General features: G+C 34.5%; 4 protein-coding genes across 8 annotated transcripts; 2 read left to right on the top strand and 2 right to left on the bottom strand.

Moving 5' to 3' along the window:
• The first annotated feature begins 16390 nt into the window (after positions 1–16390).
• Positions 16391–22796, top strand: DCP1 (decapping 1). Its single transcript, XM_039027230.2, has 8 exons — positions 16391–16887; positions 17124–17164; positions 17301–17350; positions 17884–18028; positions 19603–19659; positions 20338–20461; positions 21792–22268; positions 22473–22796. Exons 1-8 carry the CDS (start codon positions 16729–16731, stop codon positions 22527–22529), a joined length of 1110 nt encoding a protein of 369 aa, XP_038883158.1. The 5' UTR covers positions 16391–16728; the 3' UTR covers positions 22530–22796.
• Positions 22797–30545: 7749 nt separating this feature from the next.
• LOC120073128 (LETM1-like protein) lies at positions 30546–51070 on the top strand. Of its 3 annotated transcripts, none has more exons than XR_016528397.1 (20): positions 30546–30965; positions 32111–32591; positions 33365–33456; positions 36709–36873; positions 36954–37347; positions 38164–38282; positions 38364–38436; positions 38552–38772; positions 38880–38924; positions 40225–40321; positions 44503–44694; positions 45236–45339; positions 45476–45548; positions 46263–46409; positions 47200–47325; positions 48581–48751; positions 49578–49637; positions 49735–49903; positions 50007–50104; positions 50197–50595. XR_016528397.1 is itself a non-coding variant. In XM_039025763.2 (19 exons), exons 1-18 carry the CDS (start codon positions 30925–30927, stop codon positions 49852–49854), a joined length of 2721 nt encoding a protein of 906 aa, XP_038881691.2. In that variant the 5' UTR covers positions 30638–30924; the 3' UTR covers positions 49855–49903; positions 50007–50188. The 3 variants fall into 3 exon arrangements, 1 of the variants encoding a protein (XP_038881691.2); XR_016528398.1 differs by lacking the exon at positions 50197–50595 and adding an exon at positions 51052–51070 and having other exon boundaries at positions 30638–30965; XM_039025763.2 differs by lacking the exon at positions 50197–50595 and having other exon boundaries at positions 30638–30965; positions 50007–50188.
• TBL8 (TRICHOME BIREFRINGENCE-LIKE 8) lies at positions 49939–53074 on the bottom strand. Its single transcript, XM_039025764.2, has 4 exons — positions 52562–53074; positions 51022–51411; positions 50360–50518; positions 49939–50263 (listed from the first exon to the last, which is right to left on the bottom strand). Exons 1-4 carry the CDS (start codon positions 52990–52992, stop codon positions 49939–49941), a joined length of 1305 nt encoding a protein of 434 aa, XP_038881692.2. The 5' UTR covers positions 52993–53074.
• Positions 53075–60869: 7795 nt separating this feature from the next.
• Positions 60870–67863, bottom strand: LOC120072605 (bric-a-brac protein). Of its 3 annotated transcripts, none has more exons than XM_039025002.2 (2): positions 67607–67861; positions 60870–61353 (listed from the first exon to the last, which is right to left on the bottom strand). In XM_039025002.2, the coding sequence occupies exon 1, from the start codon at positions 67812–67814 to the stop codon at positions 67626–67628; it is 189 nt and encodes a 62-aa protein (XP_038880930.1). In that variant the 5' UTR covers positions 67815–67861; the 3' UTR covers positions 60870–61353; positions 67607–67625. The 3 variants fall into 3 exon arrangements, with proteins under 3 accessions (XP_038880930.1, XP_038880929.1, XP_090167872.1); XM_039025001.2 differs by lacking the exon at positions 60870–61353 and adding an exon at positions 65739–65878; XM_090311746.1 differs by lacking the exon at positions 60870–61353 and adding an exon at positions 67190–67320 and having other exon boundaries at positions 67607–67863.
• Positions 67864–72089: the final 4226 nt, after the last annotated feature.

The following is a 72089-nucleotide window of genomic DNA, read 5'->3' as shown; positions in this document are numbered from 1 at the left end:
AATTTTTGCCAGCCGAAAAGTTTGCGTACAAAAATTGGGCCCCAAGGCACACCTGTCGGGTCCGATAGCCGTTTGGTGCACCAAACAAGCTCCATTTCCAAAACCGTCTGGCGCACGACTTTTTCTCATCGTTCTGAACCTCTGGGTCAAATTTCAAATTTTCTCCTGCCGAAAAGTTCACGCACAAAAATTGAGCCCCGAGGCACCCCCGCCAGACCCGATAGCAGTATCGAGCACCAAACGAGCTTCGTTGCCAAAACCGTCTGGCGCACGGCTTTTTCTCATCGTTTTGAACATTGGGTCCGTTTTCAAATTTTCGCACACCGGAAAGTTCGCGCACAAATGTTGGGCCTCGGGGCACCCTTGCCAGGCCCGATAGCCGTTTGGGGCATCAAACGAGCTTCGTTCCCAAAATCGTTTGGCACACAACTTTTTCACATCGTTCTGAACATCTGAGCTCATTTTCAAATTTTCGACCGCCGGAAAGTTCGCACACAAAAATTGGGCCCCAGGGCACCCTCGTTGGGCCCGATAGCCGTTTGGGACACCAAACGAGCTCCCTTTTAAAAACCGTCTGGCGAACGACTTTTTCTGATCGTTCTGAACCTCTAGGTCTGTTTTCAAATTTTTGCTCGCCAGAAAGTTCGCGCATAAAAATTGGGCCACGAGGCACCCCCGCACCGATAGCCGTTTGAGGCACCAAACGAGCTACATTCCAAAAACCGTCTAGCGCACGACTTTTTCTCATCGTTCTGAACCCCTGGGACCATTTTCAAAATTTCGTCCGACGGAAAGTTCGTGCAAAAAAATTAGGCCTCGGGGCACCCCGCAGGGTTTGATAACCGTTTGGGGGCATCAAACGAGCTTCGTTCCCAAAATCGTCTAGCGCACGACTTTTTCTCATCGTTCTGAACCCCTGGGTTCGTTTTAAAATTTTTGCCCGCCAGAAAGTTTGGGGACAAAAATTGGGCCCTGGGCACCCCCGCCGAGCCCGGTAGCCATTTGGGGCATCAAACGAGCTCGTTCCCAAAATTTTCTAGCGCATGCTTTTTCTCATCTTTCTAAACTCTTGGGTTTGTTTTCAAAATTTTAGCCCGCCGGAAAGTTCGCGCAAAAAAATTGGGCCTCAAGGCACCCACGCCCAGCCCAATAGCCATTTAGGGTACTAAACGAGCTCCGTTCCCAAAAACATCCGGCGCATGACTTTTCTCATCATTCTAAACCCCTGGGTCCGTTTTCAAATTTTTGTCCGCCAGAAAGTTCGCGCCAAAAGTTGGGCCTCAGGGCACCCCGTCTGGCACACAGCTTTTTCTCATCCTTCTAAACCCCTGGGTCCGTTTTAAAATTTTTGCCCGCCGTAAATTTCGTGCACAAAAGTTGGGCCCTGGGGCACCCTCGTCGGGCCCAATAGCCGTTCGAAGAACCAAATGAGTTTCGTTCCCAAAACCGTCTGGTGCACGACTTTTTCTCATCATTATAAACCCTTGGGTCTGTTTTCAAATTTTCGTCCGCCAGAAGATTCGTATAGTAAAATTGGGCCCCGAGGCACCCCCACCGTGCACAATAGTCATTTGAGGCACCAAAAGAGCTCTGTTCTCAAAACCATCCGGTGCACGGCTTTTTCTCATCATTCTGAACCCTTGGGTTCGTTTTCAAATTTGCGCCTGCCAGAACGTTCGCACATAAAAATTGGGCCCTAGGGAACCGCCGCCGGACCCGATAACCGTTTGGGGCACCAAACAAGCTCTGTTCCCAAATCATCTGGCGCACGGCTTTTTCTCATCGTTCTAAATGCCTGGGTCTGTTTTCAAATTTTCACCCGCCAGAAAGTTTGCGCACAAAAATTGGGCTCCGGGGCACCCCCGTCTGGCCCGATAGCCGTTTGGGCACCAATCGAGCTCCGTTCCTAATACCGTCTGGCACACAATTTTTTCTCATCGTTCTAAACCCCTGGGTCTGTTTTCAAATTTTCGCCCGCCGAAAAGTTTGCGCACAAAAACTGGGCCTTGGGCGCCCACGTCGGGCCCGATAGCCGTTTGGGGCACCAAACGAGCTCCGCTCCTAAAACCCGTATGGCACATGGCTTTTTCACATCATTCTGAACCCCTAGGTCTTTTTCAAATTCTCGCATGCCGGAAAGTTCTCGCATAAAAATTGGGCCACGGGGCACCCCAGCAAGGTCCAATAACCGTTTGGGGCACCAAATGAGCTTCGTTCCCAAAACCGTCTGGCGCACGACTTTTTCTCATCATTCTGAACCCCTGGATCCAGTTTCAAATTTTCACTTGTCGGAAAATTCACGCAAAAAAATCGGCCCCGGGCACCCCCGTCGGGCCCGATTTCCGTTTGCGGCACCAAACAAGCTTCATTCCCAAAATCGTCTGGCGCACGAATTTTTCTCATCGTTCTGAACCCCTGGGTCTATTTTCCAATTTTCACTCGCCAAAAAGTTCGTACACAAAAATTGGGCCTTTGACTCCCCCGCCGGGCTCGATAGCATTTGGGTACCAAATGAGCTTCGTTCCCAAAACTGTCTAACGCACAGATTTTTCTCACCGTTCTGAACCCTTGGGTCTGTTTTCAAACTTTCGCCCACCGGAAAGTTCGCACACAAAAATTGGGCCCCAAGACACACTCGTCGGCCCCAATAGCCATTTGAGCACCAAACGAGCTTCGTTCCCAATATTGTCTGGCGCACGACGTTTTCCTATCGTTCTAAACTACTAGGTACATTTTCAAATTTTTGCCCGCCGGAAAGTTTGCGCATAAAAATTGGGCCTGAGGCACTCTCGTCGGGCCCGATAGCCATTTGGGGCACTAAATGAGCTCCGTTCCTAAAATCATCTTACGTTCAGCTTAATCTCATCGTTCTGATCCCCTGGGTCCGTTTTCAAATTTTCACCCGTCAGAAAGTTCACGCACAAAAATTGGGCTCGAGGCACCCTCGTCGGGCCCGATAGCCGTTTCGGACACCAAACAAGCTTCATTCCCAAAATCGTCTGGCGCACGACTTTTACTCATCGTTTTGAACCTCTGGGTCCGTTTTCCAATTTTCACTCGCTGAAAAGTTCGTACACAAAAATTGGGCCATGGGCTCTCCCGACCGGCCCAATAGCAGTTTGGGGTACCAAACGAGCTCCATTCCTAATATCGTCTGGCGCACAGATTTTTCTTATCGTTCTGAACTCTTGGATACGTTTTCAAATTTTCGCCCGTCGGAAAGTTTGCGCATAAATATTGGGCCTGGGGCACCCTCGCTAGGCCTGATAGCCGTTTGGGGCACTAAACGAGCTCCGTTCCCAAAATTGTCTGGCGCTTAGCTTAATCTCATCATTCTGAACCCCTGGGTTCGTTTTCAAATTTTCGTTCGCCGGAAAGTTCGTTCACAAAATATGGGCCCAGGGCACCCGCACCAGGTGAATAGCTATTTAGGGCACCAAACGAGCTCTGTTACCAAAACTATCTACCGCACAACTTTATCTCATCATTCAGAACCCCTGGGTTCGTTTTCAAATTTTTGCCCGTCGGAAAGTTCGCACACAAAAATTGGGCCCCAGGCACCCTGCCGAGTCCGATAAGCATTTGGAGCATGAAACGAGCTCCATTCCCAAAACTGTCTTACGCTCAGCTTTTTCTCATCGTTCTGAACCCCTTGACCCATTTTCAAATTTTCGCCTGCCGGAAAGTTCACACACAAAAATTGGGCCCTAGCACCTCCTCCGGGCCCATAGTCGTTTGGGATAACAAACGAGCTTCGTTCCCAAAATCGTTTGGCCCATGGATTTTTCTCATCGTTTTGAACCCTTGGGTCCATTTTCCAATTTTCGTCCGTTGAAAAGTTTGCGCACAAAAATTGGACCCCGGGCACCCCACCGAGCCCAATAGTCGTTTGGAGCACCAAACGAGCTCTATTCCTAAAATTGTCTGTTGCACTGCTTTTTGTCATCTTTCTGAACCCTTGGGTCTGTTTTCAAATTTTCGCCTACCGAAAAGTTCGCGCACAAAAATTGGGCCTTGAGGCATCCTCACTGAATCCGATAGCCATTTGGCGAACGATTTCAAGATATACTTTTGAAAAACCTTTGAAATCTCGATTTCCAGCTGCAAATTCCTCCAAATCTTTGTGCAAACCACCACAAAATCTTCCCTACCATTCTCTCGGTGCTCTAGATTAAGCTGTGAGACTCAAAATAAGCTGGAATCAAAGGGAATTTGGAGACTGCTCACAGCAGCAACCTTAAGGAATAACACCTTATTCACACAAATTTTCAACTAAAATTCTATCAGTTGCCTTTTTCAAAAATCACTCCAATCTCTTCAATATATTGCAGACCATCATGCAAAGAGATTTGTTGCATGAGATGCAACTCATGCAAGAAGTAAATGAAGCTTGAAGATAATGGGTTGTTAGTGAGCGACTTGAAGATGGAGTTGGAAAATTCAATTTTCCTTTTTGTATTTTTCCATTTCCAAAATCTGAAATTGATTTTAAGATCACATTTGATTTAAAAATAAAAAATTATTAATTTTACAAATTAATTTCATAAATGAATTTTCTAATAAAATTAATAAATAATTATTTAAACAATTTAAATAATTCTAATTACTTTAATATCCAATATTAAATTAGTTTTACACAAATTCATCTTCATATATTTAAATCATTGTTCTGAACCCCTGCGTCCGTTTTCAAATTTTCTCCTGTCGGAAAGTTCGCGCACAAAAATTGGGCCTCGGGGCACCCCCGCCGGGCCCGATAGCCATTTGGGGCACCAAACGAGCTCCGTTCCCAAAACCGTCTAGTGCACGAATTTTTCTCATTGTTCTGAACCCCTTGATCCGTTTTCATATTTTCGCCCACCCTCTCATTGATCAGAGATGGATCTAGTTATAGTTGGACTATGACTAATTGTTCATTAGAGGGATTAATGGTACTTAGTTAAATGTAACTACATGGGTAAAATGGTAATTTGACCTAGCTGTACGTACGAGTAATTTGTGAAGGGTCAACGTACTGTTGATTGGTTATATCCAATGGACATAGAATTATATATAAATTGTGAAGAGTGCAACTATCAGTATTTAGTGGAGTGGCTAATAATTAATGAATGTTGATTAATTTGATTAAAGAATTTAATCAATTAATCTTGTATCATTGGAGCTTCAATCTGTAGATCCATAAGGTCTCATTGTTAACTCAATAAGGACTAATGAGAATCAATATAATTTTGGTTTAATTTGAATTATTCAAATGATTAAAATGAATTAATTGTATGAGATATAATTTATTCAATGTATGTTGATACATTATATAGTTTAATGAGAGAGATAAGTATTTGAATATGATTCAAGTATTTATTATATAAATGAGATTCATATAAAAAAATCATGTATTAAAATTAATGTGAATATGATTCATATTAAATGTATATAGTTTTGTGAGAGAATTAATATTAGAATGTGATTCAAATATTAATTATTTTATAGGAATGTGATTCATATAAAATCTGTAGATTAAAATTAATAAAAATATGATTCATATTATAGGTTATGAAAGAATATAAACTATAGCTTATATTATATGTGATATAATAAACTATATGTGATATGTTATATGGGATATAACATATAGTTTGGATTTAATTATGTTAAATGGTTTAATATAAATTAATTTTGAGTTTTGAATTCAAAATTAATAACTTCCCAAAGGAGTTATTTAACTCCATTCTTTCAATTAAGCGAGAGGCGAAGGAGTTAAAAGAGGTTGAAGCCGTTTGGTATTTTTTAACGTGAAAAATAGTGTAAAAAGAGAAGTTGATTCTCTCTGCAAAAAACTCCTCCCTCTATAACATTTTCTCTCAACCAATAACACTGTCTTTTTCCCTTACCAAAAAACAATAGAATGAATGATCTCTTACCGAAGAGTTCCATAAGCACGTTTGGATCGCTCCGATCTCATAATGATCGAAATACAACAATATATACTCAAACGCACAATTATGCAAACAAATCTTAATTAACGGCATGTTATGAACAAGGTATAACAAGGGAGAAAGTGTTATACCTGTTCAAGACAATCTTCAATCTTTGGAACTCAATGTAGCGAAACCCTCCACCCGATCAACCAACGTCCAATAGCAGCGTCTACTACAGCAGCATGAACACGAATGCCGCAGGGACGACATGTCAACCCCGTACTTCATTTTTCCTACATAAGTGAGTAACAAGCGTGTTAAGTAAAATTATGAAATGAGGTAAAGAAAGTAGGCAGATGGAGAAAGAAAATTCTAGGTGTTAGAAATACTTAGTCAAGGGTGAGTTTTAGATAATATAATAAGAGAAAATTGGCTAAGTATGGAAGCAAAGTGTAGGCATGCGTTAATGGAGAAGTGTGGACGCATGGGGTTGCGTGTGTAGTAACCAAGGCTTGTAAAGGTTAGGTGTTAAAGGTTAGGTGTTGAAGCAAGAATAAACTATGCGTTGGTACTAAGGATGAACGCATGGGTTAAAAGGCATGATGCGTTGATAGGCTTGCGGCAGCCTCAAGTGTGTGCGAGCAAAGGCGTTGGACAATCGTGTAGCAAATGAATAGCACTATACGATTGGGTATGCGATCGTCTAGTAAATGAACAGTACTACATGATGAGGAAGGCGTTCGTGTAGTAATTGCGCGAAGTTGAACGGTGCACTAGACGATACGAAGGATCTCGTTAAACGATAGCGCTAAACGATGAGGCATTGGCACTACACGATCGACATCAACGCTAGACGATGAGCTACATGACAAGCACTAGACGATAGACATTGGGCGCTAGACGATGGACGTTGGGTGCTAAACGATAGACATTTAGCCTAGACGATGGACGTTGGGTGCTAGACGATAGACATTAGACACTAGACGATGGACGTTGGGTGCTAGATGATAGACGTTGGGCGCTAGACGATAGGCGCTGAGCGTTAGACGATGGAGTATACGATGTATGCAAGGCGTTGAAACTCGATGCACACTAAATTTATAATATGAGGCGAAGGCCTAACGTGGGTTATGAAGGAAGGGAAGAAAAAATAAATTAATTGAAGAAACTCACTAATTGGAATTGGGCCGGAAGCACTAAGTGTTGGATTAGGTGGCGGTTTGACCATTGAACAAAGGAGGCGGCAGGAAGTATAAAAGGAAAATAAACTTCAAAAGCTAGGTTTTTGCAAACGAATTGAGCAAATTAAGTGAGATCAATGCCATTTGAAAACTGAGAGAACCTATATTTTGGGTTGTTTTACTAGAGAAAAATCTCATGGGGAGAAGAACAAAAAGTGAAGAATTTGCAAAAAGGGCAGATTCTCGGATTAATCAGGGCTCGAAATGAAGATTGGAAGCTAGAAGCCAAATTACAAGGAATTTGAGGCCGATATTTTAAGATAAGAAAGTTAACTCAATTCTAAAAAAATCTGTAGAAGAAAGTTTATTAAAAAGAGTTTTGTATTTTGAGTTATGAATTTTTGAAATTGAAACAGGGAATCAGTGCATAAACAGGCAGCTGCTTGGGAAGAATAAGTAAGCAGCTCACCATAGTGAGCAAGAGCGAGCGAGAGATAAGAAAATGAGAGAGAGCGAGAATGAGTTAAGAAAGTCACAAATATCGCTGGGAAGTCACAAATCTCACTGGAAAGACACAATCTCGCTGGAAATGATAAATCTTGCTGATGAGGATGATCTTGCTCATGATGATCATCTTACAAGTAATGTTGTTTTGTTGGTGAAAGTTCCATTAGTAAGCGAGCTACCTGAAGCATTTTGCTAAGAATTATAAGGAATTTAACCAAGGATTATGTCCTTTCAAGCCAAGAGGAGCTAGAAGAGGCATATAAACCGTTAAGAGCCCCGACAAGCAGTGAGTGACTCTAAATGCTTTAAATGTTTTAAGTAAATTGTTAATGCTTATGAATGTCCAACAATGTATGTTTACTGAAAACTATTTATGACAACTATTCTCAAATAGTTACCAGGCAACGCATCTCACATTAATGTTATGTTTATGCTATACTTTTCAATGAACAAGAGGATGTGTTAGTATAGAAAGCTTTTGGGCAACTAAGTCATTAAGAGATAAGAATAAGTGAGTTCAGTGTGAGTAGCTCAGTATTGAAGCTCAATCTTAGAATTTGAACAGCTCAGTACTGAAGAACTAGATGAGAAGATACTGAAGCTTAGTCCTAGGTTTGAATAGCTCAGTACTGAAGGACTAGATGAGAAGGTATTGAAGCTTTGTCCTAGAATTTGAATAACTCGATACTGAAGGACATTGAGAAGGTATCCGAGCAGCTCAATACTGAAGTACATGGAGAAGGTATATGAGGAACCTAAGGTATGACGGTACTTAAACTAGAATCACATGAATATAAGAAAAGTTGTTATTGGTAGTGTAGAGATCACTCCACACTAACTATGGATTGACGTTGAGGAATTGAGTAAAGGTTCTCTCTCAACTAAGGTTGCAAATTATGTTTTTAGGAAGAGAACAAAAGGGTTCCTTCCTAGTTAAGTAGTAATGCAGTAAATGATGATAAAGAGTGAGCAAGAGGGCCACTCTAGACTGATAAACTAAGGCATAGTCTAGCAAAGTATAAAATAGTGCTATATGAAGTTGATGATGACATGAATAATAGTTGCCAAGTTTATGTTTTCATTTTTAATATCAAATTTATGTATGAACGTTATGCTTTAAATGCTAGTCACTCACTGGGCTTCTAGCTCATGTTTTCAAATATTTTCCTTTCAGGTAGCGATCAGTTCCCAAAAGACTTCTCTGCTGCTGCTCTGCCACTTAAAGAATCAGGTTGAAGGAATCTTAATTGAAGACCTGTATTAGTTAGTAAACATGTGTCTGTCAGATAGGGACTAGTATTCTAGATGGGGCTCACTAAGTTGTAATATTCATGTAAAACAGTGCTACGAAACCCTGTAATATAAATGTATTAAGTTATGAGTTAATTAGTTTAGTATATTAATGAAATGTACGTATTTAGGGTTTAAGCAAATGTAACAGATTATATAGGCAGTAAATGCCAGCAAGAGGGTTGGTAACTGCTGTAGTCACCACTCCATCCAGATTAAGAGGGTAACTTGGAGTGGGGTGTGATACGACACCACTAAAAAAGAACCCCGGATATTCTCGGAGTGAGAACCCAAAGCATGGTACTTGGTGAGTTTGGTAGAGAAAGGAGGAAGCACGGATCGTGTCAGCGATAAGCAAATAGGAGGAAAAATGGCGTTATCGCATAGCACGATGCCTATCGTTTAGAAGACACTATACGATCGTGTAGTTTTACTGAACGATCGTTTAAGAAATGGTATACGATCGTTTAGCAAAATCGGCACACACTACGATCATTTAGGGAAGCTATGTGATCGTGTAGGAACTATTATGTGATCGTTTAGGCATGAGGAGGACGATCGTTTAGGCGGAGAAGGACTATCGTATAGGCTCTCAAAATACTTAAGCGGTCGTTTTCTATTCTACCAACGCGCGCTTCACTTTTTCTTTTGGACGATCGATTGAACGATCAATTCAAAATGAAACAATTTCTTTTTTATTTCATCAGTTACAATAACCGACGCTGCCCCACTACCCACGTCCAAACATGGTTTTTGACTTAATTATCATATAATTAACCAATTAATTAATTAATTAATTAAATCATATTATATTTTATCCTATAGTTTGATATCACATATCTACAATAGTATTTTCTTTTCTACTTGATATAAATCATATTTATATCTAATTTCCTCCAAAACAATGTATCTCATACATTTAGCCAATTATATCATATATAATTAACCAGTCCAATTATGTCATATATAATCAAATTTCCTCTTATCAATTTGAACATTTCAAATTAATCCAAACACTGATTCTCAACTTTATCTAAGCTACCCAAGGAACCTAATGAACCTGTGGCTCGAAGCTCCAACGGTCTGTGAATAGCTGACTAAACTCTTTAACCACGAGATCCACCATCCGTTAACTGTTAGCATTCCACTAAAGACCAACAATTGAACTCTTCTTACCACAGATATATTTCTGTGTCCATCGGATATAACCAATCATGAGTACGATAACCCTTCACAGATGCTCGTAAGTACAACTGGACCAAATTACCGTTTTGCCCCTGTAGTTACATCTCACTCCTTAAGTACTACTGATTTCTCTAATGAACATTACAACATAGTCCAACCATGTGTCAACACCTCTTGGGCTAAGAGAAGGTGTGTGACACCACATCGTTCAAGCCTCGGAATCAGCCCTTAAGGGAGTTATCTATCTACTACTCCTGCCTCAGGGAAGGAGTGAATTTCATCTTGTGTAGCTGAATTCCTAGCTCCCAAATCAGACGAATCCTCAAAATAGTAAGTTTGAATCAACAACCTAGCCACCCGCACCCATACAAATCAAAAGACACCCTCAATGGCAGGAGTTCCCAACTCACTAACACTCAGGATTGAGGTCATGTTACCTATGGTCATCCTAGTGAAGTGAAGTCTCTGTCATGAACGGTATTATATAACGAGACATTAACACTTCGTGGTCAAGTCTTATACAAACTCTTTGTATAGGACGCCCCCGCTCGCATGTCTCCAACACGAATGATCAGGATCAGACCATCTGTGACAAGTCACAACACTTGTGACCATTCCACAAAGCGGGCCTCATCCGTAGCGTTACTAGGATAAGGTTTCCCTCCTATATCCATATACTACAGACCATTTTGGTTATCACTCAAGACATGATCCACTTGTATTTCACCACATACATGCTTGAGTCACATACAGATAACCAGGAATTTTATGTTTATTGGTTTGTGGTAAAGCAAATAAAACAAGCAAATGAGAAAAAATACAAGATGTGAAGTAAATATCATATATTAACAACACAAGCGTTCGTACAAACTATTTACAAACTACAGGACACGAGACTTTAGGGCATCAACCCCAACATAGGAAGCCTACAACTCTCCTTTGGTTATCTCCTTGAGAATAAAAAGAAAGACTCCTTATGGTGGTGTTCTTACCATATTTGTCGGGTTGTTGTGTTCATGGTGTTGAGATCGAGAGAAGAAGGTGGTTTGCGATCTTTCATGTTATTAGAGAGGAAGGCAAAAAGAAATGTTCTTCAAGGGTTAGCATTCTTATCCCTTTTCCTCTATGTAATTCCATTAGAAGCATGTTTAAGAGTGGAAGTTCATCATTGTTTCCGTTTGCTTTGTTTATTTAAGTCACTGAAAAACGAGTTTCAAAGACAAGCGATCGTTCGCTTCTACTGTTTGGGAATTCCAAATCCCTTCATGATAGACACTGATAGACTTTTATTAGCGTCTATTAATGATAAACTTGCATCTGTTTCTATTACTGATAGACATTGATAGACTTCTATCAACATCGATGTGTGATAGATGATGTCTATCACAACTATAATTAAATTTTGCTATTTATATAAATATTTTCTCTTATTTTTCTATTTTTGAAAATCCCCCTATAATGTATCTATGTATATTATATTAATTATATCATATACTATAAACATATGTTTCCTTATATTAATTGGAACATTTCAAATTATTCTTTAAAAACTTTTGGTCCTTGTTAATCTGTTGTGAGCTAACGAAGGAACCTAATGGACCTACAAATTATAAGCTCTAATGATTTAAGATTAATTAATTAAACTTTTTAATTAATTAACCAACATTCATAAACTGTAGGTAAACCAATATAGACCCATAGTTGCACTTTTTTGCATTGTAGAGTATATTGTGTCCATGGATATAATCATTACACGTAAATCGATCCTTCACGAGTTGTTTATAATTACAGTTGGGACAAATGTCCATTTTACGCTTGTAATTATCTCTATATCCTTAAGTACTATTGATCTCTAATGAACAATTTTTTTGTGGTCCAACCATAAACCAAGTCCCTCTTGAGCTAATGAGAGGGTAGGGCTCATTGTTCAAGTCTCGGAGTCAGTACTTAAGGGAAGTACTCATCTATTTACTCTGTACAGGAATGGGTGAATTCCATCCTGTGAAGTTATATTATTAGTTCTCCACTTGATCAAGTTCTCGAAATGTTAGACTTATTGAGTTAGCGACTCGACCACTCTTACCCATGCAAATCAAAGGATGAGCCCTCACGGGCAGAAATTCATAACTCACTCAAGACTAAGATCAAATTACATATGAAATTACATATGATCATCATGTGAAATATCAATCTCCTCAGTCAATGGAGTTGCAAAGAGAGATCAATGATTTCGCAGTCTAGTCTTATACAAACTCATTGTATAAGATATCTCCACTCGCTTGTCTCCATGAGAACGATTTGGATCACATCGTTTGTAACAATTACAAAATGGATTAGAGACTCAACCTTTCCTTATACTATAAATCCTTTAGGTTATTACTTGAACATGATCCATCTGTATATCAACCATTATTCAAGTATCATGTAAATAACCTTGGATTTTGCTTTATTGGATTTAATTATGCAAATTTAAACTATAAAATAAAATAACAAATTATTTTATTAATAATCAATTTTTTTTATTTACTAGCCACAAGCTTATGACATAAAACTTAAAAATGGTCTATCACTGATAGATTTTTTAAAGCAAAATTTAAATTTTGTTATATCTGCAAATTCATTTGCGTTGTGCTATATCTACTTTGAGTCTAATTGTTATATTTGTACTTCCACTTTCAACTGCCATATATTTTAAAAATAGTGATAAACATAGATAAGTAATGGTTTGATATAATTACTAGTGGGGAATTAACATTATTGAAGTATGCTTAGCATCTTTCGAGGCTGAGTTGAATTTTTTTAGAGACCATCAAAATCTTTATCAAGGATTATGTAGATTCATTTGAGACGTCGAATGTTGTTGAGGATATTTTTCTCTTCGTCTCTCAAGTGCATGTATTGAGGTTTTCTTTGGTTTTTAATAGGGTTGTTCATTCCCTCTTATTGGTGGAGGCATGGCTTTTCGCGATTGCTTTTGTAGTTTCTCTTCCTTGATGAGGGGCATGAAGAACTTTTTTGAGGCGATTGATTCCAATCAGAGTGCCCTCATTTTTATTCAAGGACATTATTTGTATCTAGTTTGATCTTGGTTTAATTTATTTTCTTTTAGAAGAATTACGTTTAGCCACCCTTTTGTGTTCCAATATACTACTAGTCCTGGTCCTAAGTTTCAACTTCTTTCACTCGACGGTGAAAAATTATTGTCACTACGAAAAACATTTAGATTGAGCTTTAGACTAGTTATGATATAAGGAAAAGGGAAAAAAACGTTGTATCAATCTTTACATTAAATTTTTAATTTCATCAAATTACACTACTTTAAACACATTTTCTTTTGAAAAAAAAAATCCCATGTACTTTCAGTGTAATATAAAATATATGTATGTATATGAAATTGATGAGATTTCACACAAAATCAAAATTGTAACTTGCTTTCTGTTACAATTTTATGAGTTTTGGAAAAATGATTGAACGCTCAATTTGTGCATGTATTAAATTTAAAATCGTGTAAAACTTGATATTGTTGAACTAGTGAATTTATGGAGATTTTCACCTCATTTTTTTATAATAAAAATTAGTGAGTGAGTTACAATAAATTGAATAAGATATAAATTGTAAAATTTAACTTAGTGTAACTTCTAACAATAAAATTAAGATTTGGGATGAAAATTGATACACAACCATTTATTTATTATTTACAAGTAATAACAAAATATCACAGTCTATTTACAATATATCACGATAGACCGATCTATCGCAAATAGTCAATAAAGTTTCGATATAATTATAAATATTTTAATTTATTTTCTCATGTTTAAAAACAATCTATAATTTATTAGTCAAAATTAAACTTTTTCAAAGGACTTGTTGGATGATAGCTAGGAAGTACATAAGCCAAAAAAGCGAGTCTAAACTCCAAACATGATAGTGACTCAAATCTCGAATCTCGAACATCAACAATTAAATGATAGTGATATGATATCTTTCGATGGAGTTAGTTTAATTATAAGTGATTACTAAAAGTTTGAAAAATATTTCAACTTTAACCAACAAGAGTGTAATTCGACTGACATAATGATTATAGATAGTTGTTGGCCTCTTTAATAAAGGTTTACTACAAAAAAAAATAATAATAATAATAATAATAATAATAATATTTTTGAATTTTTTCTCTAGCATAGTTAGAATAGAATGTAGTCTCATCAGAGTGGACAACACAAATACATGTATAATCTAAAATAAAATTTCATATCTATTTAATAAGTATATATTGTATTAAAAAAAATCAAGGTGTAAATATCAAAATAAGTTAAAATACTAATTTTGTCCCTATAGTTTAAAATTTGTTCAATTTTAGTTCCTATACTTCTAATTGTCCAATTTTAATCCATATATTTTTAATAAATCTAAAATTTAATCCCACTATTAGTTTATTGTTGATTTTTTACAAAACTTGTTTTTGTAAGGAAAATTCTTATAAATAGAAAAATTAAAAAAAATATATTTACACTATAGCAAGTTTAGAACTTTTTGCTAAAAGTGTAAATATTTTTAAATATTTTTTTTAATTTTTTTAAAAAACACCCTATTTATAATTCTTTTACTATAAATTTTTAAAATATACTCGTATCTTTTATTTTAGGAAGATTATTATTATTATTTAATCAATTTCGTAATCATTAGCGGCAACGTACACTAATAAACAAATAAATGATAGAAAACTAGCAGTTTCAGTATGCTTCTGGCTGTCGAAATACTACTATATTCCAATGCCATAAAAATATACTATAAGTTATAACCTATACTAATTTCAATATATATTATTATCATTATTATTATTATTATTATAGTTTTAGCAATTTTCTATTATAATATAAATCAAATAAAGGATGTAACTTGAAGTAGATCGGTACAACTACAGAATAGATCTGTCCAAATAAAGTCATAGGTAAAACTAAAACATATCCAAAGTGTATATAAATATATATTTTTTTTTAATATATTTACTTTTTTCTAAATTTATTTTGATATAATTTTCATTTTCTTGAAAACACATTTGAATCTAAACAAATTTCAAAAGTAAAACATAATCTTAAAAACAATTTTTATAGTCTCTAAATTTTGAAAGGTTTTAAACATGAGACGACAACATAAAAAAATTACATAGATGAAAATAGTTTTTTAAAAATTATGAGCTTAAATATTCCTTGTAGAAAAAGTATAATGCTTCTAAAGTTGATATATAATCATATCAATTCTTTTTTTTTTTTTTTTTTTATCATGCTCAACCATTTTAACTTTAAATTTTTAATTTAATTAAATTATACTTGGTAAAAATGGGGTGAAATTAATAATGAGTCTCATCTTAGTAATATTGATGATTTGTTGTCCACATTCTCATCGTTGAGCAAGGTATCTATGTGACAATTTTTGTTGGGTAAACACTTGTATGATAATTTTGAGAAAATAATCCATAAATTACCAAAGTGAACATAGTTCAATAATAACCAAGAGATCTATTGTTCGAATCTCCCTCCCATACTATACTAAAAAATCAATAAATCAATAAATCAATGCAACCAAAGGTAAGTCGCAAACTCATCTCTCTTGAGGAGAGAAAAGTAACAACCCAAATAGACGAGGTAGTAGAATTAAGAGCATGAGAAGTCAGATAATATATAAATTTATTGCTGATCGATTAATAAAGTAAAACTAGAACTCTAAAAAGATAAAAACTACTTTGGATTCATCAATCCAAAATTCAACGTCATTAATAAAATATCTAAATTTTGAAGGGCTCGAAGTAAAATTCTTTTTTTAAAAAAATGAAGAGTAAAATTGAAACCCCATAAACCATGGAAGGGGAAATTTTCTCGAAAAGGGGAAAAAAAACAGTGAGAGGGAAATTTAGAGTATGAACTATAAAATTTTTCTTTAATAATTTTGTTAAAAAGAAAAAGAAAATTATAACGTTAAATGTATACACATATATTAAATGTTAAATGTTAGAAGAAATATTCACCAACATATATGAATTATTTATAATAAAAAAAAACAAACATATTATCATGTTCAATCTAAATATAATTTAATTGGTTAAGATATAAACAAACTAAGAAATTACGTGTTTAAATAAAAATTTTATCGTGATTGATAATATTATGAAGATATGTAGTGTTTGAAAAGCTAAAAAAAAATATATATTAGACAATGCCTAATTTCCTTTTTTTAAAAAATATCTGAAAATTAAGACAAACAATACAAAATTTGGGTAATATGTAGGGTTTTGCTTTTATTAAAATAAAAAAAAATAATAAAGAAGATGGAAGAAAAACCTAATTTGGACAGAAAAATAAGCAAAGTCCAAAATCTTTTAATTGAAAAATTGAGATAAAAGATACAGACGAAGAAAAAGAGTGTTGAAATTGTTGATGTTGAGAACTGGAAATTGAGAGAATTAACGATCTATAATTCAGCCGCCCACTTTCCATCTTCATCGGATTAAACCTCCAAGCCGGTCGGTCTCGTTCTCTCTTTAACAGCCATCACTTTCCCGGGAAAAAAAAAAAAAACGAAAAGGGCAGAGAAAGTTTCAGGAGCGAAGAAATCCAAGGGTTTAAGATAACGAAAGTCTCCTCTGTCGGTTGAAGATGACTCAATCCGGAAAATTGATGCCGAATCTCGATCAGCAGAGCACCAAAATGCTTAATCTTACTGTGTTGCAGAGAATAGATCCTTTCATTGAAGAGATTTTAATCACCGCAGCGCATGTGACATTCTATGAGTTTAATATCGAGACCAATCAATGGGTTAGTCTTAAAACTTGCTATTTTGTTGTCGTTCGGGTTTTTATTCATAGCGTAAATGTTGGGTGGTGGAATTTAAGATCTATGTTTCTAATTCCTAATCGATCTGTTTGGGTGAATGAAATCTAGTTAGTAATTTCATTCCTATCCTGTAATCTCTCCTAAGTTAATGTTAAATGGTTCATCTGGTTGTTTTCTAATATTCTTATGTTTCTTAATCTCGTTTTTTATGGTTGCAGAGTCGCAAGGATGTAGAAGGATCCCTTTTCGTAGTGAAGAGGTTTTCCATTACTTTTCTTTTTATCTCTCTCTCTTAATAATTTTAAATTTCTGGGTACATGTTTGTTTGTCGTTGTTTGGCCTTAAGAGATCTTTTGAATTCCCTAATTTTAATATAAGTGTCTTATTGTTTTAAGGAATGCTCAACCTCGGTTCCAATTCATTGTGATGAATCGACGGAACACAGGTTAGTAATGCCATTATTGAAAACTTTAGGGAGTGCAATGCTTACTCAATTAGCAAAAAAAAAAAAAAAGAAAAGAAAAACTATCTTCTCAATATCGACATTATATCCTATAGAGCTAATTGCTAAACATGGTGAATTTTTAGAACTCTTGTAACATCGTACTATGAATTCCAAAACATGTCAGAATCATTGTGCTGGCCACAAATAACTTACAGCAGATTTTGAGATCAGCACATTTATTAACATGGGAATTAAGAATGATCAAAGATCGAGCTTATATCAAATTTTCTATCTTTTCATAGTAGGGAAAAGTGGTAGTGGTATTTGTGTAAATGCAACTTGAAATTTTAATAGGCAAGCTAGTAAGTAAAAATCACTTATTGGATGTTGTAAACTGCATTATCCATTTGGTTCTCAACAAGATTTGAACTTCTAATTTTGTTGAAATTACTCACGATCAATATAGATAGCATTATATTGAACTATTGTTTGTTCAAACCTTAGCTTTTGATATCTCTATTTATTTTATCCAGATAATCTAGTGGAGAATCTACTTGGGGATTTTGAGTATGAAGTGCAAGCTCCTTATTTATTGTACCGGAATGCTGCTCAAGAAGTTAATGGCATTTGGTTTTACAATCCACGGGAATGCGAGGATGTTGCAAACCTCTTCAGCAGGTGTGATACCTTTTTTATTCATTGATATCTTGTTAGTTTGACCATGGTTATCGTCATGAAACTAGCATATGAAGTTTGGGTTTTGTGAAAATTTTATCAATTAGACCACTGTTATGATCTTTATTTTTTTTAGAGGAAATGAAACTTTCCATGAAAGGGAAGGAATAGAAAAAAAAGTCGGGGAGATAAAAGCAGCTCCTGACAGAAAGAGAAAATTGTCAGAAAATTCTCCAATCTAAGAATTAAGTGGGTGGTGTAGTACATGAAGCTTTGAGTTAAGCACTCCAACTAAAGGATATGTGCTGTACATTGTAAGATATCCAACATGATTACAGAAGTCCTTACATCCGCTGTTGGAAAACATATTTTTTTTTTTTGGTTCAAATAAAGCATGTGCAGAGGAGGGATCTCCCAGCATTGCTCTACAGTATTCTTCCTTGACTATGAAGCCCAATCCAATGACTTGAGAGGACCTCCAGAACGAAAAAACTAGCATCTTTATGTTAGCCCAACTTCCTCGGCTAAGTTGCTAAGAATGAAAAAGTAGAGAAGGGTTTTCCTTTTGCAATCTGTTTTGCATATTTAGACCCCTATCTATTAATTGGCATCCAAATAAAATTCTCTTTCTGCAAATTTGTGTATTTGAGCATTACTTTATGAGCTATGGTGGTGTTCTTGAAAATATGTATGAGGCTGGTTCATTGTTAATAATCAATGTTATAGCTTTGAACATAAAATTGTCTTTGCCTCTTCTTGCCTCAGTTGACCTTCAAGCTTAGCCTCTTATTGCCTCATCAAATTCTTGAAGTTATTTAGTTGGTGTTGAGATTTAATATCATTCTCGCAAAGGCTCTCATTGCACTTATAATTTTTTTGGCTTAAATTGGATAGGTTGGCTACTAGTTCATTGTGTTTGGTAGGCAGGTGGCTATTTCACTGTTTGTGCCTTTCAGAGTTGCAAGTTGTAACCAAAATCGTTCATCTTTTTGAGCCCTTGACTTTTAGGAAGACCAAAGATGCAAAACCCCTCACTTTTCTGAAGGAGAAAGAGAACAGCTCTAATTCAATAAAGTCTTTAAGACATGTTGCCTGTATTCAACATTTCTTTATGGATAGCTTGGCTGATATATCACGAGAGATTTTGTTGTGGATGAGGGTGGATGGGTGGACCTAGTTCATTGGGTTATGGTGTCTATGGGTCAAGGGAACTTAAGGAAAAAGAATTATGGTGCTCGATGTCTTATCCCTCCATCCATCCACACACATTCTCTCCTATTAATCACGTTGTTCTATATTATTATTTTGTGGGGGGGGGGAGGGGGAAGGAAACCATTTTGTGGTTTCCTTTGCATACTTACTTTACCTAGGCAAGACCTTTTTTTCCTCATGGCTCATTATACTCACCTCCATTTGTCATGATTAGGCTAGGATATTGAGTCTCTTCTTCACCTTTTGCATGGATCTTCTCTTGTTAAAATATTAGAACTTTGACCTTCGTTGTATTTTCAAGAAATTTTACAGTGATATTTTATAGGTTTCTTACTTGAGGTGTACTTGTGCCTTTTATTTTGCAGGATACTTAATGCATTCTCGAAGGTTCCTTTGAAGTCCAAAGTTTCTTCAAGCAAGGGGTAACAATAATGTTATTATAGTAATTTTAGGCAAATTTTGTATGAGATTGAAGCATTTTAGTTTCGTCATTTGTACAGTAATTACCTTTTGGCAACACTATTGCATGCCATTTACTTGTATACGAGTTATTGCATCTTGGTTGATTGAAGCCACATCATGTTTCTCATAAAAAAGGGCCATATCATGTTACCTGCTTATGAGATTGGAATGTGGATTACTGGAAAGCATTTTTTACCTTCCAAATTAAACCAAGCCTTCAATAGGATAAATGAAAGAATGTAAGAGAGGAATGCAAAAAGAGCCTATGCAGCTAAGTACAAAAAGAAATAATAAGTGCAATGGTTGAGAACAAGTGACACAGGATAACCACTGGACTTTTAGATTACAAACATGCAAAGGGAGGTGTTGAACTCTACCATAGTCCAAATTCTCCTCAAGGGTTCTCAAGTTTTAAATTGAAGAACTGAAGCTCCCAAAGGGAGGGTGGCCTGTTGGTTTTGGAGTTCTTTGTTCTTTGATCAAGTTGTTAAGCAGTGTCGTGCATTAACTGCTAAGTTGGATATAGCTATCTGCATGTTGGCAAGTGTGTTTCTGATTGCCGTAGATATTTTTGAGTTCTTCATATAAATTAATTTTCTACTTTTTTGTAACTCTCTTGTATTTATTTTCCTACCCAGTGATTTTGAGGAGCTCGAGGCAGTGCCAACAATGTCAGTGATTGAAGGTCCACTGGAGCCCTCAGCACCGCCCTCTACTGTCACTGATCCACCTGAAGATCCATCCTTCGTGAACTTCTTTAGTGTTAGTGCTCTACCTTTGTCTTTCTGGTCTTTTCCTCTTTTTTTTGGGGGTTACTTTTTTTGGTTGGAATGTTTTTAGCTTCATTTTCATGGACTTAATATTTTATCTTTATATTATGGAACCTGTGCTACCGTAAGCTCTTTCTTATCCAACCTTGTTTGTATATTGTAGAAATTAAGCGTTTTTGGGAAGCCATAACTAACTCGCATTTTTAGTAAAATGGATGAGGGATGAGAAAGAAAATGCAAGAAGTCCAAATTCTGATGAAATTTTATTTTACAGAGTGAAAATCTTCCGACTGTGAAACAGAACTTAAGTATTGTTTGGCATAGATGTCTATCTCTCCAATAATTGAACTTCAGGGGTAAAATAGGGGTAAAATGGTTATGATGGTGACAAATAAGTTTACTGATCAAGAGATGATTTTCATCTGCTAGACCTAGAAATATATCAGCTCGTCTATTAATTGGCTTTGGAATTGCTTGTCTTATTAGTGCGAGAGACCAGACTCATATAACGTTCTCATTCGTATTTAAATTTCATTTTCTTGATACTCCATAATTGTTCCATAGGTTAGTCAATTGCAAATAAGACAATTATCTTCTATGAACCATCATGGGTTGGCTTAATAGTAAATAAGGGAACATTGCCTTGATAAAGGGCTAAGAGGTCATGGATTCAATCTATGGTGACCACCTACCTAAGATTTAATTTCCTACAAATTTCCTTGACACCCAGATCTTGTAGGGTCAAGTGGGTTGTATCGTGAGATTGGTTGAGGTGCGCGTAAGTTAGCTTGGACACTCACGGATATTAAAAAAAACCAATTATCTTCTAGGGTTTTTTTTAGCAACAGAAGCTTGCAAACAAAATAATAATAATTATTGTTATATTGTTCCTTTTTTGTAGTATCCTACTAAAATGTATGGCTAAACTTATTAACTTAATAATTATAATTCTATTGTTTTTTCCCTTTTAAATGTGTTGTTAAATATTTACGTCTCTCCTTGCTGCTTTTCTTGTACTTTCTTCCATCTCTAAGTAAAAATTGTATTTTTCTCATTCCATACGCCTTCCCCCAACCAAGAAAAGAGGGTAATAAATTTATGTAGAACATTTATGGAAATGAAATCCTTTTTTGCCTTATGCCGACAATTTATGTTCGGAAGACTCCGATTCTCTCACAAACCAGGGAAATATCTACAAAGCAACTTGTACATTCAGCTATTATGTGGTTATGCCTTTCCATTCTGCCGAGCTTTCGTTAGTGCTCATTGTGGTTTATTTTATTTCCAATGGCATTCGGTTGACATTGATGGTATTTTTGCAGGCGGCTATGAATATTGGAAGCAATGCTCCAAATATACCGGATTCAAGGCAGCCTTATCATGCTCCTGCTATAAACCCTCCATCTTTGCTTGCTCCTAATGTTGTATCAGCTCCTGCGCTGGCTCCACAGCCATCTTTTCCCATTGCAGCTTCAACTACGCTAACCTCTCCGTATGGACCACCTGACCCAAACAATAGTGCTAGTCATCAGGTCACTAATCTTGTGAAGCCCTCTTCTTTCTTTCCACCACCTTCTTTCTCATCTGCACCAATGAGGCCCTCTTTGCCCTCATCCATGCCTATGCCTACCCTTCATCCTCCACTTAATTTACAAAGCCCTTATGGGACACCAATGCTCCAGCCATTTCCACCACCTAATCCACCGCCTTCACTTACACCTGGTTCTGCTCCTGCTCTCAATGATGGGCCTGTTATTAGCAGGGACAAAGTTCGCGATGCACTTCTGATGCTTGTTCAGGTATCTTTCTAAATCTTTTAGCAGTATTATGACCAGTAGTTTATGTATTATGAGATGTGCAGTATTACGACCAATGCTCTCCTCTCCCCCCCCCAACTCCATTTCATTATCCAGTTCAATCACACACGTCACAAGTTTATGTATTATGAAAACTATTTTAATCATGAGATGTGCTGGCTGACCTGTGTAATATTGATGTGTTAGGATGATCAATTTATCGATAAGTTTTATCAAGCACTGCTGAAGATGCACCATTCTTGAGTAACTTCAAAGGGCCAAGAGGCGGATTTCATTGAGTTCAATATGTGTGTGAATTAGTTGTGTACATAACTCACTCTGAATTATGTCTAAAATTAGTGGTTCCTCCAGTGTAGAGTCTCTGTTCAGTGTAAAATTATTAAGAGTTTCGGTGTTCTTAAGCTTCTTTTTTATTTGAAACGCATGGCATGGTGATATGCAATGCCCTATTTCAGTTTGTTACTTTTATTCCACTCCTAAATTTGGTTCAGGCTAGCAACTTTTGCTTCATCCTTCCAAGTTTTGTTGTTTCCTGGATTTCACTTTCTGCTGATTGTCTTTTCGTCGTAAGATGAGTTTACATGTTTTGGGAACTTCTCTTAGTGTTTGTTCTTGACCACCGTTTTTAATCCAATTGTACTTTTGTAATTTTCGTCATTTGCCTGATTATCCCACTTGTATCTAATTGAGATGTGGATGGTAAAACTATAATTAAAGAAAACCGAAAACCCCGATGGGCCATTTGTTTCGTGGACATCCCAAATTCTCATGGAGTGGATATATGGATTACTACATTTGTTTTGCAGCATTGTAAAATGCCCTAACATTTGGAGATTTTCGGGCATTCTAGGATATTCTCACAAAGGGCATCTCAACAGCTTTGGGTGTCCTTCTAAAACATGGATTTTTCAAATTTTCGAGTTGAGGGTATCTGCATTTTACTTTTTTATCCTTCCTTTTTTTTTTTCCGTTATGTCATAGTTCTTACTATTTTGTTAGCAAGATATTAAAATTAAAATTTATTTTATAAAAAAAAAATTATGATATATTAGTTTGTTGAGGGAAAAAACTTATAAAAATAATATAAATTGTATTAATTTAAAAAGAAATTTAAATTGATAAAAATATAAGTTATATAAGTTCAAATTATATTAAATTAGTTATAAATTAATAGATAGTCATAAGGACGTTCTCGAAGCATTATGTAAACTTAAGACATTTCTAAGTAGAAATTATACGAAACAAACATAGTTATCAAAATATTTTTAGATATCTACAAAATATTCATATAAAATAAATATGATTATCTAAAAATATCGAAGATCTATAGTTCTGGATATCTAAGGATTTTGGTCATCTACATTTTTAAGAAACAAATGATGCTTTAATACTTTTTTTTTTTTTTTTAGTGCAATAGGAGGTAGAAAGATTCAAACCGCATACCTCTTGGTTGTCATCGTCTTAAATGCCAGTTGAGTTATTCTTACCCTGAGAGATTTAAATACACATAGTACTTCAAACTTTCACTTTGGTCTTATATGTTGTTTTAATCATCTTTATCATTAATTTCTGTAAATCATTAGCAAAAACATGAGCATTTTTGTTGTATTCATTTGTCTCACGGGTAAGATTTTTACTAGGTAAATATTCAAAGTTTCATATTGCAAGTTGGTTTGGAAGTAGACATAGGATTGATTGTTTTTAGAAAGTAAGTAGACATAGATTTTGTTTTTTAAAAAAAAAAAAATGTTTTTTAAAAAATTTTAAAAAAAAATAAATTGAAACCAAGAAAAAAAAACATAAAATAGAATGTGATTTAAAAATTAAAAAAAAAAGTCCACTTTCAATCAAGCCACTCATAGCCATTTGCTATGGCCAAATTTGCAAATCTATACTATACTAAAAGGGGCAAAATAGAGAGAATTTTTATCTTCCCATCTTGCCCCCCATTTTTTGTTATATCCCTAATATATCTTTAACTTAAATGGTTAGTTATTTAAACTCACATATCAAAACATCATGAAGAGACCTTTTGACTAAAGGTCCTTTCATTACATGTCAAAACCCTACTTAGGGACATGTTTCCGACAAACATCCTTTCAATGCACGTATTTAATCAATATGGAGGGGATAAAATTTTTTAGAGCAATCCATCTCACAAAGGTAACCATCATTAATGTGTGTAAGTGTTTCTTCAAACCCTTCTTGTGCTATTGAATTCAACCATTAAAGAGAGAATGAAGAGACAATAGAGAAAAGGGAAATAATTCTAATCATTGGCGCTTTCGCTGGCAACATTTTTCGAATAAAGTGTTGTAGGTGCTTATTTTTGTTATATACATTTTTTTTGTCAAATCGAGAAATCCTTCATGTATTGAATTCAATTGACGAGAGAATAAAGAGGCAATAGGGAAGAGGAAAATAATTCTAAATATTGGCGGCAAACATTTAAAAAAAAAAAAAAATCAATACAACTTATTTTTTAAGGAATCCTTTATCATGTTTTCAATATCGAGTTCAACAATTGAAGAGAGAATGCAGGCACAACATGGAAGAGGAAGATATAGAGGGAGAAGTTGAGAAAAAATTGGAAGAAATAGATATTATAGAGGAGTTAAAAAAAAATAAGGAGATTTTATTCGTTTAAAATTTTCTTAATTTTAAAAGCAAAACCATTCATCTTCCCCATTTTTCAAAATCTTATTGTTCATTTAATTATATAATCATTATCCTCACATTTTTCATGTGTGAGTTTTTTCCTAAATGAGTGAAGGCATAATCGATTAAAAGAAGAGAAAGTTGGTTGATGTGAGTGAAAAAAAAAGTAAGAATGAAGAAGATTGGGAGAGATATGGAGATAAAATGACCAATAAGAGCATAACTTAACTGACATAGTGCTCGTACTATCGACCTCGAGATATAAGGTTTGATTCCCTTATCTCACATTTTAATTATAATACATTTGAAAAAAAAAATAGATAAAAAGGTGTAGTATTCACATAATTTATTAAATTGCTATATAATTTTAGCCATAATTTCTTATCTATTTTGCTCTGATTATATGTTCATATCAAAATTAATAGGAAAAAGGTTCGCATGGCATAAATGACAACTTTTCCTCAATTTTATAGATAAAACATAATTGTAAAAAGTAAACTATTCAATTTTTTTTAGAAAACTATTCGAAATTGGTAGAGTGTATTATTTTTATCAAATATGTTAATTCAATTAGTAACACTTCGATCTCGAGAAAAAAAATTCAAATGAAATATTTTTTTAAAAGTTATAAAGTACACTAATGAAGTATCCATTGAAGACCCTTGAGCAGAAGTATGGGATCATACCAAATACCCAAAATTTACCGAACATAAATTTTATAGCAAGAACATATAGATGATACATTTAAAAGAAAAATGCAGCATGCTTTAAAACATAAATTGTAGAATAGTAAAAGGGTATAAGAAACCTTACCATTGAATAACTTTTCTTCACGATATTCCTTCTCCAAAACTCATCACGAACAATCTTGAACCCTTTAACCGTCAGAGAGGATACCACCACGAATGTTTTCTCTGTATTCTCTGGATGAGAATCCTGGAATTTTGTGGACTCGGGCTATTTTAGAAGAGAGAGATTATGAGAATATTGAGAGGAATAGATGATATTCAGCAATTCTCACATAACTTTTTTGTGTATCAGTCTTTTGTGAAAACCACACAAGGAAAAAGAAGAACTACACCTTTTTTTCCCCACTACACGTTTTACAACTCCCTCCCAACAAAAATTTTTAAAATAAAATAATTATTTTCATAAATCAATTTAATATATATTTATATGATAACTACCTTATCATACAATATATATATATATTAAACTATATGTTATATCAAATATAACACCTAACTTATAGATTATATATTGTATCAAATATAATATAACCTATAGTTTCTATTATTTCACCAGTGACATTTAATATAAATATCATTTATATTAAATTTAATTGAATGAATCAAATTCATATGGTTAATATTTGAATCGTGTTCAAATATTTATTTCCTCTTAAATAAACTTTATATTATAATGTATCAAATACATTATAGTAATTATAGCATATATATAATTAGATTAAATTAATTATATCACATATAATTAACTCTCTCGATTAATTTTGACAATTCAAATTAATCCAAAAATTCATTCTCATTAATTTACGCTAAGCTACAGAGGGGATCTCATGGACCTATAGCTTAAAACTCCAACGGTACATGAATAATTAATTAAACTCATTTAATTCAATTATTCATCATATATTAACTGTCGGGGACTCCACTAAAAACCGACAGCTGCACTATCTGCAGTACAAATATATTTATGTATCAATTGGATATAACCAATCAACAGTACGATAACCCTTCACAAATTGCTCGCAAGTACAACTGGGCTAAAATAACATGTAGTTACATCTAACTCATTAAGTACCATTGATCCCTCTAATGAACAATAAATCATAGTCCAACTATAACCAAACCTTATCGAGCCAGGAGAAGGTGTGGCGCCATATTGTTCAAGTTCTGGAATCAATCCTTAAAGGAGCAATTTATCTATTGTCACGTCATTAGGGAAGGAGTGAATTCCTTATTGTGTAGCTGTATTCCCAACTCCCCAATCAGACGTATCCCCAAAATGATAGGTTTGTTGTGTCGGTGATCTGGCCACTCTGACCTATACAAATTAAATGACCGTCTTCATAGACAGGAGCTCACAACTCACTCACGATTCGTGTCATGTTACCTTTGGTCATCCTGGTGAAATGTAAGTCTCTATTATAAACGACGTTATATAATGAAACTAAACTTTTCGTGGCTCGGTCTTATACAAACTTATTTGTATAGAATATCCATGCTCACACGTTTCTGCATGAATGATTGGGATCAGATCATTTATAACACTTTACAACAATTATAACGTCTACAAAGCAGACCATACTCGTAGTGTCACCAGGATAAGACATCCAGCCTTGTCCATCTATTACTGATCATTTAGGTTATCACTTAAATATGATCCACCTGTATATCTCTACATACATGTTTAAGCTACAAAGATAACATTGGATGTTAATTTATTGGTTTGTGGTTAATGCAACTAATTTTTAAAATAAAACATCACATATTTTATTACATTAACAAAATGTTTGTATGTTACAATTACAAACTATGGGACCCTACGAGATTTAGGGCATCAACCCTAACAATTAAAACTTGTTTTTTATTAAAAAATAATATTAATACAAAATAAAATAATTGAGTAAGGGTAAGGGGCTATTTGGGACGTTGAATTGAGATAGGATGTATGAAGTTCATATGTTTATGTTTGGGGTGCAGAGTTATTTGCTCTGTTTGTGCTTGAGTTGCAGAGTTGAATTCATATGTCTCGGATGTTTGATGCAGTTTTTTGAACTCTAAATAATTTACTTTATGATTACTATTTTTGTTTTGAAACTTTTTTATTCGATAATTCTACTTATTTTTGTTTGAATAAAATACTGATTGGAATTTTTTTCCTTTTAATTTTTAAAGTTTTTTTTTTCTTTCTTTCTTTTCTGGGCAAAGAACAACAATGAACCTACTACATTTCATGCATGAATATGGTTAAATAAAATGAGAAACCAAAGAGAAATCAAAACTTTTGATTCCTAATTTTTCTCCATAAATTTCATTATCATCTTATTCTTTTTCTTCTTATTCCTGTTATTCCTATATATTTTTATTCTATCATGAATTTTTTTTAATTAAATCTCCCCCATCATCTTAGCAACTAATGGAATGTCATAACATTTATTCGACAATTTTACTCTCAAGTCCTTTAAATTTGAAGGATCGTCACAGAAAACATCTCATTTTTTCACTAATATTTGCTATATTCTACGATTTTTTTTGTTATATATTACATACTTTTCAACTACATACATACTTTTCGTCTAAATATTCATAAGGCTCATTTGATATGTGAATTTAATTAAATAAAAATATTTTTTTTTACAATTTTTTATGTACGAATATTGTAGTTAATGTAGACAAAATACAATTATTCATATAATCAACAACCTTACAACATACTTTAACATTCATCAATCTTATAATAATTGGAAGTAGTTGTCGAAGTTGATTATCGAAAATGATTTTCATTGGAGTTTGTAGTCGGAGGTGGTTGTTGGTTGCATGAAGGTGGTATTGGAGTTGGTTGTCGAAGTTTTTCATCGGAGGTAGCTTTCAAAGCTCGGAGTTGGTCAGACGAATGTGGTCGTTGAAATTATTCAAAAAGATGATTTTTGCCGGAGTTCGTAGTTAGAGATAGTTGTCGGAGCCCAAAATTAGTCGCGTGAAGTTGGTATTAGAGTTGACTGTCGGAGTTTGTCATAGGAGGTAGTTGCCGAAGCCCCGAGTTGGTCGTCCGAGTTGCTCGCTCAAAGGTGGTCATCGAAGGTGATTTATGTCGTAGTCTGTAGTTGAAGGTAGTTGTCAGAGCCTACGAAGATGGTTGTCGGAGTTTGTTGTCGAAGCCTGCAATTGACCGTCGAAGTTGGGTCATCGAAGGTGGTTGTCGGAGCTCGAAATTGGTCGCCGGAGCTGTCGTTGGAGGTGGTTGTCAGAGCCTGATTTTGTCGTCGGAGTTGTCATCGAAGGTGGTTGTCGGAGTCCGGAGTTGATCGCTGGAGTTTTCATCGGAGATGGTTGTTGGAGCTCGGAGTTAGTTCCTAGAGTGTGACAGTGGTCGATGGGGTGGGCCATTAAAACCAATGGAAGAAGGGAGAGTTGGGTTTAGCTGGTAAAATATACTAATTCAACTCCATCAACATTTAAAGTTGACAGGCCAAACAATGAGTTGATATATTATACCAACTTAACTCAACTCATGTTAGTGAGATGAACACCCCTAGATTTTTTGTCCAGAGTTACAATTTAAATTATAAAATGATGATTATTACACATAATTTATGGTGAAAAAAGGTTCACCGTATTTTTTGGTTGAATAACTGAAATGAAAAATGTATTTTATTATATTAAACATAAAACATAATATATTTTTATGAAAATAAGGTTAAAATAACATCTATTTATAATATGAACAAACTTTAAACAAAAACTAAACGCTTTTTAGTTTCTAAGAATTAAAGCTACGTTTAATCGTTGTGTCAAAAAGTCATTTGGAAAAAATCTTAATCGTTTTTTCATTTGGTAAAACATATTTAAATAATTTGTTAAAAATCTCTTTTAAAAACACGTTAATTTCACGTTGAATCTTTTTAGCTTTTAAATTCTCCTAAAATCAGGTAATTTTGTTTAATTAATACAAAATTTCAATTTTATACTTTAAAAAATATATTTGTTTTATATATTTATCTATTTCTCATCTAATCAAATCTATTATATATTTTTTAGGAGTTAAATGCATACTTTTTTTTTTAAAGTATACCATATTCATTTTTTTTTTAACAAAACTATTCTCCTTAATATTTAAAAATTAATCTATAACAAACAAAATCTATCATGCTAAACATTTATTTAAAATTTAAAATTACATTTCTTTTAGAAAAAATTGATTATAAGTCCGTTTTAGTTATTATATCTAAAATAAAATGTTTTTGTATCTATTTACTGTGAACACTTTAACCTACTTTTTCAAGTTTAAGCTTAAATTTACCAAACACTTTTTTCTACTTATTTTCATGGTTGGTTTTTTTAAAAGCACAACCTCCAACAAATATTTTAAAAGTTACGACAATTCAAACGGAGCCTAAAACTATATGATTTCAGGCACACCTCTATAATACAATACCAAAATATTAGCGTTTACTTGCATAAATTTTTACTTTGTATTAGATATAAATCTTTTAATGAAATTAAAAAATGATAATACGAAAACACTAAAATAAAATTGGTTACATGCATAATAAAGGTTACGAGATTTCACATGCATTGCACATGTTTCTCAGCTAGTAGGTTTAAAAAATAGATAGTAAAAATTTAATATTATTTGATAGAGGTTCATAGAAGTTAATATTATCTATCAATGATAAAGACTAATGAAAGTATGTAATTGATAGACATGGATAAAAAAATTTATTTTTTTTGCTATTTCTATAAATAATTTAATATTTTTTATATTCCAGAAAATTTTCTAATACTTTTTAAATAATTTGTTTTATTTAATTAAATAATAAAAAAGAGTAGAAAATAAGTTGTGTCGCGGCGCGGGACCAAAATTTGTTTGCGTTGTGTGGGTTTGCGCGCCGGTGAGGTTATTGGAGAAAAAGCATTGGAAAAAAAAACTGCGAGTCTTCCGTTCTTGTGGCTGTGGATAACCGAAAAAGCTTGGTTTGGCTGAAGTCTTAACTATTACTGTGCAAGAGATAACGCCATTTTTCCCTACACTTCTCTCATCGATCAATCAATCTTGTGTTCACTCCCCTCTCCACGTATACGGATAATTCCTCTCTCGCCACGCTAGCTTCACTTTTTTCTCTAACATACCCACACTTTTCCCTTCTATTCTTCGCCACTCTTCTTCTGATTCTCTTTTTTCATGTTTCTGAACGACCTCAACTGCATCTTCTTACTCTGTATCTTACCGCTTGCATATGGCATTTGAGTTACAGGGTACTAGCTTCCTACCTTCCAGGTATTATGATGTTATGATCATTTGATTCCACTGCGTTTCTTCTTTTTTAAGAAAAAGTTCCTGTGTTTCACTCACTGATTGTTCCTCAGCTCTTTCTCTTTTGGGTTTGTTGTTTTATCGAGATTAGGGTTTGTGCCATGCTTCTTTTATCTTGTGGGTTGCTACTGTTATCCCGATTTTTATTTGTTATGTTTGATTGTTGGGCTAATTGATGAAATGGATATCGAGTTTTGGGTTAAATTATTATTATTATTTTTTGCTTGAGCCTTTGGGCATTTTGCTCACTCAGGGACTACTTTTTTGAACTAGGTTAATTTTTTAGTTTATTTTGTTCAACAATAGTTGATGGAATACAGAGGTGACCGTTTGTTTTTAAATTTTAGATGGGGTGGCATGGTTTCGCTGATAATTGAATGGATTAGAAATGAATAGGCAGACGATCAAGTTGGATTAGTTTTGATAATCTGTCTACCTGGTTGTCATCATCATTTTAAATTCAATGACATTTTGAGTTGGGAGCTTTTTTGGTTGAGAGTATATGCTTAAACCAATCAAACAAGGTAAATAGTTGTCAGACTATAATTTCAATGATTTATGTTTAAGACAAAGACTTGATAAACATAGCTCCTAAGTGGACACGATGCTCAAATTCGTTTGCCAAATCTTGTTCAGTTCCATCCAAGCTCGGTTTTGTCCGGGGACCACCTCGGCTCCTCTCTTCTCGAGAATCCATACATCCCTTAACCATGTTATTCCAATATAGAAAGAGTGAGGGGTCTTCCAAGTATGGTATCGGAGGTCAACTATACTTAATAATTTATCCTATTAAATGAAAAGCATTAACCCATTATCCTCATCCTCGGCGGATAGCGGGTGTGAGGTCTGAGGTCAACGGTAAGATGTTACCCTACTTTAATGGGACCAACTGCCCAGCCTACCTCCTCTACGTTCTTGACAGGTCATCTTTGTTTACACCGGTGAAATATGTAATTTAATCTTAGTCCCTTTGTTGTTTCGTATGGTGATTATATTTTTCTTGTATGAAGAAAATCAAAATCCTAGTAAAACTTCCTGAATAATTTATGCGCATTTTAACCTTTCTTTCTTTTTTTCTTTGGGCTCACTTTTTTGTCTCATGTCTACAGTTCCTCAACTCCACGGTTTCCACATAATCCAACTCGGACTTATTTTTCATGTAAAAGAGCTGCCCAGTTGGACGTCATACTAAGCAGCTGGGGTAATTCAAGGAAGAGATGCCTTATTAGAGCTGTTTTATCAGAAAAAAATTGCAGTAATCTCAATCATAGTTTCTTAGGCTTTAGGAAAAGCTATTTACAGCTTTGCAAACAACGAAATCTCTTGTCCCTTGCATCAGCAGATGAGAGTGTAACTGTCAATGGGAGTCCCCAAGCAAGCACCAGTTCTGACGTTGGAAAAATGAGGATCAGATTAGATGACTCACGGAAACAAGATTATAATGATAGCCTTGTCCAATCCTTGCATGATGCTGCAAGAAATTTTGAGTTGGCTATTAAAGAACATAGTGCGTCCTCAAAAATGCTTTGGTTTTCAACAGCTTGGCTTGGTATAGACAGAAATGCATGGGTTAAGGCGCTGTCTTATCAGGTAATAACTAATAACTTGACCTTTATGCTGCAAACAAATTAAGCTTCACCTCCCCTTTCCCCTTCCCTTTTCATTTTCTTGAAGTAGTAAATAACATCTTTTATCATCCTAATGAATTATACTTGATAATATAATATCTAATCTAAGAACTAAGAAGTATGGACAGAATCTGCTCAGGCCGCAAGTATGATGACATTGACATGTCTGAAAAATCACGACACAAATATAGCAAAGACAAAGTTACCAATTAACAAACAGATATTTTTTTCAAGGGTAGACCATTTCCATACATTTTTAATGATTTTAAATTTAAATTCTTCTTAATTTATGATACTTACCTTTAGAAGGCGATTAATAATATTTGAAGAAGTGATATATCTCAAAAGGCAAGTTATATACACCTTGGGGAAAGGCATAATGTCGTTATAGAATTATGAATAAAGCTTTTGTTTCAGCAAAGATACAATTGAGCGTTTTTAAAATCTCATCCCCAATTTATTTATCCCAAGCTAAGTTCAGATGCGTAGCTTGGAAGTTGGAACTTTCTGGTGGATGTGCAGTGTTATTATTGTTTAATCCGGTGGTGAGTGCAGTGCTCCTGATGTTATCTCCATACTGCTTGCATGATCGTTTAGATATCTTGCTTGGTATAGTCACTCAAGTTATATTTTGTATAGCATTAACATTAAATTAACGGCTGAACCATTTCGATGTCATTAGGTATCTCAATGTCAAAAATTATTTCTGTTATCTAAAGGGAGTATTATTTACAGGCCTCTGTGTATTCTTTGTTGCAAGCAGCTAGTGAAATTTCATCTCGAGGTGATAATAGAGACAGGGATGTGAATGTTTTTGTTGAGAGGAGGTAATAAATTTTGATCTTTTGGTTAGATTTTTTGTTGTTGTTGTTTGCTGGTTTGTGTTGTTCTGTTTTCTGTTTTTGTAAGAAACAAGAAATTTGTATTGATCAAAAAAGGACAGCCAAGGTCCGGGTAGAGAAAACCCCTGCCCAATGTGTTACAGAAAAGCCTTTCAATCTAAACAAATCAAAGAAGATTGATACGAAATCCCTAGCGAATTGGAATTAGAAACCCTAATTCTCAATCACTAAAACCCTCGAATCAACTCAATTTCAACCCTAAGAATTGGACTAGACACGGATTGCCTTAAGATCAAAGATCTTGAAACAATAACAGGTCCTTGCCCCAAGATTTGAACACTCCACAAATAGGATGATCAATCCCACCTGAATGTTCCTGGCATGCAACTCAACACATGAATTACAAAAATTCAAGAAGTTCTCGGGCTAAACTTGAAAGAAGACGCTCAAAGGCTAAATTCAACTCATCGTAAAACTTAACTTCCGAACAACCTAAAGGCAAGGCTTTAAATAGCCTCCCAATAAAACCCCAATGCAACATAGTAAAATGACAAAATTACCCCTACTTAAATGTCATTAAAAAAAAGGATAAAATTGAAAAATACTAAACATACATCAAAATTATGAAATAAAATTTAATCAATAATTTGATGTCTGGACGGTTCATATCATCCTCTTCTTCTTTTGAAGGATTCGTCCTCGAATCCAAAACAAACCTTGCAAAGCAATTTTAAAATCATGAGAAGAAAATGATGATACTCTTCTTGGACTTCTCGTGGATGGTCTCCCTTGCAAAGCAAAGTCATGAGAAGTCAAGTCTTGACACTGCCTTGGATTCCATCTATTTTGGAATGAATATTTATCCTTCCAATCCTCATTCAATTTGTGACCATCAAAAGAATGAGATATAATATTTGAGCTTTGATTCAAAGTCACTTTAATATCCTGCAAAAACTCAAAAGAAAACTAGGTAGGCTTGGTTGAAGCTCACCTGTCAGAAAACAAATTCTTTTGTTTAAAAAGTCTTGAATGTTGTGTTTTGTAAACAATAAATATTTCTCACAAATTTCCTTCTTGGCTCTTCTCTCATTTTAATCCATAGATCGAGTATTCTTCACATGTTTTTCTCTTTCATTTATGTTGCACATTTTTCTTCTTCACATATTTCTATTGCTTGTCTTAGTCTCATGCCTTTTGCCTTCAAACTCGCACACATCAAGTTTACTTTCCTTAGAAGCAATGATACAAGAGTAGGATCATGTGTTACTTAGAGATCTAATGGACAACCAATGTTAGCACAAAGTGCTCTAGTTTCAAGTTCACTACTCTACCATCTACTTTCTCTACTTGATCACTATAATTAACACATGACCTACTAGGCAAAATGACATTATCACACATAGGTGCAACAGTAGTAAGTTTCTTTTCACTACTTTTTACCTGATCAAATTGCTCATATATGGTAGGTAAACTATTTTTTTCCACTAATGTGTTGGCATTGGAATTGAGCTTAGATTTAGTGTACCTTGCATATCTTCTTTGGGGTTGCTTTTCTATCTTGATGGAAACACACACCATTTCTTCCAAATCCTCACAAGATAAAATTTCTTCTCGATCGGCAAGCATATCAACAATCTTCTCATTTAGTCCTTTGTAGAACCGATCTATGGTAGCTTTCTCATCCTCAAATATGTTAACCTCATCAAGTAATAACAACATTTCCTCATAGTAATTGTTCACACTTTTGCTCTCTTGCTTCAAAACTTGCAATTTATGGAAAGACTTAGGAACAAATTGCTTTCTCATGAGAAGCTTAATTTCTTTCCATGAGGGCATTGCATGATTTTCACTTTTCGACAATAAAAGACTCCACCATGTTAGTGCATATTCCTCAAATGTAGAAACGATAAGTTTTACCTTTTCACTGTAGTGGTGGTGATTAAATATGGAATTAATTTCCTCCTCCCAAAGAAGATACTCCTCTGGATTTGAATCACTTCCAAAGAACAATGGAAGCATATTTTGAACAGCATGACAACTATTCCTCAAAGCTCTTCTTTGTGTATACACCACTTACAAAATCCAACTGCTTATAACTCATCAAATTCAACTGCTTAATTGACATGTTTGCTTGTTCTTTATCTCAAGATATTGGATCTTAAGACAATCCGTGTCTAACCCAAACCTTAGGGTTGAAATCAAGTCGATTTGGGGTTTTAGTGATTGAGAATTAGGGGTTCGCTTCACAATTGGGTTCCAAATTTTCAATCCCTAAGGTTTTCATATCAAAGATTGTTATTACAAAAGAATTTTTTGTGGGTTATACTCTACTATGACGACATATGTTGTACATTAGCCCAAAAACAATCCTCTAAAAATAACTTATCTTGAAGCCATTAATTTCTTTCTTTCCACGTGTAAAGAAGCACTCTAGTTCAACCCCACAAAATTTTAGCTTTTCTTGAGAAGACATGCCCGCAAACATTCAGTCAACCAATCTTCTATTTCAAGAGGCAAACACATCAAAATGCTAGATTACATAAATTGTTGATTCTACGCTCTAATCACAAAAGGGAAATGAAGTAGATAATATGTGGCCTTCCCATTTCTTAGACAGAAAATGCACACCGAGGGAAGAGGGCCCAATTTGGGAATTTTCTTTGTAATCTATCGGTCGTGTTCAAGCTTCTATAGCCAACAGCCCGAAGGAAGACCAGCATTTTTCCTCAAGCAGAGTATTTCTTATGACTGAGAATGTTGTCCTGGAAATGATTCAGCATCTGGTTATACACGATGCCAACATATTATGGAACAAAAGTAATTTTCATTAGTAATCTGGTATTTGGATACCACTTAAAAACATTTTAATTAAATTACTTGGATACTATAAAAACTAGACTTGAATTTTGGGTCTACAGAAGTACTCTTAATGGACTCTCAATGCATGCCTGAAGAACTTAAACTTGGCCTTTGACACACTGAGCTTTAGATTTATGTTTCCTCTAATTATTTAGTGGATCCGTCAAACCAAACAAAACTAGACATGCAACCAAATTCCATCACAAAAACTTCCAACTGCAGATCCATCTGCACTTTGAAAGGTTATATTCTCTCTCTCTTTCTAGTTATTTGATTTCCATGATTTTTTGGTAATGATAGAGGCTTGATTGTTGATCTACACTTCTACCTGCGGCTCTTTGTTGAAGGTATCAATTGTTGATCATTGCACTTTTGCAGTTTACTACGCCAATCTGCTCCCGTGGAGAGTTTAATCAGAGATCAACTATTAGCTAAGCAACCAGAAGCTTATGATTGGTTTTGGTCTCAGCAAATTCCAGTCGTGATAACATCATTTGTGAATAATTTTGAACGGGATCCACGCTTTGCTGCCGCAACTGTATTGTATGTATCACTTTAATTGGTCCCTGAATGTTTGATTTTTTTGGTATGTGAAGGAATCATGCCAAATTTATTTGCTTTAGGGATGGTAGAGGATTACCTGTGGACCCTGGCAATACAAGTGATGTATCACTCCTCATGCTTGCACTGGCTTGTCTTGCTGCTATCACGAAACTTGGGCCAGCAAAAGTTTCTTGCCCACAATTTTTTTCAATAATTCCAGAGATATCTGGTAGATTGATGGACATGCTGGTAGAGTATGTTCCTATTTCTGAAGCTTTTCAATCCATAAAGAGCATTGGTATGCGTCGAGAATTCCTTGTTCATTTTGGTTCTCGAGCAGCTGCTTGCAGAGTGAAAAATGACACGGGTGCAGAAGAAGTAATTTTCTGGGTTGGTCTTGTACAGAAGCAGCTACAGCAAGCTATAGATAGAGAAAGAATATGGTCCAGATTAACAACATCAGAAAGTATCGAGGTCGACATTAATTTTTTTAACCTTGGAAATTTTAAAGTCTTACAAGTTACATCTTACCCCTCCTAAAGTTGCCTTATTGAATTCAATTACAGTTCTTTGGCGTATATAAGCCAATTAGTTAGAGAAAGAATATGGTCTAGACGAATGCAATATTATCAGAAGAGTATTGAGGTCAGCATTGAAGTTGGGACTGAGAATCTCCAGATAGATAACTTATTGAACTTAAAGTCGAAGAAAAATGTTAATTGGAAGTCATTTAAATATAATTTTGTGATTAACACGTTATCTTATAGCTGTAGGTTGATCCTAACCCACCTTTAACTTTCCCTACAACTGACACTACGCTACTAGATGTTGAGTACCTGAATTTGTTAGTCTATTAGATTAGCATGGAATTGAGATCCGGGAGCCTCGAGTGTAATAGAAAGTTTTTGTCAACTTTGATTTTTATTGGACTACGACTACCGACTAGTAATGATTATTTGTTATTGTTACAAATGTTACAAAATGAAGTTTTGGAATATTTACTTAGAACGATGTATTCATGACTTAAAATTGTTGTCTCGAGAAGGATCATTCATATATTTATATTGAGGAACGATGCATTTTGTTCTTTATTGATTATACAACTACTTTCAGTTACTCGGTTCTGTCCACATCAATGATTCCTCTTGGATGAATCCACCAAATAAAAAGTGTATAAAATTATTTTGATTAAGTTGGGGGAATGTCTTCTATTTTCTGCCATGTTTTCTCAATCGTTAACTTTTTACCACATTTTAACTGAAAATGGAAGCATATGTTAACTTAATGCAGGTTTTGGAGAAAGATTTGGCTATATTTGGATTCTTTATAGCCTTGGGAAGAAGCACACAGTCTTTTCTCTCTGCTAATGGATTTGATGTTTTAGATGATTCTCTTGGAAGCTTCATTAGGTATACGTTGAGGATGTCTCAAAACATATGGTGCTGGTTTTCTAGTTTTGGTTGTGTATATGGCTTCTTGTTCTAATGCAGGTACCTTATAGGGGGAAGCGTCTTATACTATCCTCACCTTTCATCAATAAGTTCTTATCAATTATATGTGGAGGTCAGTACTCATTTCGGCTTTCGCTCATTCCATAGAAAGACATTTTTGGTTCATTTAGGATTTATGTTCATAAAAAAAGTTCATCAAGGGTTTCTAATAAATTTTGAACTCTCAGGTAGTCTGTGAAGAGCTGGACTGGCTTCCATTTTACCCAAGCAACCCTGGCCATCTGAAACCATCTCATGGCCATATGAACAAAAGAGAAGGTCCTCCAAATGTTGAAGCGATTCCCCAAGCATTAGATGTTTGTGCTCATTGGATCGAGTGCTTCATCAAGTATAGTAAATGGCTGGAGAATCCTTCAAATGTAAAGGCGGCAAAATTTCTCTCCGTAGGGTAATTGCACTCTCTCTTTCTCTCTGTCCCAAGGGCATGACTGATGGAATCTCATCAGTTAGCTGCATTTGGATCATGTTGCTGATACCAAATCTTTTGAATGTTAGGCATACCAAGTTGACGGAGTGCATGGAAGAACTGGGTATTCTGAAGTAAGTTGTTGTCATCTCCTCTCTCTTGGTTATATACATATTACATGCACGACCACACAAATGTAAACTGATACTGGGACAATTTGAGACATAGGTTATGCCTAACCCTTTGCTAAACAGGGAGCTTATGAGCCGACTCTTTACACCATTCCCTGCCGTTGCCACAAATGATTTTCACTCCGGCCTTCAGTTTGTTTTTTCTTTCTCACCAAATAATTTTCACAAAGGAAAAGGCTTGCCTTTAATTTTTGTTGGATGAAAATGGTATTCTTAATAATTATAAATGTTTATAATTTTAAACCCTGTTTGGAAAAATAAAGATTTCCGAAGCAATTTTATTTATTATTTGTTTTAACAAGAAACATAATTTTTCATTGAAAATGAAAAGGGACTTATGCCCAAGGCATACAAGCTCCAAAAAGGAGCGAAACAAAGAACATAATGTAGAAAAAATACACAAGAACATATTTGGGCTAGCACTATATGAATAATTTTGTGGAAGGTTTGGGAAGAGAGAAACACAAGAATATTCCAAGACAAAGGTCTTCAAGGAAAAAAGAATATTCCAAGACAAAGCCAAGTCATCCAAAGACGCCTTCGGGTTTGCTATTTTCAACACTTTCTTTTGGTGTAAAAATACACAGCCATTAAGAGCCATGGTTTCTCTTTTTCTATTACAAATTAGAAATATCTTTTGTATTCTCTTTAAAAGAGCCCCTCTTATACATTCTTGGATATTTCATTTGATCAATGAAATCTTTTCTTATAAAAAATAAGTATGCCTTGTAAAAACAAATAAAAGCTTATAAAAAGAATACCCACAAGAAAATACGAAAGCAATAGGGGCAATGCATAGTAGCCAAGAGATAATAAGACTTCAAAATTTATCTGAGAATGGGACACTGCTTTAGACAATAAAATCCCATTAACAGATAAACTTCATAAATGTTGTGAAAGGAACTGCAATGTGAAGGAGAAAAACTTCCAATGAAGGCCAAACTTGCAACTCAAAGGATTTTGAGCTTTAAATGCGAATAAAGCTTGAAATTGATGCCAAAACCATCCCCTAATCAATTGCCGTGAGATCTTCAACAAAATTCAAGTTTCAACTTATAGAAAGAGAAGATTGTCACTTCCTGATGCAATTACTTGGTCCTATCACTTTTTTGCATCTCCTTGTTTGTTTTTAGTTTTTATTTTCACTTTCAGGAACTAATAATTCTGCATTCATTGGAACTTTAATCTAATTCTTGAAGTAGCTAGTGTTTTTCCCTTTTAACCTACTGAAAGTGTCTTTCAGGAATGAGATGCTTGAGAGAAATACCAATATTTCTGTTGAGAAGACTGGATCAAGTAATTCTTCAACCACTGAGCGTGAAACTGAATCCTTTGACAAGGTCTTCTTTTGAGTATATTGTTTTTCCATTTCAAATACAATATTTTAACACAGCCATGGCCCGTGCCAATTTTAAGTTTGACTGTATCCCTTCTCTTTTGATTACTTTTTGGATCACATATTTTTTTTTTAATGAAACAACTTTCACTCAACAATACGGCCAGTTTTGATGAAAAACCAAGCTTTCACTAAGATGAAATAAAAGAATGCATTCAAGGAAGTCATTTCATCACATAATGAAATTGTTTCTTTATAAGAAAAAAAGGGTTAAAAACTGTACTTCTAGTAGTCTCTATGGGGTGGAAAAGAGAAATACAACTATATTATAATGGCAATCATGTAATAGTTATGTATGTATGCATTGAAGGTTCTTATACAATGAAAAAGAGCCACTGGTGAAATCTATTATTTTATAGAAGTGAACCTCTCTCTCTCTCTCTGATAAGAAACAACGCACGTGTATATTCTTCAACAAAGCTAGAAGAACAGCCTAAGGGCAGGGGTAGAGGAAACCCCCTCCCACAAAACTAAACAAGAACTGCCCTCCAATTGTTAATAATCATAAGAAAACTATAATTACAAAAGAATTTGGTGTAATTTATGCATCACCAAGAGGTTGTATACTAAACAAGAACCCAAGAAGAATTAAAAGAAATAAACTTATCTTCAAATATCCTATTCTTGCTTTCTTTCCAAAGACACCACAAAAGCGCACGAGTAGTCCAACTCTAAATGATTTTTCCTTTTCCACCAAAACCTCCACCGTGAAGACCATCCATCATCAATCTTCTTAGGTAGTCAAGAATACACCACCCTTTAGAAGAAAACTCACAATGTAAAAACAAGTGATCCATGGTTTTCGTCTCTCTAAGACAAAGACAACAAATGGAGGGGGAGGGGGACCACTTCTATAAGCAAGGGACCGGAGGAATTTCTTCACTTTCTCAGGAATTTTAAGCTTCCATATTTGGCTGATCATAGGGAATTTGCTTTTCATGACTCCCTTCTTCTCTATCAAAGAGGCTTCTCCTAAGCCCCAAATCCTAAGCTTGGTTTAGAGCTCTCCAAAAATCAGCGTGAACAGCTTATTTTTCAGTGGAAATAACGTAAATATCATGATACAAAGTTGCAGAAAGTTGAGGAGCACACCAGCTATCTTCCCAAAACCTTATGTTTCTACCATCTCCCTCTACGAACTCAACAAAATTAAAGAAATGCTCCTTTTGCTTCATAGAAGTGAACTTCTCATTCACATTAGTTTATTAATATTATTATTTTAATTGAATGACAAGTTTAGTTCTTCAACTTTTAGGATCGTGTTAACGGAAAGTATCTAATAGGCTAATGGACTTTCAATTTTGTCTATAATAAGTACTTGGACTTTAAAAAGCTTCTATTATGTTTGTATATTTTCTCATTTTGTGTCTGATAAGTCCATGTGTTTTCAACTATCTAATAGATATTTGACATAAATTTTGTTATCTTCTTTCAAAAATCGCTCGGTCTATGATTTTTTGGTTTGGTTCAGAAACTCTGTTTCTTTTTTCCTTTGGGTTATGCCGTCATTTGTTCAATAGGGAAACGATAGAGGTTGCTTCTCTTCTCTCTTTGTTAGAGTGCACTTTTAGGGTTGGGAGAAGGGATATTCGTTTGTGGAGTCCTAACCCTAGTGAAGGATTTTCTTGCAAGTCTTCTTTAGGAGGTTGTTAGATCCTTCCCCTGCTAGTGAGTCGGTTTTTTATGTGGTTTGGAGGATTAAGATTCCAAAAAAAATGAAGTTCTTCACTTGCCAAGTTTTGCTGCTAGGAAGATGACCTCGTTAATAGGTTCTTTTTGCTATATTTTTTGTCGGAAGGCGGAGGAAGATTTGGATCATTTGTTCTGGGATTGTCAGTATACAAGGTCTGTGTGGAGTGACTTCCTACGGGAGTTTGACATTTGGATTGCTGGACGGAGGAATATTCGAGCTATGATTGAGGAGTTCCTCCTCCATCCACCTTTCAGAGAGAAATGTCATTTTTTGTGTTCTGCTAGGGTTTGTGCTGTTGTATGATATTTGGGGGGAGAGGAACAATAGAGTGTTCAGAGGTAGGGAAGGGACCATTGTGAGGTTTGGTCCTTTGTGAGGTTTCATGTTTTGTTTTGGGCTTTGGTATTGAAGCTTTTTTGTAATTATTCTTAAGGGAACATTTACTTAATTGGAATCACTTTCTTTAGAAGGGATGTTTTTGTGGGCTTGTCTTTTTGGATGTCCTTGTATTCTTTCATTTTCCTCAATGAAAGTTGTTGATTCTATAAGAAAAAAATAAAAATAAATAAATAAAAAAGAAATGAAAGTTCTAATAGACTCGTTAAATTTTACCACGACCCACTAAGATTTAGCCCTTCGTCGCTCCCATTCGTCCCTAAAAAATAATAAATAAATAAAATAGATTTGTTAAGTTTATTTATTTAGTTTAATGATAGACAAAATTTTCTATACATTAATTCTCAAAGGATACAAACTCATAAATGAGCAAAAAAGGCTAAAAAAACAGAGAAATACAAAGATTCCACAAACCATAACAAATGATATACAATTGAAAATACGTGGGCTTATTGGACACCAAATTGAAAGTTCTAATAGACTCCTTAATTTCTAAAAAAATATTGAATGTGTCAAGGAATCTATTAGACACAAAATTGGAAGTTGTGATATTTTTAAATTTCAAGGACTTGTTAAACATCAATTTGAAAGTTCGGAGATCTATTCGATATCCTTTAAAGTTCAAGAACTAAACTCATAATTTTACCTATTATTTATTACTATTTTTGTTTACTCAGCTGCCTGTTGCCAATGTTAGCTTTAGATATTACCCACAACCCCCCCTTCCTCTCAATTGAAGCCGATTGTAAATTTATAATCAATTTCTGGCCTTTTATCTTCATCTCTCGTATATTTAAAGTCCTTTCTAGAGTTTCCTGTGAAACGGTTTCAGTTGTCCTCCCTTGTACAATTAAGAATATCAGTCCACTTTGTCTGAGAAAGACAAATCCTTGATTCTTCTCTTATCACAAGTGAATTTATTGAATTGTCAAACGGATAGGAAAGAAGGTCACTGTCATTAAGCCTGTGTAATACTCCTAGAGTTAGTATTTGGCTTGGAATATGACAAAGATCAAAAGAAAAATAAAAAACTATTATGAGATATTTGCCATGAGAGTGTTCTGATAACTCCACATTCAATAGACACAGAACAAAGCATTTAAGAAAGTTTTCAGGAAGTAATTACACAGACTCTTGTAGGTTGTTCTGGTAACATTGCTCTAAGAATGTCGCCTGTAGTCCAGTCAGCCTACAAAACTAACATGTTAAAAGTGAGATACTCAAGGACTGCAAAGTAAAACCTTAGGAGCCATAGTAAGTTTAGCCTTAATATGTTAGTATTGTTTGTCATTTTGAGTTTTGACGATCTGATGCCATCTAGGGGTTTTTCTTTTTTCATTGATTGCTGGAAACTTATTTCCTTAAAACAAGTACAGATGTACTAAAAAAAAAGTGCAGATGTACTTATTATTTGTATAGATCCTAGTGTTTATGTATTCGTCAAAGGGGTGTTAGTAGTATGATCGAGGAGTTTCTTCTTAATTCCCCTCGTGGGGAGAAGGGTTGCTTTTTGTGGCTTACTAGAGTGTGTGCGATTTTGTGGGTTTTGTGGGGTGAGCGGCGTAGCAGGATTTGTAGAGGGGTGGACAAGAATCCTAATGAAGTTTGGTCCCTTGTTCGTTTTCATGTTTTGGTGTTATTTTGCATAGGTGGAGTCCTATCCTGTAGGGGGAGGTGGTGTTGTAGGCAGGGTTTTCTTGTATACCTGTGTTTTCTTTCATTTTTCCTCAATGAAAGTCGTTATTTTATCCAAATATATATACACTCTTTTAGACAGAATAAATGTCAGAAATTGTTTTTCCTCTAAAATTTTTCATATGTGATTTTTTGATAGGTTGACCTTCATTTTCACATTATTTTATTCTTGATTTTTCTAACCTTTCCAATCAACGGCACAATGATTTCAAGAATGTATTGACAGAGTATTTAATGAAAAGAAATGATGAATTATAATTCAAGATATCTGCCTATCCTAAATTTTGCATTTGGTTTTTCTGTTTTTTCTTGGACTTTACTGGATGCTTCTGATAATCTAGGCTTTGGAAAGTGTCGAAGAAGCATTGAAACGACTTGAACAGTTGCTTCAAGAACTGCATGTGTCAAGTACAAATTCTGGAAGAGAACATTTAAAAGCTGCTTGTTCTGACCTTGAAAAAATAAGGAAACTAAAGAAAGAAGCTGAATTTCTGGAGGCATCTTTCAGAGCAAAAGCAGCGTTTCTTCAGCAGGTATTCCATTTGTATCAATGATTTCTGGTACGCTTTTGAATTTAATGGTAAAAGATCAGTACGTGAACTTATTGGTTGGTGGAAGATCCTTCAATAGTGCAAAGATAGACGATCCATGTTAAAATATTGTCATTGTTAGAGGTAATCTGCTTGGATGGAAGAGTGAGAGCACTCATGCTTAAGTGCTGCAACAAAATACAAATTTATGTTATATCTATGTGCATACATCAACTCAGTTAGGTTTGACAATCTAAGTCTCCTAGCCTATTGCATCCATTCTTTTATTAATCAGTGAGCTAAACATATTGAAGCAGTTGACAATCCAATCTTTTTACTGTTAAGTCCGCCAGAGTTCGAATGTCGATCTCACATATTATCTTTGTAGTAAGTCATTTCTTTCATGTGGTTTTAATGGAGTTAAAGATGATATGTATCTCTAATTCATTCATTCTCTGTTATGCACATATCTGCTCCTTGTATTGATGCTAACAGATCCTTACTTTCGGATGCGTTATTCTTGATTATTTGTACATGATTCCAGGAAGATGATGAAAGTCTTGCGCAATCCTCCAGTAGTAGCCAACATGAGTATCTGAAAGGGAAAAATAAAAAGAGGGCCAAGACAGTTATCAATAGGAGCAACAGGCAAGCAAATCCTGCCTGTTTTTGAGAAGCTTCATTGAAACACTACAATTTTGTTTTTTCTCTCTTCATCCGCAGTTGAGTTTTCCTTTCTCTGTTGCTTTTACCTTAAAGAAAACAAAACTTTTGTTCTTGGCAGATCTCGTAGACTATGGAACTTCTTGGTCCCTTCTACTTGGCAACCTGATCCCGAGTCAAGCCTCGATGGATCAGTATGTCTCTCATTATTTATTACCATTTTCTAATTTCATTCCAGTTTTTACATTCATCCGACAATAATTTCTTTTGTGTTTTTATGATTACCATTATTGTCACTGATATTTCAGAAAGCATAAACATTTATTTTATTATGAATCAAAAGTTATCAATACAAAAACGACAATCTTTAAAGATATCATTTCTTATTATTCAAAGAGACAGTTCAGGATTTGCAAAGACACTAGAACACGATCATAGGTGATCAGTTCTCTCTCAACCTCTCACTCTCGAGAATGTTTTACTAAACTCACTAATGCCTTCCTCCCCACGCTAAAACAACCCATATAAACCTATCAACTATCCCTCCTTCCTTGTGGTCCCCCCCTCATCACCTAATTCTCACTTCAGCTAATCTAACCCGTTGTCCCCACAACCAATCCTCAAATACGTATGTGTAATTGGAAGCCTAACAAATCTCTCTATTTATAGAGAATTGGAAAGCAAATAAATCCTAATCTTAATTAAAAGAAACTAATCATAATCCTAATAAACCAAGGAAACTAATCCCATCCTAGCCAATCAAGGATTTGACCAAGATAAGATTAATTTAAATGTACTTGTCTTTTATTCTTTTGAGGAAAATAGGTCTAGAATTTCAAGCATGGAGTTAGCTGACCAAAGCTACATCCTAAGTTGTGATTTATTGAAGTACCATTTTATATATGTAGGAAGACAGCATTGGACGTCACACTTCTGATATAGGTGTAACGAATACAGAATTGAATGAGTTCCACCGATTTGAACTTCTCCGAAATGAGCTAATAGAACTTGAAAAACGGGTACAGAGAAGCTCTGAAGAATCAGAAACTGATGAGGTACATTATTAAGTATCCCTATAAGTCCTTTTCTATGTTTGTTGAGTTCATATGTCATAGAGTTGATGACTGCTTCCCTTTCCTTTGAAGGAACTCATTAATGTATTGAACTGGTGAAATTTTAACATCTTTTTCTCTGGAACTTTCAGCTTTCCTTGAAATTAGACAGGGCCAGAAGAAGTTTCTCAGAAACTGAGAAGCTGAATTTTCTTTTTTGTTGCTTTATTTTATTTTCTGGCAATTTCTATGCACAAATTTGGGCTTGCAACTACAATAATAATACATTTTCATACTTTGTATAGGGAGGAGCATTTCCCTAGATGTGTAACAGTGACTATAAAGTAATAACTTCGGGTTCAACTAAATACGACCTAATGAAATGTCATCCTTAGTTTCATACATCTATGAGATGTAAATTTCATACATTTGGATTTTGTTTAACTAAATATAAAGTAATAACTCTGGGTTCAACTAAATACATTCTATGAAATGTTAATTTCATACGACAATGGGATTTGTTTCTTATCCCAAAAAAATTGTCACCCTTAGTCAACTGGAACGTTATTTCCACTGCTTTTGTTCATTGAATTCTTGTCATTAGACTCTAATTTAAATATTTTTTTCACAATTCAAGTAATTTTTCCTATTTCTTCAATCATATCCACATTATTTACTCCCCCTCTACAGAAGCAAAAATAACAAACACGTTAAGAAGTCTAGGCTTTGATGAAATTTGATTTTTTTAAATTTTTTTTTATTATTTATTAATTTGTTTTTTGGTTTTACACAGGATCTGAAGGATGCAGATGGTACTACAAGTAGTTTCCGTAATTCTGAGAATAGTCAACTAGTTCAGATTCAGAAGAAAGACAACATTATTGAAAAATCTATTGACAAGCTTAAGGAAACTGGCACGGTATGAACCTTCTAACATTTAAATTAGCTGCTTTGAAATGTACTCATTTCATTGTTAATGTAGTCTTCTATCTTTTAAGAGTGTTTGAGATGCTGAGTTGGTTATTATAGTTAGTGGTTATTATATTTGGAGCCCCAAACATTAGCCCACTCCACCCAACTTTTGGGGCCCAAACACCCCTATAGTCCTTTAACATCTGCTTTAATTTGACAATTTTGTGCCATGTCAAATGGCAGAGTTGTTTTTGGACAAATTATGCTCATATTGATGGTACAAAATGATTGGCCATGTGCGTCACATTTGTTAACCATTTTATTTATTTATTATTTTTTAAAATTATTATTATTATTTTTTTTTTATAAGAAACGATTTCATCAATGAATGAAATAATCCAAGTGATATACAAAAGGTCCCAATCAATTGGAATACAAAATCAGCTTCCAATTAGAAACAAGGTAACTAGGCTATAATCTTTGTAGAGCGATAATTGTTTTACACACACATTTAAAAAAAAACGCATTAAAGATAAAATTCCTTGTTTGCTTTCAAGCATCAAGTTAATAAAGGCATTGGGCCTCTTGACTTGGCGATTGATATCTCATGATTGCCTCTGGTTTAAGTAGGGAATGCAATTGGATTTACCCTAGTTGAGCTTCTTTTACATGGATCAACTATCGTTTGTTTAGCGATTAGTAATTTTTTGATACTCTAGTTTGATCTCTTCCTGTTTGCCTTTGTATTTGCCTTTTTATTGTTGTAACATTAGGGGAATGTCGATTTGCTAGAAGTCCTACCACATCGTCCAGTTTTTTGATGTCATTGACTGATAATAGCTCCTTCTCATTCTTCTTTCCATGGTGATCATCTTCGATATTAAAAGATGTTGGATTAGATGCATGGCTCACATACTCCTTGCAGACTGCAGCCTACAAAATGGTCAATGATTCGTGCAGCCTATACGATCTCAATTTTTAAGGAGAACAATGCATATTAACTTTTAGCAACATTAAGATATTCGATGGAATATTTGATGGAATGTTTCCTTCTCAAATATATATTTGGTGGAATTCTTGAAATAAACTTCAACGATCAACCTGCACCACTTGTCACCATCTAGCATTAGCCACTTATGTTGTTTCACTTTTTTTTTGCCCCCTCGTTTTTCCCCTTGTCATGGTGTTCTGGTATGATTGATTGGTTTCTCTACCCCTGCATATGAAAAATGTAATTGATGGAGGGAGTGTCTGATGGGCAGGATGTATGGCAAGGCACTCAACTCTTGGCCATTGACGTTGCTGCTGCTATGGGATTGCTTAGGAGGATCCTGAGTGGAGATGAGTTGACTGGGAAAGAAAAGAAAGCTCTACGAAGAACCCTGACGGACCTAGCATCTGTTGTTCCAATTGGTGTATTGATGCTTCTTCCAGTACGTTTCAATGCTCTACATATTTAGATTAAATTTTCATGGTTGGTAATTGGTATGGTTAGTTTTTTCTGATCACAGCACTAATCAAAATAATTTGTTTATATCCTGATCACATGATTTATAGTGGGTTTTTTTAAATATAAGTCGATAAACGAAATAAACAAAGGGGAGGCTTACTTCCAACAACTACACGGGGTTCTCCAACTAGAAATTACCGTGTAATAAGTATTAGAGAATATTTAGAAAATAACTCCTAGAGAATGCTACAATATCAAACTTTTCTAATCCTTTGTTCATGCTTTGTCCCTGTCTGAGGAACAACCCATTGTCTTCTCCAAGCCATGATTCTCCCAAGATGGTCTTCACATAAATGATTCTGGTTCTTCCGCTTGAACAATGTATCCATTGATAAGGGGCAGTTCATGAGATAAATATTCTTGACAACGTGCTACTCAAACCCTCTTGCCCCAGGTTTTGTTAACCTGTCAATTTAATCAGCAATGTGAACCAAGACTCCTGTTGGAACTTATTAGGCACACCTACCATTACTGTTTCGCCCACTCTTAGACAGGGGAACTGTTCACCAAATAAGTCTTACGAATCCTCACCTTCTTCACCCTAGCAAGTTGGGCTCCCTCGATAATGATTTTGGCAGCATTCACCTCGTTCTTCCTTAGAATTCTCCCAGTTTGTAAATTCTTTTTGGTCGTGTTTGTAGTATGTTATTGGAGGAAATTTAGCATCTTTAGACAGCGGTTAGAAACATGGTCGATTTATATTACAAGCTTGGTTTGATTTTTTGTGACCTATTCACTTATATTTCCAGGTTACAGCAGTTGGACATGCAGCTATGCTGGCTGCTATCCAGAGATATGTTCCATCCTTGGTATGGCTTCCAAAGTTCTTTACAGTTCCATTGCTAGAATTTATTTTTAATGCTAATGTATATGAATAGTGAAATAACTGTAGTCAATACAATACAGATACCATCTACATATGGACAAGAAAGGTTGAATCTATTGAGGCAGCTTGAGAAAGTCAAGGAAATGAAAACTAGTGAAGTGAACTCAGATGAAAACACTGAAGAAGAAGAAGCTGAGTGAAGCATCTTGCATTTTGTATGGTTATGGAAACTAGAGTTCTAAACATGAGGTTAGTTATTTTTCTTGTGGATGATGTACTTAGCACTACTTTCTGAATCCTTTTGATAATAGATGAGCATAAACAAGTTCATTCCACGTATCTGGTACTCCAGGCAGGCACCAGTGACTACAATCTTGTGGAGCGTCATCAGGCGTGCCAGGTTCACGATTCTTTGAAGGGTGACCATCGTTTCTGAACTCTGTTAGATATGTAATATTCAAGAACTGAACTCTATGCTTTACAGAATCCATTTGTTTGATTACATTTGAAATGAAAATATTGTTTTCTGGTTCATCTTCCAGCTTTTTGTAGTCTCTTTCTGGCTCCTTATCAGTGTTACAGTGACCCCCTTCACTCCAAGTTCCACCCCTGCAAGTTTCTTCGTCAAAAGCTTGTTTCACAAAGCTACTGACCATGAACAAGATTCATTCATCTTCTCTCATCATGAACAACAATAGAACTTACCTGTAATGAACAGGAGAATAGCTGCGAAAGAAAACATGAGTTCTGTTTGGATCCAAATCTTCCTCCACCCATCGCTTCCATGTCTGTAGTGACCTCCGAAATGCTTCCATTACATCCATGCTCATATTCAATCTCCCCCCTTCTTGGAAATAGTAACCCCTTAAACACAAATGGATGTTAATTTTTCTTTTCCCATTTATGGATAGAAAGGAAGGTCTTCAAGTCCTTGAGCTAAATTGATGCAGTAATTCGATGCCCGTTTGAATTGAATTGACTTTTTGGGAGGTATTTGAGGCACTGAGTTGAATGTGTAAAATAGAGAAAGTGAGGAAGATGAAGTTATTCGATAAATGTGCAAATTGGTTGCACATTTATTGAAGAACTCCATTTTTCCGTCTTTTCTCTAATTTGCACATTTATGGGGAGATTTCATTTTACAACTTACCCTTCAAACACGGACTTCCTAACTTCAATATATTTACTCCAAATTTAACTCAGTGCTTCAAATACCCCTCAAATGTTTAAAGTACTTTTTTCTATTTAAAACACTTTGTAGACATTTAGAAGTCATTTAAAACATGTTCTATGTAAAGGATTAATTTTTGAAAACTTTTTCTGATTGGTTTTGTGAAATTTAGCTCGAAAGTATCTTAAACTCATACATTTTAAGGGTCTTGTACTTATTCCACCAGTGGCCATCATTGAAAATCAGTACATCTGCACCAACCCATTGCTTGGAAAACCAATGCAACTCATCGACTCGAATGGTAGCATTAACTTGAGTGGGTGAGTTTGGAGGAGGCCGGCCGATGATGACCAGAAAAGGAACTCTGTAATATTCAACTGTGAGATTGTAATCTTGGAATCGCATGGTGAGAAATCCTTTGTGCTTGTTTATTGGCTTCCCATTTTCTTCATATATTGTTGAAATGTTCGAAACTCCCTGTGTTAGCATGCATAGCAGCGACTCCCATTGGTTTCGTCCGATGGAATCGCCAACAAACACGATCCTCCCATTTCGACTTCTCTCCAATAACTCACTTGCATTGAATCTAAGGTTGTGAAAGAAGGCAATGGTTATAAATTTAGATTCTTTCAAAGTTAAGTTCAAATCATGATAGCCAATTATCTAGAATATGAATATCTTATACAATTTTCGTAAATGAAGTTTATTGGTTAAGATGGTTTGCCTGAAAAACGATTGATTGACATACATGTAAACCAACCTGAACATATGAAAGGAAATGATAATAATAATCCTATTAAGCTTGTAATGGTTTAATGGATATGGCCTCTCTTACATTTGTTAGAAAAAAAAATAAATTATACTCACTTTGTAAAAAAGTTTATTGTTTTCCTCTTACTTCGTTTCTTCCCTATGTCAAAAGTGGATCTTCATTTGATAACTATTTGATTATTAAAAATTAAGATTAAAAATATTAGATACTACTTCCATGTATGGTTATCTACTTCATGCTAAATTTTAAAAATTGAAATAGCATTCTTTTTTTTTTTTATAAAAAAATTGGCTATTAGTTTAAAATTGTAGATTATTTGTTAAAATGCGACATACATATAAACCTACTCTACTCGAACAATCACAATTAAATATACGAAAAAGAAAATTAATCCATGCCAAGTTTGACTGTCAATGGATCTAGATAAAAAAAAAAAAAAAAAATTATAAGAAAGCAAACACAATTTTTAAATGTAAAAAAAACCAAATTGTTATTGATGAAGATGTTAGGATACATTAATAATAAAGTATGGAATAAACAAAATTTCTTTAAATGATTTGAATCTCTCTCTTGAGATTGTTATAGAAAGTTGAAAACATAACACAAAAAATCTAGATTTTCCATATTTTCATCCACTTCTTTGGTAAGATCCCACAAGATTGCCCTTTTTGGTTCCTCAACTCATCTTCATTATTTTGGAAAGAGAGATAGAAAAAGAAATTGCCTCTCCCTAGCTGGTTTTTCCAATTATATATATTTTAAATTTTTTCTAAACCAGAATTAATCAATAGCATTTACTAAAGATCTAAATACTATTACACGTAAAAAAATGGACGTACTGAAAATTCATGCTCCCAAATGAATTGAAAGAATTCTAAGAGAACTGCATAATAAGAAAAAAGAAAAGAAAGAATCCATGCAAGAACTTCAAGACCAAGAAGCTTAGAGCCAATATATTCCATACCTTGGGAGATCGCAGCCGTCCGGCTGCCACCGCCACTTCCGGTAACCTTCATCTTTCCGGCCATTTTGGGTACACCGGAATCCTGGATCAACAAAGGGACAATTCTCAGTGTAAGAGTTGAATGGATAAGTTTCATCCCAAACCCATTTCCCATTAGAGTAATCACAAGCTCTTGGTGGCGACGGCGACGGCGACGGCGACGGGGTCGTGTTATTTTGGGAGAAAATTTGGGAGAAAAAGTGATGGAAACGTAAGAGATCATAATATTGGTGATTGAAAGGGGTGGTGGAGAAGTTGAAGATGAAAAGGGAAGAAACAGAGAGGATAAAAAAGGAGAGAGCAAAACAGAGAGGTTTGGTGCTAATGGGGAAATAGAGAAAAAGAAAAGGTCTCTGATGAAAGGCTTGTTGTTCTTCAGTTTGGAGATCCATTGGAAGAGGAAGAATGAAGGATTTTATATTTGAAAGGAAATGATTTTGTGGGAATCAAAATAAAAACAAAAAGGTCAGATAGTCAAACTAGAATGGAGGAATTTATGCATGACCAATCAAGATCATGCTAATTAAATTAATATGGAAATAATTATAAAAACAAAGTAATGATTTGATGCTGAGAAAAAAAAATTAAAAAGAAAGGTATTGTGCTTTACATTATTATATAAATAATATAACATTTGTGAAATTTGTAACTTAATTATAAAATGACAAACGTATCTAACAATGTCCTTTCAAGAGAAACAAGGAATTCGAATTATCGTATGTTACCAAATTAGTATTAATAATAATAATAATAATATAATAAAAGCTCAAACATTGGAACTGACATCAAAACTGGTGTACAATGTCCTGCATTTTATAAGACATTTTTCCATTGACGAAGGTTTGTGTGCGTCATATTTATGGATGATACTTAATAATTTGGTTCACTTGAAATTTAATATCTTGACGTGGATAGAAATATTGATATTTTAATTTTTCAAAAATTTCGACAAAAAAAAACGATAAATTGTTAATTTTAATAGATATTTCTAAAAAAAAATTATAAAAACAAAAAATTAAAAAAAAATTAAATTAGTAAACAAATTTTTATAATTTTTAACAATTTACATGTTGGTTTTTATGCTATAATTTATGTGAGTGACATTCTGTTGCTTTTTATTTTTTTTTTATTTTTTTTTATTTTTTTATTTTACATTTGATAGATTTTTCTAGAAAAAATTGTCAGAAATGGCATGTTAAAGTTTTTATCTTACAAAACTAACACCATTTTTGAAAATTTGTTCAAATAGTTTGTCTTGATCTATCTCAAATGAGATCAACTGACGACTACCGACATTTAGTTAAGCAAATAATTTTTTCTAACTTATCAATTATTTTGACCTTTTGGGTCTTTCTCGGTACATCTCAAATTAAACACGGAGATTCCACTACTTTTTCCAAATATTATGTAATCTTCCCAATTTTTATATATTTTCAAATTTTCTCCAAATTGGATCATCTTTACCAAATATTATATCAAAATCTTAAGTAATTTTTTAAATCTTTAGCCCAGTTTTTAATTTTCAAATCTATTACCAATTACCCAAATGAATTTTTAGATGGATCTAATTACTTTTGATTTTAATTTTTTTTAAAAAAATAGGTAAGATATGGAAAATATATAATAAATCTCGGTATTAATCTTGGACAGATTAATAGTGAGATCGGTGAATTCTCATACATCCTAGGAAATACCCCAAGAGATCACCCAACATAATATTGCTTCAAGCTAAACATGCTTTAACTTTGGAGTTTTTATGATTGAGCCCCTGGAAATGAAGGTGCACTTTGTTAATATAGGTATTAACTTTCAATTCTTTTTAAGTCTTTCTTAACCATGCTTTCATGTCCTTAAGATCTCTCTCATTCGGATGTGATATCGTACCCCTCCTAAACTTGAGTCGTTACATGATTTACTCGGCCAAAATCGACACAGGCACACCATACAATCTCACTACCTTTTTCATATACAGTTGAACTCACTTATTCACTGAATACGTGGGCTTCCCTGGAATAAAATGCGCCACCTTAGTAAGTCTGTCCACTACAACCCATATCACTGAAAAGCCTTTTGCTGTCCTGTGCAGACCTAAAATGAAATCTTGGACACACTCTCCTATTTCCATTTAGGTACATTCAATGGTTGTAACAAACTCCCTGGTTTTTGCCTTGGAGCCTTCACTTGCTGACAGACTAAACATTTGCTGAGATAATCAACTGTCTCCCTTTTCATATTAGACCACCAATAATACTGCTTCAAATCTTGATATATCTTAGTACTACCAGGATGTATTGAGAATAGGGAGCTATGAGCTTCTGCCAACAATTCACTCCTAAGACCATTATCTGTAGGTACGCATAACCGTCCCTGATACATAAGACCTTGATCCATAAACACTGGAAATTCACTGTCTCGACCTAACTCCACCTGACGAAATTTCTGAACAAGGTAAGGATCGCCTTGCTGCACATCAATGATTCTCTACCTCAAAGTCGGTCATACCGTCAACTCAGTGTCTTCCTTCACTACCACTGCGATTTTTGCCTGTTCCAGATCATTACATAGCTAGACTTGTTTGGTGATCAAGACAGTCGAATGAGTTGTCTTCCTACTGAGAGCATCGGCTACCACATTCGCCTTGCCTGGGTGGTACAAAATCTCACAATCGTAATCCTTCATTAACTCGAGCCACCACGCTGTCTTAGTTTCACCGTCGCTTCGTCCAGCCAACCATTGCCGTGTCGCTGTTTAGCTCCCCTGTGCGCCATGCCAGTCGTTGTCAATTAGGCGAGCCGTGGTTGTTTTGCTACCGCTCGTCGTCGTCGATAGCTGCATGTTCGTCGTCAGTCGGCCCCCAGTTGTCGTATTCTCCCTAGAATCTTGAGGTTTGAGTTAAATTGGAGTTTTGAAGGCATTCTTGTCACTGTCCAGTAACTTTGGTAAGGGTTTTGGACGGTTTTGTATACTTTTGGGTAAGTTGTTGATCGTTGGTGAGAGTTCCTTTTAATTTTGAATATCCAATAGGTATTGGTTTTAGTTTTAGATTTTATGGTGATACATGAAAACACCCGATCCCATTCTAACCTTGACCACGACAAGAAATCTTATTCGAGCAGTAGTGGATTAAGGTATGCAACGAGCCGAAGTTAGGAGGTGGAGGTAAAGGTTTAAGTTACTGTTCATTTGAGTTAAGGGCTAATTTTGGTAAGTTACCTACTGCCGGTTTGCCCTCGAACCCAAGTATATTTCAAGTATTGGTCCTTATGTTGACGTGGAATATTATGACATGCTTGTTGGTCAGTTGCAATTGTGGAAGCTTATGTTTTTGCCATGGAAATCTTGATATTATGTTTTGATGCATATTTGATTGATGGATGGATTTAAAGACTGTTTTAAAATCTCTTAAGCATGACTTATGACTATGATTGTATGCTTATGCCTAAGTTGAACTATAGTGGCTGTTAGCATTCTTATTGGGCTATGCACAACGCACGTAGTGAGCCTTCGGGCTCACACCTTATGCCTATGTACGGTGCTCCCTTGGAATCACCACTTATATTTATGACTGTGTCCCTCCAGGGTCACTATCTATGAAAACGTGCCTTCAAGTTTACCCCTTATGCTTATGCCTATACCTACAATGCGTAAAGTGCACTTAGTCTCGATAGAAAATCTAATAGTTCACCGAGTGGACCCGTGACCCGACCATTGGGACATGATAACGCTTCCGCACATATGTTTTATTTATTTGATATGTTTTGGTTAGGAGTCTAGCATTTAAAACTCCCGATTGTTCCATTTAAAACTCCCGGTTGTTCCATTTATTTGTTAATTTAATTATTTGCTCAATTTGTTTTAAATTAGAGTCAGGGGTACCCCAAACGATTTTTTTTCAAGATTTTATTATTTTAAGAACTTTATAATGAATAAAAGTTTTGGTATTTTTTTTTATTTATTATTCAAAATTTTTCTTTGAAAAAAATATATTGCCAAGCCTATACAAACATGTAGTAGTGTCCTGAAAGTATAATAGAAAGTTAGGTCGTTACAATACCAATATTTTATATATTTTCTCTATCTTACCTTTTTTTCTTTTTTTTTGCAAAATTTAGTCTTTCCTGAAATTTAAAAATCAAAACGTAATCATCCATCTAAAAAGAAATCGAATGGTTAAATTCATTTGAAAATTTAGAAATTCATATAATTATGGAAATAGAAATTGACTTAAAGTTCTAGAAAATTAATATTCGAATTTTGAGAATATTTAAAAAAGATTTGATATAAGATTTAGGTAAATCACATAATATTATGAAAAGTTAGTAGATTGTTGGTGTTTAATCTAACAAGATTTAGTGAGAAGGGCCCGGGCCAAAACAATCGATAAATTAAAAAAAAGGTCAATTTTTTAAAATAAATCTTAGTGGTCAATCTTGTTCGAGATGGATAGAAAAAAATTATTTGAATGATTTTTCAAAAAAGATGTTAATTTTGTAAGAAAAAAACTTCAATCTACTATTTTTTTGACAATTTTCCATTTTTTCTGCTATATGATGGAACAATTCACTCTTCATCACAGTTCAACCTATGGAAACATGAAAATATCGATAGAAATATCAACATATCTATGAAAATTTAATACTATTTGATAAAGTGATTGATTTTCTTTGTTAAATTTCAACATTTGGTGAAATGTGCGACTGACAATTCTAAACACAAGGAGAATCAAAAGAATTAGAGGGAGGCAATGAGCATCCCCTTAATAATATAGAAGCGTGTAAAATAGGATCTACATGTGACCACTAATTTCTTGATAATAATCAAATAAATATAACCTCAACATATCTAATTAAACAATTAAACTATTAAGTGAATAAAAGAAAAGAGAAAAAAATAAATAAATTCAAATAAAAACGTAAAATTTTGATTCCCCAACTAATTCGTCTCAAATGTATTCAGTTTGTAAAGCATTAGGCCAAACATTAGTAGGACAAGAACTATTAAACAACAGTGTCCTATGACTGAACTATCAAGCTAGGTTAATCTAATCTTCCCTTTAAACTCAAATTTGACCCAAAGTTATTGTATTTTGTGATCAAATAATTGTAGAAATAAGCTCAAACTGAATATCTAAACAAAAAAAAAAAGAAAAAGATTATTCCTTAATTGAAATTAAATAATACAAACGAACTCATATAAAAGCTATACATCACAGTACTAAAAGAAAATCCTACCACGTAATGAGACTAATAATTAAAAACAAAACAAAATTGGTGCAATACCAAAAAAAACTTTGAATGAAATGATTCTCCCTCCAAGGGGAGAGAAGGATCTTATGTAGAGAAGAAATTAATTACAAGATGTCTAACTAACAATTAACTAACTCCTTAGTTATTTACCAAAAAAAGGCCTTTCAGCCTTACACCAACTCACCTCTCCCAAAATTAAGCTCGTCTTCGAGTGAGCTAAGAAGCTAACTGAAAGTCATCGGGGCATAATATGACTTCAACAACAATATTGAAGACTGAATTACTATGTACATCTTATGGTAGCTCAACTCGATAAGCATTGGTACCATATTTTGTTAGTACCTTACATGGTCCAAGCTGTCTATCCTTCAATTTATTATAAATTCCATTAGGAAATTGGCTTTTGCGTAAATGAACCATCACAAGATCTCCTTCAAACGTTACTTCTCTTTTTGACTTATCATTGGCGTCTTTGTATGACAAGGTTGTTTTTTCTAAGTGATCATGAATTTCCTTGTGGAGTTCTTGTATTCTTTCCACCATATTTTTAACTTCAATACTTACATCCGCAAAGGATGGTAAGTTGGCAAGGTCAAATGTGAGTCTTGGAACTCGAGTATATACTACTTCAAACGGGCATCTTCTGGTTGATCCGTTCTTCATATTATTGAAGGCAAACTCAACTTCTGCAAAGGCTAAGTCCCATTGTTTATTGAGCCACTCAAACAACATATAAGATTTTCCAATATTCCGTTGGTTACCTCCATTTGGCCATTTTTTTGTAGATGAGATGTAGTACTAAATTTCAGTGTAGCAAACTTCTTCCACAAAACACGCAAAAAATGGCCAAGGAACTTGACATCTCTATTCGATACAATAGATTTAGGCACTCCATGAAGTCTAACAATTTCTCTAAAGAAGAGTTTAGCAACGTAGACCGCATCATTCGTTTTCTTGCAAGCTAGAAAATGAGACATCTTATTGAAGTGATAAACAATCACCATAACTACATCATAACCCCGTTGTGTTTTAGGAAGTCAAAGTACAAAATCAACCGATAGTCTTTCCAAATGGTTGTGGGTATAGGTAAAGGTGTGCATAAGCCGATATCTATGGAAGTCCCTTTGACTCTTTGGCATGTGGCATATCTTCTAACAAAATTATTAGTGTCTCTTTGAATTTGTGGCCAATAAAATCTCATGAAGACTAAGTCAAAAATCTTATCTTAACTAAAATGTCACGCCAATCCTCCTGAGTGAGGTTCATTTATTAGAGACTCTTGAAAAGATATATGTGGGATGCATAATTGTTCACCTTTGAATAGAAAGCCATCTACAATATGAAAATCTTCTAAATTATGTGATTAGTGCAATTGGAAGGTGGCTGAATGCAATCACTTTGATAGATAGGATGGTTAGCAACAGACTCTTTCAACTCAAGGCATCAGTTACCTTGTTTTCTTTGTCGATTTTATGCTTGATAACAAAATCAAACCGTTGGATGAAAGAAATTCACCTTACGTGCATTCGGCTTATGTTCTTTTGAACTTGCAAGTATTTTAATAAGAAGTGATTAGTCAACAAAAGGAATTTCTTGGATAGTAAGTAATGCTCCCACTACTTTAATGCTCAGACAAGAGTATATAGCTCCTATTCATAAGTACTCCATGTTTGCCTCGAGGTGTTGAGCTTCTCACTAAATATTCTATTGGATGGCCTTGTTGAGACAAGACACCACCAATCCCCACGCCACAAGTGTCAATTGCAACTTTAAATGGAGTTGAAAAATCTGGTAACTTCGAAATAGGGCTGGTGCTCAACTTCTTTTTAATACAATTAAAGTTGGTTTGTTGCTTTTCACCCCATATAAAGCTACCTTTTTTTTCTTTCTTTTCAAACCATCAGTTATTAGTGTTGTCAATGAGCTGAAATTTTTAATAAACTTCCTATAAAATGATGCCAAACCAAGGGAAGCTTGGATGTCTTTCACTGTTGATGGAGTTGGCAAATGAGTGATTGCTTCAATCATTTTTAGGTCAACTTATTTGATTTTGGCCAATTAGGAAGCCAAGGAATGCAATATCCTTCACAAGAAAAACACTTTTTGTGATTGACATATAACTTTTCTGCTATCAAGGCTTGAAATAAGCTTTGAAGGTGTTGTAAATGCTCTTCAAAGTTCCTGCTATACACCAAAATATCGTCAAAATACACTACGATAAATTTGTTAAGGAAAGGACGAAGTACTTGATTCATAAGTCCCATGAAGGTGCTTGGAGCATTCAATAATCCAAATAGCATAACTAGCCATTCAAACAACCCTTCATTAGTTTTGAAGGTCGTTTTCCACTCATCTCCCGACCTTATACGTATTTGGTGGTATTCACTCTTCAAGTCTACCTTAGAAAAGATCAATGCTCCTCCAAGTTGATCAAGTAGATCACTTAATGGTATTTCACAGTGATTCGATTAATGGCTCTACTATCCACGCACATCCTCCAACTACCATTTTTTTTAGGAGTAAGAAGGGCTAGCACCACACATGAGCTCAGACTTGGTTGAATATGTCATTTTTTGAGCAAATCCTCAATATGTTGATGAAGGATTTCATACTCCTTAGAACTCAACCTATAGTGAGGCAAGTGTGGTAATGTTGTTATCGAATTTAGATCAATGTGGTGTTGAATATTTCATAGTGAGGGCAACCCCTTGGGTTCCTTCTTCAACAATGGGAATTCATCAAATAATGGTTGTATTTTGGGAGGAATTTCACCATCTAGCATGCCATTGGACTTTTTAGCAACAATAAGCCCTAAAATATCAGCTTCTCTTTCCTTTATTAAGGTTTTGTCACTTATTATAATAAACAAGTGGTTGCTATCTTTTTTCTTTGACTTAACCCCCTTTTCATTCTTCTTATTCTTTTTTTTTCTTTGAAAAGGAAACACCACTTTTCATTGATGAATTGAAAAGAAACTGATGCTTGAATGACAAGAACCTACTAAAAATAAGAAAAACTAGGGATCAACAAATGCACCTGGCTATCTCAACTAGTTGATACACCCATAGCATCCTCATCATATCCCAAAATGAACATTTCAAATACAATAGAAAACCATATGCCTAAAAATACTATTACATGGAATGAATGAAAGCATTTCAATTAAAACAAACATCTTGAATAGAATAATCCGAAAAATTCTTGGAAAGTGAACACCAATAAGAAGCTTTAACTCGCAATCTCATGACGGTCAAACCATTGAAGAAACTTTTCTTGAAAAATACGTTGATTTTTCTCAAATCAAATTTCTGTCAAAACTACTTTAATTGCATTAGTCCATTACTGAAGCGAGTGAGCTTTTAAAGAAGGACCGATGATAAGCAGAGCCACATTCTCCTTGAAAACATTGCTGAAATCCCAGTGAAGATTGAATGATGCAAACAACTTCCTCCATCATTCCAAAGAATAATGGCATTCAAAGAAGATATGCTAGTTGTCTTCAGAATTCTGCACATACAAAGGGTAGATTGAGGGCAAAAGATAATGATTTGGCTTCCTTTGAAGAGTTTGTGAGCAATTGAGAGAACAAAAAATCATTACCCAAATTATAATATTTATTCTCCTTGGACAACTTGATTTCCATAAGTTTTTGTACAACAGTCTGTCTATTGATAAAGATGAGTTCAAATGCTTGAATAATGATTTCACCGAAAAAGCACACGAAGCATCTAAAGAACATATCTACAATCTTGCCCATCTACTATCCTTTTGCCTTCTAATAATAGTAAAAGATTTTGAAAATCCTAAATTTCATCATCTTTTAGTAATCTTCTGAAAGTAATTAACCATGATAAAGTAGTTGAATCCCAATGTTGAAAAACTGAACTTTAAAGAGACAAGGTAATTCTATATAATTTTGGAAACAAAAAACTCAGTGGAGAAGAACACAACCAGTTATGATGCCAAAAAGAAATTTTAATGCCATTACCAAGTTTAAAGGATGCAAATGATGCAACTTTTTGCCAAACTCGGGAAATAGTAATCCAAGGACTTCTAAACTTCTCCCTTCTTTTCCAATCGTGTACCATTCAAATGAATCAATACCATGAGTACTTTTTACTACCTTACATCAAAGAGCTTCTTTCTCATGTATAAACCTCCAACCCCATTTTGCCAACAGAGCCACATTTTGGTTTTTTAGATCACCAAAACCAATGCCTCCATGTTTTTGTTGTTGTGGGAAACTAACCCCTATGATAGGGTGATTAATCTGGTATCCATCTGAACCTTCCCAAAATAACTTTCTCATAATCTTCTCTAGCTCTGAGATCACTTTTGAAGGCATTGCAAAAGAAGACAAGTAATAAATTGGAATACTTGAGAGAACTGCCTTGATCAAAGTGAGTTTACCCCCCTTTGACAAATTAAAATGCCTCCACCTGTCCAACTTTTTCTGAATTTTATCAATTATTGGCTGCCAAAAAGAATCATTCTTTGGATATCCTCCAAGAGGGAGACCAAGATAAAGAAAAGGTAAGGTTTCTGTTTTGCAATTCAAACTAGAAGCAGCAACCAACACCCTTTTTTCATCAATATTAACTCCACATAAAGCATATTTTTTCCAATTAACCTTTTGTCCCGAACATTATTGAAATAAATCTATGTCATTAATTAATTCCTTCAAACTTTTAACATCGTCTTTGCATAATAGTAATGTATCATCAGCATATTGGAGGATTGAAACGTGAACTTTTTCCTTGCCAACTAAAAAGCCTTCATAATCCCCTTTTTTCATGTATAACATCAACAAAGATACTCAACAGTTTGCTAACCAAAAGAAAAAAGAAAGGAGAGAGGATCTCCTTGTCTAATACCTCTAGAAACAAAAATTCTTCCACGTGGCCTTCCATTAATAAAGATTGAAAACTTTGGATTTTTTACACACCCCATGATCCATTGAATCCATTTGGCAGTGAAGCCTTTTTAATTCAACACTTTTTCTATAAACTCCAATCTACTCGATCAAAAGCTTTCTCAAGATCAAGTTTTAATATCCATCCCTTCTTTTTAATTCTATATTCTTCCACCACTTCATTTGCAATAAGCACTGGGTCTATAATCTGTCTTCCATGGGAGAAATGATACTTGGCATCACGCTTTTCAACCTTTATGCTAAGACTTTTGCCACAATCTTGTAAACTGCGTTAGTTAGGCTAATAGGCCTAAAATCTTTCACAAAACCTTTGTCTCCTTTTTTGTATCAAGTAGATGAAGTTCTCCTTAAGACAGGCATTTAAAATGCTATTTTTGAAGAATTCTTTAAATAATTTTTGAAAATCACTTTTAAAAATATCCCAATTCTTTAAGAAAAACTCCAAGTGAACCCATCTGGACCAGGAGCTTTATTTTTCCCAATGAAGCCAACGACTCTTTTAATTTCATCTAAAGAGAAATGAGAGATGAGAATTTGATTTTGGGCTGAAGAAACCTAAGTCCATTGAAGATTTAAGGGGACAGATCGATAATCAGGGCACTTTTGATATAAGTTGTTGAAGAAACCCAAAAATTTCTTGTTCTTTTTCCCGAAAAGAGAAGATTGGAGAACAATTGCTGGAAATCAACTCTGTAATAAGGTTCTTCCTTTTTTTGCAGCCAAAAATTGATGGAAGAAACTAGAATTCTCATCCCCCAATTTAAGCAAAGTTAGTTTACTTCTTATTCAAGGGAGTAATACAATCTTCTTATCCATCCAATGAAATTCATATGTATTTTCGCTTCCCTTGAGCAAGGCTCGAGTGTCAAATTGTCATGGTCTCCCTAAAAGGATATGGTATGCATTCATCTCCAACACGTCACACATAAAATTGATCTTTGTAACCACTCCAATCGAGAGGGGAACAATGCAAATCTCATTTACTTGAACCTCTCCACCTTTTTTCACCCAACCAATCTTGTAAGCATTCAGGTGAGGGTCCACCTTGAGGTTCAAAGATGTGACAAGCTTCTTGGACACGAAGTTATCACTACTTCCACTATCTATAATCACATTACACACCTTCCCACTGATCGTGCATCTTGTCTTAAAGAGACAATGCAGTTAAGGGTTAAGATTCTCCTTTAGGAGCAATTAATACTCTTTGGAGAACACGAGATAATCTTTCTCCTTTATCTGACTCATTTAATTCAATCTCCTCTTCATGTTCTTCACTGTTGTTAGTCAACATTTCACCTTCTTCATCCATATAGACCACTATTTTTTGTTGAGGGCATGCACTTGAAAGATGGCCAACTTGGCCACAATGAAAACACCTGCCTAAAGAGGGCCGATTGCAAGGATTTTGATTCTTCTTTTTTGTAGGTAAGTTTTATCTTTTTCTCTTCTGATCCATCATAGTCTTCTTTCTTTTTTCCTTTGGTTGAAGATGGGGGGCTCGGCTGGTTAAGGATCTTATGTGGGGCATTTGTCCTCCTACTTGTGGAGGCTTCCCATGCTGCTCTTCTTGATGCATTCTTGGAGCGAATTTCATTCATTTCTTCCACGATTTTAGCAAAAGAAATAGCCTCGAATAATAAGTGAAAAAGTTCTAATTTTACCTTTTCTTTGATGTCCATGCGTATGCCTCCAACAAATCTCGCAATCAAATGTTGCTTATTCTCCATCAAGTTTGTTCTTGCTCCTAGCCGATGGAACTCTTCAATATAATCAACCACCGATCATGCTCCTTGCCAACAATTTTGATATTGGTTGTACAACGTTTGTTCATAGTTGGAAGAAACCGTTCTTTCATCAATCTTTTCATCTTTCCCACGAGTGAATCATCCGCTTGCCATTTCTTCTCTGGTTGATTGCAAGTTGTAGCTTTCAACTTTAAGGCCACTAAATGCACTTTCTTGTGTTCGAGTGTATTCATGTAGGTGAAGAAATTCTCTGTGTTCTTGATCCAATCAAGAAATGTCTCAATATCACGTTTCCCATTATACATTGGTAAGTCAATCTTCAATTTGAAGTCATTTGAATAACCTCTCATCTCATATCTCTCGCCTCTCCCTCTTCTTGGCACAAAAAATTCTTCTTCTCGATCATACTCACCAGATAAGTCCCATTCTTACTCTTCTTGAAAAATTTCTTGGACAATCGGTTTTGTTGGATTTTCTTGGAGCTGTCTGAATTCTTGGAGCTCTTTCTTGGTGAATTTCTTACTAATTTTGACTGTGTCTTAGTTGTCCACCACCCCTCCTTCCTCTTCCTCTCCATTCTCGAATGAATGGCTGAAAATTCTTTCGATTTTGAAGTGCCACAGCCAACATCTCAACCCTTTGAGTAAGGATTTCCATACTTTCTTGAAGGCTCGTTAATGCTCCATGAATTCCCTCGGGCAAATTCTCAACGGACAACAAGTGTCGTGTTGTAGTTCTTGGAGAGAGGGTGGGGTTTCTTCCACCTCTTGTTCTTGCTCGTGAATGTCTCCTCCGATTGGTAGATTGGATCTTCTTCCGACTATTGGTCCTAAATCTTGGAGAGAGCTCTGATCTCAAAATTTGGTGTAACACCAAAAAACTAATTTTTGAATGAAATGATTCTCTCTCAAAATGGGAGAGAAGGGTCTAATTTATAGAAGAAATTAGTTATAAGATGTCCGACTAACTATTGCAACAACTAACAATTAGCTAACAACAAACAATTAACTAACTCCTTGGTAATTTACAAAAAGGGCCTTTCGGCCTTACCCCAAAAACAAAAGAAGAAAAGAAATGAAGAGTAAATTGAAGCATATGATCAATTCCAAGCAACGGTTTTTTGGCATCTCCTCTTTCCAAGAGGCCTTAGAATCAACTAAATACATTCTGAATATCACATCTAAAGATATGTTCTCGAGCCTAGGCGAGTAGAAATTTCACAATGTCCACGCGACGACTTAATTGGCGTCTCGGCACTCTGAAACCTCAGTACCAACCTCTATACTTTTGTCCCATTCATTCCATCTTCGAAGTTCATACTTTTGTTCTTCAAATTTGGGAATTCTTTGTTAACCTATAATAATGAATAAAACCATAAATACCTACCATAAGACTTTCTATAAACCAAACAAAACAAATTTAATAGAATGAGTATAAACATCGGCTGTCAAATAATCTTCTCAAACTAAATATTTTGCTAGTGATTACTCATTAGGCAAAAGAAAACAAAAACTCACTAAACAAATAATGCTTGAAGACTATAATATCAAAACCGAAAGAAAAAGGACAAAATCTCAAGTTGTACTTAAAATCTCAACTAGAAGCAAATTTCATCCCATTTGAAGTTTCACGTCTGTGTCTAGTGTTACAACCTACTTCGTAAATATACTTATATTCAGTTTAATCTGTACAAACCGAAGACTCACTTAATCACTAATGAACTTTACCTACCTTTCTATCAAGTTGTTCTCTACCTAGGTTAAATAACAGTATAGCAAAACACTTATCCCAAACAAATTCTTTCTTTTAAGACAATGACATATCAAATCCATGGTAACAGCCCATGCTCTTGATAGTTCATCCTCTACTAGTCTACTTTTTTGTAATATCTAAACTACAAATGATTCCTTTAATTAATCCAATGATGGTAGCTGAATCTTTGTTTTTGTTCAATTTTTGAGGAAGAAATTGCCAACATAGAAAGAAAAGAAACATGGGAGCTTCAAAATCAGCCTCTGGCTAGCTGGTCGTGGTGGATTTTCATGGAGTCTGATGCTCTGTGGCACCAAGATATTATGAGTAGATATGGTCCACACCCCTTTTGAGTGGATTGCTCAAGGCCGTACCAAATGGCCTGATAAAAACCACCGGAAGATCTTCGCCCCTGGCTTCCTTCCTTTTCTTTGTTCATTAATTGCACCATTGGGAAGGGCTCGAGTGTAGCTCGATTACAAGGGCTTTTTGTAACTATGATCTTCGAATGATTTTGTTGGATTGGAATTCTTTTATGTAATTAGTTTTGGGCTCTTTTTTGTTGGGCTTGTTTTTTGGTAATTCCTTCCTTTTTTCCTCCAATGAACGCTCAATTTCTTACAAACAAACAGAAACGCAGACCATGAGACTCGCATAGAGACTATATAAGAACTGTTCTTGTCTTAGTAGTTTAATTGCGACAAAATGTATTACAATTTGAAGGTCGTGCTTGCATCCATGAATGGCGAAATGGAAGAAATGTATGTGGAACTAGCACAAGGATATATAATGAAAGGGAAGAAAGGTAAATTTTATCACCTTAATAATATCTAAGAAGCCCTTCCCCGGTGATAGAAATTGAGATCCAGGGGATCAAAGCCACTCCATAATTTCATGCTTCCGTTCTTGAAGTGGGGGAATCAGAAGATCTTAGGTGTATAAAATTGGATTCCTACAGAAGTGAAGTCTTTCAAACTGCTCGTCAATCATATACAGTAATTGGTTTCCAAAGGCCAAGTCGAGAAACAGAGAAACAGAGATGAACTACACGGACAAAGAAAGTGATTAAATTCGCTGTGTTCGACAATGAGGAGTTAAAAAATGGCACGGTAAGAGGGATTCGAAAAATCGCCCGATTCGTAGAGAAGAAAGTAAACAACTCAAAATTAAGACATTCCAATCCTTTTACAAACGAGTCAAATTGCCAAAGAATTAGGAACGACCTAATATTAAAGCTGACCTAAGTTAATTTCTGCAATCATCCACAAATATGATGGAGTCCTGAGAACGAAATTGAAAATAATAAGATGTGATGAGATTGAATGCTCACCGGAAGAAGCCGATCGACGTTAATCGTGGTGACGCTTCCTCAAACGCTCCTTGACAAAATCATCACGAGCTTTGGTTCGAGCTTGCTGAGGGGCGATGTTGAGGAAAGAGAGGTAAGCTCCGGCGGCGAAGAAGGAGACTCCGGCGACGAAGAAGCAAGCGCTAGTTGCTAGCTGGCCGCGAGGGAGAGGGTTCAGCCACAGTCCCATCTTTCCTCACAGTTTCACTTTGCCACATAGGTAATATTGCGCCCTATTTCTTAAGGGGGAAAATGAAATATGCTACTTTTCAAAATTGAGGGTTTATTTTTTATTATTTTATTATTTTAAAATTATTATTATTATTATTATTATTTATGTCATATTTACATTAAATTATTTAAATAGAACCTCGTGCACCTAAATTAGTCTCTCATTCCCACTCTCTCGTTGTCTCCTTGTCTTGTTATCATCACTCTCTAGACCTCTCCTTTTGCTCATCTCTCTTTTATTCACTCTCAACCTCGTGCACCTAATTAATCTTCAAATAAAAGTTATTTAATACACGACATAATTTGTTACACACGATGTTACCACATTTCTAAAAACATCATAGATAAAAGTAGAAAATTAAAACCAAAGTAGAATACAAAGTTTGACAGTTCGATGCGATACTGTTGGAATAAATGGTATGTAACTCTTCAGGTAGGGTTACATCTTTTCAATTCCATAAGTTGTATTCTTTGATAAATGGTTGCCTTCTTTCATAAATAACCAAATTGAAGAAAGTACCCGATTATTCGAATGGCCATGAATTAGTATATAAATATGTCATTTCTTCAATTTGTTTTCTTAACTTTTCCATAAACATTTTTTCTCTCATAAAATTTTCCTCTCTTTTATAAATTTGTGCAAGTTTAGTATATCCACAAAGTTTAGTTCGTTGATCTTGTGGACGGGGTGCTACATCCATAAGAAAGGTGATATGTTCTCTTGGGATGTAATTACTCTCTAAGTAAGTTTGTCTTAAGGAAATAACGTGAATTCGTTGGACTCAGATCTTTAATGTATATGTTTGGTTTTAGTTTCATGTATTTTTACCTTCATAACAATCTTAAGATAAATTAGTGCATCTTGTTTGTATGTATAATTTCCTACTTTTCTTTGTGCATTTGTATCAATGTTTGTGAAATTTAATGCATCTATTTTTTTAATCCTTCGGGCCTTTTGTGTATATAATTTAGCTTATGTTATGCATCTAGTTCGTGTAATTTTTTTTTCTACAGATAAAAATGAAATTAAGAATATTAATCTTGTAATCTCCACTATTTTATGTAGTATTTTTTTCCTCAATGCATCTATGAGGTGGTTTTTATTTTATTAGTATTGACAATTTGAAAATGTGGGTGACTTCAAGATATTTTTCTTTTTCTGTAAAATTGAATAATTGAACTATATATTGTGATTTTCCCCCTCTTTGTTTTGGTTTAACATTTAAAAAAAAAAAACGAAAATCTCTTCTTTGGATTGATTGTGTTATGGAAATGAATTCCATTTATTTATATATAATATATATAAATAATTATTTGTTACATATATAAGTTTTCTAAGATTAGTGGGAAAAAAAATTGTTGTGCGTTAGTGACATAGACTTTGACACTAGAAAGAAAAATGTGTGTTGCTCCATTGGTTTAAGGTGTTCTATTTTTGAATTATTTATACATCTTATGTTACTTCAAAAGATGTTCGGTATGTTTTGAATTGAGTAATTTTCTAGTTTGGAAGGATATTGAAATTGTTGAATTATATATATGTATATTTTTTTAAAAAAAAATTCTTTCATATTATGGTTATTCATACTGAAAGTTGTAAAAATGTGCTTGAACGATTTTTGTATAGTTTCGTCAACTTTTTAGTGCCTATAACCATGTCGTTATTAGAGAAAAATGTCTTGCTTAATGGTCGATTTGAATTTTGTTGGGTGGTCAAAAGAGACTTTTCACCTTTTTCAAGTGGTGGATTTGAATTTTATGTTTTTTTTTTTTTTTTTTTGGAAAAGAAACGAATTTTGTTGGATATAGCCATTTTATTTTGTAGATTTTATTGTGCGTAAAAAAAAAATTTGAGAAAGGATGATATGTATATATTAGTTATATGTATGACTATAGTGATTTAGCTATGAGTATTGCAGTATTTCAATTTTTTAATTGGCTTATTTCGATCCATTGTTACTATTATACATAATGGATATCAAACATAATTTTCTCTTGTCATTTTACGTTTCAAACATAATGAATAATGTCTCAAGTTTTCTTTCGTGAGAACTTGTTCGGTAAAGTTATTTACCTTGGTTCACAACTATTTGACGATCGCTTTCACATAAATGTCATCAACAATACAAAATTTTGCATCATTTTTTTGTGAAAAGCATGGAGAAATTTAATGGCAATGATTCCAAATGATGACAAGATCTTTGACTTTGTCAAGATTTTTGAAAGAACATACTATTGTAATGTTTGAGGGAGAAGCCATCAAAGAAAAGTTTTTTGCACTTGAGGCATAGAAACATATGCAAAATATTTATGCAAGAGCTACATTTTGAGTGGACAAGATAACACACTATATAATATGTGTAGTTGGTGGATTTGAAAAAAAAAAAACTAAGGGAATCGTTAGAGAAAAATAATATATATCTATATAAGACAAAAGATGTCATAACAATGAAATTTATAGTAAAAAATTTTCTGATCTATAAAATTAAAATTGGAATAAGACACATTTTATGAATATGTCTCCCCATGGTTGAAGGTTAATTATGTTTTATGTGGAATTCAATATATGAAAATTTAAGAAATTCATTGTGAATTATGGAAAGATTGAAACCTTCTTAACATCTTAGGTTATTGTGGGAAAAGTGACTATTTCCCAATTGATAATCCAAGGTTGAGAATATTCGATAACAATTTAAAAAGATGTTGGGATATGTTTGAGTTGGTTACAAAATTTTTGTATGGTATTCTTAAAGTGTGAATACAACCTAAACCTCTTTAGTAAATGATAATATGTCTCCACATATATGATGAAGCCATAATACAATTAGACAACTACTTTCTAGTGAAATTATCACAATTGACTTTTGTAAGGTCAAAAGATAATATTGTAGATCCGCTTGTAAAAAACCTAACTAGAGAGATGGTTGAAAGTTCATCAAGAAGAATGAGATTAAAGCTTTAATTTTAATAAGTTAACCAGAGAGGCAACCTAACCTAGTTGACTGAAGATCCCAAGATCTAGGTTCAATGGGCAAACCAATCTCTGGATAACTTAGTGGGCACTCCGTTGAATTTTCTTTTGCCCATTCCAAGGATGACGAGACAGTGCAAGTGTGGCTTTAGGGTAAGCATGTGCTTTTAATGATTTATATAAGTTGTTGAATAATTATTTATGAAAAGAGTACATACGATGTTTTTTTTATAGGAACCACTTATGTGAGTGTGAAGGGGCTGCTTCTATGAAAATTTTAAGGCGAATTCTTTAAAACACTTATGAGACCAAACGAGATTTCAATTGTCTTAGCTTACTCTACAACGGCTGACAATTTAAGGCATCAAGTCCACTGATTAGTTAAGTAAACTCGATTGATGTTTACTAGGGAAAGTTCAAAGTGTTTACTACTTATCTTGATGCAGGTTCTTCGTTGGGAAATATCAAACATTTTCCTGTACCTTCTATCTTAATTTGTCAACTTACAATTTATGGGAGGATTGTTGGAATAAATGGTATGTAACTCTTCATGTAGGGTTACATCTTTTTAATTCCATAAGATGTATTCTTTGATAAATGGTTACCTCATTTCTAAATAACCAAATTGAAGAAAGGACATGACTATTCAAATGGCCACGAATTAGTCAATAAATATGTCATTTCTTCAATTTGTTTTCTTAACTTTTTTCATAAGCATTTTCTCTCTCATAAAACTCTCCTCCCTTTTTATAAATTTATGTAAGTTTGGTATATCCACAAAGTTTAGTTCGTTAATCTTGTGGACGGGGTGCTACATCTATAAGAAAGGTGATCTGTTCTATCTTGGGAGGCATTTACTCTCTAAACTCAGGCACTAGGGTGAGTAATTTTGTCTTGAGAAGACAACATGAATTCGTTGGGCTCAGATCTTTAATGTATGTTTTGGGTGTAGTGTGCTTGTGGAAAGATATATTTTCACTAATATAAAGTCAAGCAATTACAACGATGTAACTTATCTGTAAATAATGACAATTATAATGACACTTGAATAGCCTAATTTAGAGAATATTGAGGTTTCCCTTAAGTGTGAGACTCTCACTCAAAGAAACTTAGGCTCTCCTAAGTGTGAGATCTCCTCACCTTTGACGTACTTCGACTCTCCCAAGTATAAGAATATTAGTGAATGATCACTTAGGCTTCCCCTAAGTGTAAGACTCCCTCTCCCCAAAACTTTATATTTCCACCTTCAAATGAAGACCACTC

This window comes from Benincasa hispida, chromosome 3 (assembly GCF_027475165.1).
Source record: "Benincasa hispida cultivar pf3 chromosome 3, pf3_genome.v1.1, whole genome shotgun sequence".
NCBI lineage: Eukaryota > Viridiplantae > Streptophyta > Magnoliopsida > Cucurbitales > Cucurbitaceae > Benincasa > Benincasa hispida.
This window is presented reverse-complemented; position numbering and strand designations above follow the sequence as displayed.

Coding starts and splice junctions, on each gene's coding strand:
- LOC120072605 (XM_090311746.1), bottom strand. CDS start 67,814: ATGGGACTGTGGCTGAACCCTCTCCCTCGCGGCCAGCTAGCAACTAGC.
- DCP1 (XM_039027230.2), top strand. CDS start 16,729: ATGACTCAATCCGGAAAATTGATGCCGAATCTCGATCAGCAGAGCACC. Junction 17,351..17,883: donor GATGAATCGACGGAACACAG/GTTAGTAATGCC, acceptor TATTTTATCCAG/ATAATCTAGTGGAGAATCTA. Junction 20,462..21,791: donor CCTTCGTGAACTTCTTTAGT/GTTAGTGCTCTA, acceptor GTATTTTTGCAG/GCGGCTATGAATATTGGAAG.
- TBL8 (XM_039025764.2), bottom strand. CDS start 52,992: ATGGATCTCCAAACTGAAGAACAACAAGCCTTTCATCAGAGACCTTTT. Junction 50,519..51,021: donor AAGTACAAGACCCTTAAAAT/GTATGAGTTTAA, acceptor TTTGTGTTTAAG/GGGTTACTATTTCCAAGAAG. Junction 50,264..50,359: donor TATTCTCCTGTTCATTACAG/GTAAGTTCTATT, acceptor AGAAACTTGCAG/GGGTGGAACTTGGAGTGAAG.
- LOC120073128 (XM_039025763.2), top strand. CDS start 30,925: ATGGCATTTGAGTTACAGGGTACTAGCTTCCTACCTTCCAG. Junction 38,437..38,551: donor CTTATCAATTATATGTGGAG/GTCAGTACTCAT, acceptor TTGAACTCTCAG/GTAGTCTGTGAAGAGCTGGA. Junction 40,322..44,502: donor AAACTGAATCCTTTGACAAG/GTCTTCTTTTGA, acceptor CTGATAATCTAG/GCTTTGGAAAGTGTCGAAGA.